Source organism: Erythrolamprus reginae, chromosome 2, assembly GCF_031021105.1.
Source record: "Erythrolamprus reginae isolate rEryReg1 chromosome 2, rEryReg1.hap1, whole genome shotgun sequence".
In the NCBI taxonomy this organism is placed as follows: Eukaryota; Metazoa; Chordata; class Lepidosauria; order Squamata; family Dipsadidae; genus Erythrolamprus; species Erythrolamprus reginae.
The window spans coordinates 40544154-40615975 of NC_091951.1; the positions used below are offsets into that span (position 1 = coordinate 40544154).

At 43.2% G+C, this 71822-nt stretch overlaps 3 protein-coding genes across 4 annotated transcripts; 1 reads left to right on the forward strand and 2 right to left on the reverse strand.

The window, feature by feature from the left end:
- The first annotated feature begins 3098 nt into the window (after positions 1-3098).
- On the forward strand, positions 3099-32103 carry TRIM39 (tripartite motif containing 39). The gene is made up of 8 exons (XM_070737766.1): positions 3099-3433; positions 7212-7399; positions 10699-11120; positions 16923-17018; positions 19237-19467; positions 25796-25818; positions 29452-29567; positions 31537-32103. The coding sequence occupies exons 2-8, from the start codon at positions 7357-7359 to the stop codon at positions 32082-32084; spliced, it is 1479 nt and encodes a 492-aa protein (XP_070593867.1). The 5' UTR covers positions 3099-3433; positions 7212-7356; the 3' UTR covers positions 32085-32103.
- Positions 32104-47295: 15192 nt separating this feature from the next.
- On the reverse strand, positions 47296-56726 carry LOC139160233 (uncharacterized). Of its 2 annotated transcripts, none has more exons than XM_070737904.1 (3): positions 56592-56726; positions 55616-55801; positions 47296-51146 (listed from the first exon to the last, which is right to left on the reverse strand). In XM_070737904.1, the coding sequence occupies exons 1-3, from the start codon at positions 56602-56604 to the stop codon at positions 50191-50193; spliced, it is 1155 nt and encodes a 384-aa protein (XP_070594005.1). In that variant the 5' UTR covers positions 56605-56726; the 3' UTR covers positions 47296-50190. The 2 variants fall into 2 exon arrangements, with proteins under 2 accessions (XP_070594005.1, XP_070594006.1); XM_070737905.1 differs by having other exon boundaries at positions 55616-55820.
- A 4138-nt stretch (positions 56727-60864) lies between these two features.
- LOC139160234 (uncharacterized) lies at positions 60865-69626 on the reverse strand. Its single transcript, XM_070737906.1, has 2 exons — positions 69493-69626; positions 60865-63370 (listed from the first exon to the last, which is right to left on the reverse strand). The coding sequence occupies exons 1-2, from the start codon at positions 69503-69505 to the stop codon at positions 62541-62543; spliced, it is 843 nt and encodes a 280-aa protein (XP_070594007.1). The 5' UTR covers positions 69506-69626; the 3' UTR covers positions 60865-62540.
- Positions 69627-71822: the final 2196 nt, after the last annotated feature.

The following is a 71822-nucleotide window of genomic DNA, read 5'->3' on the forward strand; positions in this document are numbered from 1 at the left end:
ATTGGGTACCTACTTTCATCTATGGTGGGAATGCAGTAAAGCCAAATCCTATTGGGAGATGATTGGAAATTGGATTGAAGAAATATTAAATTTGACGTTCGACAAAACCCCTGAATGTTTTTTACTAGGTATAATTAGGCAAAAACTGTCAAAACCCCAAACTCACCTTATCATCCACTTAACTACCGCAGCAAGACTTACATACGCGCAGTGGTGGAAAAATGAAGATCTTCCCCCAAAAGAAGCAATACTTAGGAAAATAATGTACTGCGCAGAAATGTCGAAACTGACCCTATTAGTCAGGAACGAACCGTCAGATACGTTTAACAGTTGTTGGGACCCTCTCTATAAATGGCTAGAAAGCAGTAGAGAAAAAACAAACAAACCATGAACTGTCACAAATCCGGTATAAAGTATTTCATTATCTAATATTATTACACGAGACTGTATATGTATTTAACTACCTAAACCTATCATTATTTTTTGTGAACTTCCTAATAATATATGTAAACGCAACGCTGGCTTCTAACACTCTTGATAACCTATTTGAAATATGTTAACTGAGCAAAAATATCTAGATCTAATTTTCGTTTTCAATACAACTCCCCTGCTTATTCGCCGATATTGTTATTAGTTTTGTTTTTGTTTGTTTGTTTGTTTATTGTTTTGTTTTTTTTTGTTTTGTTGTCTTATTCCTTTATATGTGATATGCCCCGCATTGTATTTTGTATCATATGTTGTATATAACGATGTATATGTCTATATTTTAATAATAAAAAATTAAAAAAAAAAAAAGTTATCTTCAAAAGGAGACAGCTTCCACATTGTTAGCTGGTACTAATGATTCATTTCTTCAAGGTTATAACACAGCTGCAACATATTTTCACAACATCTCAGCATAGCCATATATGCGGGAAGTGGGCATGGATAGCCTAGAGAAAAGGAGGGCCAGAGGGGACATGATAGCTGTATACGGGTATATGAGGGGTTGCCACAGAGAGGGGGGAGCCACTCTATTCTCCAGAGCACCAGAAGGCCAGACGAGGAACAACGGCTGGAAGCTGACCAAGGAGAGATTCAACCTAGAAGTAAGGAAGAACTTCCTGATGGTCAGAGCGATCAACCACTGGAACAACCTGCCTGCGGAGGTTGTGAACTCCCCAACTCTGGACACTTTCAAGAGGAGATTGGACTGCCACTTGGCTGCGGTGCTTTAGGATTCCTGCTCAGGCAGGGGGTTGGACTTGATGACCTGCATGGTCCCTTTCAACTCTAAAAATCAATCAATCAATCAATCAATCTGTTGTGGTTAGCTCTGGCCCAGCTCCTGCCCCAAGGACAGTGGATGTGGGGGAGACATCCACATGCTGCAGGCCTGTTTCCTCCCCCACCCCCGTGGAATCTGCTGATGAAGGCTCCTCTGACCAAGAAGACATGAGTGACAGGGAGGAGGAGAGTGTGGCAGACAGCTCGGAAGGAGATCAATTATCTAGCTCCTCCTTGGATTCAGAACAAGAGTTAATGATACAGCCACACATGCGGAGAGCGATGCATAGGCAACAACAACGGAGAGATTATTATCAAAGAAAATGAGGCCACCTGTGGTTGGGTGGGGCTGTGGTAATTAGTGAGGCTGCTATAAATAGCAGCCTGTGGGTTTGGCCATTGTGGAGGATTATCTGATCATTGGGTTTCATGCCTGCTTTGCTGACTTTGATCTTTGTGTGCTGATTTTCCCCCGCTTTGAAACTAAACCAGAGCAAAGTGTGTTTCACTTTGTGAAAGAATGACTGTGAATTGCCTCACAGCTGCAAGCTAAGTATCACAGAACTATAAGGGACTTGTACAAATTACCAGTTTGTTTGGAGACAAGTGCTCTTTGCTATACCAAAAGAGGGCTTGGTTTAAGTGAATTTTCATTATAAAGTACATTGTTTTGAATTTTCAAACGTGTGTGTGTATGAAATTGTATCTGTGCATTTTTGGGAGGATTCTACCAGAGAGCTCGACAGAACACAATCCTTATTAACTTAAATTCCATCTCGATTTAGCTTACAGAAACAAAGCAATTTAATTTATAGAGACAAAACTTAAACTCTTTTAAATGCTGATTTCAGTAGGATATTGTAGTCTTTTTTTTAAGTTGAGAAACACTTTTCCTAAATACCCTGCCATCCAGACCTGGGGTAGGCAAAGTTGGCTCTTCTATGACTTGTGGACTTCAACTCCCAGAATTCCTGAGCCAATCATGCTAGCTCAGGAATTCTGGGCGTTGAAGTCCACATATCCTAGAAAACGCCTACCGCTGAGCAATTCGGAATGTAGAGATTCCTCCTGGCAGGGCTGGCTGAGAAATTCTGGGAATTGAAGTCTCCAGTGCAGGTTCTCTCACTTTCGCCCTAAAACTCCGCCCTAGCCCACCTCTAATTTGACCACCAAGTGAGAAGGAAGGACTCACTGGAGAAGAGCCTAATGCTGGGAACGTTTGAGGGCAAAATAAGCAGAGGAGGACAGAGAATGAGGTGGCAAATGGAGTCGCTGAAGCAGCCGGCGTGAGCTTAAATGGATTCCGGGGTAATGTAGAGGACAAGAAGGTTTGGAGCAGGGGTAGGCAAAGTTGGCTTTCTATATGACTTGTGGACTTCAACTCCCAGAATTCCTAAGCCAATCATACTACGGTAGCTCAGGAATCCTGGGAGTTGAAGTCCACATATCACAGAAGAGCCAACTTTTCCTATCCCTGGTCTGGAGAAACGTTGTTCATGGGGTTGCGATGGGTTGGACACGACTTTAACAACAACAAAAAACAACAACCCAAAAGAGAAGTATGGGTGGGTGGGGAGGAAGAATGATCAAAGCGATCCCAGAAGTTCACATTCTTTTACAATTTTATATAAGCACGAGTCTACGGCCAGCCGGAAGTATCTCTTGAACTTGAGGTACCCAGGAAATGGGCTTCTGAGCCTTCATTCTTTACCTCTCCTCCCCGCCAAAAAAAAAAAAAAAAGTGCCCTAAAGTCCTCCACACCATCGAGTCGGAAAGCAGAACCGGCCTCGCGGGATCACTCGGTCTTCGCAGGGCTAGAAGGGCCGCTTCCGATGACGCTGGGAGCAGAGAGTCTTCCGCGTCGGGGAAGGAGGGGGCAGCAAAAAAGATGAAGGCGGCCGGAGGCGGCCTAGGCCGTGCAGGGAGCCCGATTGCCGCCCACGGGGAGGTGAGGGAGGAGCAGGCGGAGTCGCAGGCCTGGGGCCCTTAACGGCCGCTGCCTGGCCAGGCGTGTCCAGTCCAGGGTGCTGCAGCCCCCATGGCAGCCCCACCTTCGCCCGCCTCGTCGAATCTTCCGAGGGCTCCAGGCTTTCCTCCGCAGATAGCGCAGCAGCGGGTGCCGGTTCCCCTCTGACTCGCCTGCGCGTTATTGACACGGGGGAGAAGGTAGGTTTAACTAAGAATATTTTGTAGCTCAGGATATGAAATCCTTGAATGCTCTCTTGTGCTTTTTGGCTGTTTTCTGTGCAAACTGGGTAACCTCATCAGGGGCCAGCTAGTAAGTTGGTTGCGTGGTTGGTTCTCAAGTTTATATTCTGGTGTTTTGCCAGATCCACGCTCCAATCTCTACAAAATAATTCTGTAGGAGCTTGATGGTTTCTTATAGACTTTTCCTTTCTGCTAGGGGTAGGCAAAGTTGGCTCTTCTATAGGACATGTGGCCTTCAACTCCCAGAATTCCTGAGCTAGCATGGTTGTCTCAGGAATTCTGGGAGTTGAAGTCCACAAGTCAGAGAAGAGCCAACTTCTACCCCTGTGGCCTTACCCAAACCGAGTAGCCTCATCAGTGCTAGCTAGTAAAGAGCGGGCTTTGTTCTCAAGTTAATATTCTAGTGTCTTGCCTCCTGACATAAAAGATTATTGCAGTCTTACCCAAAAAGCGTTTTTAAACCTCCCAACTAGGCTGGGAATTGAATTCCCAAACCATTTGCAGAGCAGTAATTGGAGAATGCTGGATTTATAGCATAGGATAGTGCTTAATTTTAAGAAGTGATGTTCGGGTTAGGATAAGGTCCTAATTCTAGCGTGGGAAAGCTGGCGGGAATCCAAGACTGCTAAAAGTTGGAAAGTGTCCATTTCTTGAGCTCTTCCTGGAAAGATCCATGCTGCAATCTCTACAAGATAATTCTCTAGGAGTCCTTGGTGTTCTCACAACTTGATGCTTTCTTACAGACTTTTCTTTACCCTAGGGGTAGGCAAATGTCTGTAAGAAACAATCAAGCTGTGAGAACACAAAGGACTTTTCTTTATCCTAGGGATAGGCAAAATGTGCTCTTCTAGGACATGTGGACTTCGACTCCCAGAATTCCTGAGCTAGCATGGTTTGCTCAGAAATTCCGGGAGTTGAAGTCCACAAGTCAGAGAAGAGCCAACTTTGCCTACCCCTGCCTTACCCAAACTGGTATCCTTATCAGTGCTATCTAGTAAGGAGAGGGGTTTGCTTTCACTTTATATTCTGGTGTCTTGCCTGACAAGATATCTTTCTTGACATAAAATATGATCATTGCTTTGTTACCCAAAGCCTTTTTAAATCTCCTAACTAGGCCAAACCACTTGCAAAGCAGTAAATGTAGAATACATAGGAGTGTACATAATTTTAAAAAGAAAGGTTCAGGTTAGAATAAGGTCAGATGTGCCTAGTCCTGTCTGTGAGGCTTTCTAGAGTGGAAATGCTGGAGAGAATCCAACCTGGGACTGGTAATAGCTGGAAAGAGTCCATTTATGGAGCATTTCCTGAAAAGATCCATTATCCAGCCTAAACAAGATAATTCCCTATGACTCCTTGGTGTTTCTCTGCTTGATTGTTTCCTTATAGACTTTTCCTTACCCAAACTAGGTAACACGGGTAGGCAAAGTAGGCTCTTTTTTATGACATGTGGACTTCAACTCCCAGAATTCCTGAGCCAGTCATGCTAGCTCAGGAATTCTGGGAGTTGAAGTCCACATGTCATAGAAGAGCCTACTTTACCTACCCTTGGGGTAACATCATTAGTGCTAGCTAGTAAAGAGTGGGCTTTACTCCTAATTTATATTCTAGTGATAAGATGTGTGTTTGACATGAAAGAGGATAGTTACATTTTCACCCAAAGCCTTTTTAAACCTCATGTCTAGGTTGGAAACTGAATTCCCAAACCATTTGCAGAGCAGTAATTGTACATTTTCAGGTTATGATAAAGGTCCTAGTTCTGTCTGTGAGACTTTCTAGTGTTGAAAAGCTGGCGGGAATCCAAGCCGAGGCTGGTAAAAGCTGGAAACAGTCTGTTCCTGGAAAGATCCATGCTCCAATCTCTACAAGATAATTCTCTAGGAGTCCTTGGTGTTCTTGCAACTTTTCATTACTAGATAGTATCACCAGTGCTAGTAAAGAGTCAGGTTTGCTGCCCTCTGCTGCCCTCCGTTTATATTCTAGTGGCTTGCCTGTCAGTGTTAGTGAAGGTGGTTTTAGAGATTCTTTGGTTGGGCTGCTTACTGTTGGCTTCTTTGGCAGTTTCTTGATTGAGGGATTATTTTACTTTATTGTGCTCTGATCTTAACTTGGGAGTTAATCTGTGCTGATTGCTGGTGGGCAGGTGCTTGGGTCTTTTTGTTCCTTTTTTAGGCTGGGTGATTGTTTCTTTTGCATAGTCTATAGATGTTGTTAACTCTGGGTGTTGATGGCTGATTTGTCAGAGTGCCAAGCTTCTTTAAATTCCCTGGCCTCTTTGGACTTGGCTTGATCTAGGATGGTCACATTTTTCCAATTTTAAACTGGTGATGATAAAATAATAATAATAATAATAATAATAATAATAATAATAATAATAATTCGCTGCTACATCACACAGTCCGAGGTGCTTGGGAAGCGCCCGATTGGTGATGAAATACGAAATCCAGCATAGTGATCTCGTTTGCTGTGTTGTATTGACATAATAACATCATTGATTGATTTGATTTTGATTTTATTGGATTTGTATGCCGCCCCTCTCCGTAGACTCAGGGCGGCTAGCAACAGTAGTAAATAGCATATGACAATCCAATATAAACAGTTAAAAACCCCTATTGTAAAACCAAACATACATACAAACATACCATGCATAAAATTGTAAAGGCCTAGGGGGAAAGAGTATCTCAATTCCCCCATGCCAGGCGGCAGAGGTCATCATAAACAATAACAACAATAATAACAGAGTTGGAAGGGACCTTGGAGGTCTTCTAGTCCAACCCCCTGCCTACGCAGGAAACCCTACAGACAAATGGTTATCCAACATCTTCTTTAAAACTTCCAGTGTTGGAGCATTCACAACTTCTGGAGGCAAGTTGTTCCAGTGATTAATTGTTGTAACTGTCGGGAAATTCCCCTTTAGTTCTAAGTTACTTCTCTCCTTGTTTAGTTTCCACCAATTGCTTCTTTTTCTATCCTCAGGTGCTTTGGAGAATAGGTCGACTCCTTCTTTGTGGCAACCCCTGAGATATTGCTATCATGTCTTCGTTGGTCCTTCTTTTCATTAAATTAGACACACCCAGTTCCTGCAACCGTTCTTCATATGCTTTAGCCTCTAGTCCTCTAATTATCTTTGCTGCTCTTCTCTGCATTCTTTCTAGAGTCTCAACATCCCTTTTGCATTGTGGAGACCAAAACATTATGGTTAAATCTGTCTCTATGTTGTGAGATTAAATTTATCAGGAAAGACTTAATGAACTTAATCTGTACAGTCTGGAGAACAGAAGGAAAAGGGGGGACATGATCGAAACATTTAAATATGTTAAAGGGTTAGATAAGGTTCAGGAGGGAAGTGTTTTTAATAGGGAAGTGAACACAAGAAGGGGGCACAATCTGAGATTAGTTGGGGGAAAGATCAGAAGCAACAGGAGAAAATATTAATTTACTGAAAGAGTAGTAGATAGATCCTTGGAACAATCTTCCAGCAGACGTGGTTGGTAAATCCACAGTAACTGAATTTAAATATGCCTAGGAAAAACATATATCCATCCTAAGATAAAATGCAGGAAATAGTATCGGAGCAGACTAGATGGACCATGAGGTCTTTTTCTGCCGTCAATCTTCTATGTTTCTAAGGTTAGTCGGTAATATATTTAATGTGCTTTGTGAGTTATAGCAACTGGTTTATGAATATGAAGTACTGTGTTTATTAATTTTACTTTTTTTTTCTTTTTGGCATGACCAGATAAGCAGATGATAAACCTTATTTTGCAAGATAAATTGGTGTTAAAGAAGAAAGGAAAAGAAACAGCCTCCATGTTTGGGCTACTTTCACTTATCAGCTCCTGTGGATAAACCTTGACTATCCTCACCCCTGCCCAAAGAAGAAGATGCCTGTGATAATTGATCAGCTCCAGATAAATGAAACAAGTGGTAGGTAGAGTATTATTAAAGCCATTGCTCACAGCTGCCCAACAGTCTAATCTCGTGTAAATGCGAATATTAACTTGTAATAGTTTTGCTGGAGGACATGATAGACATTCCTCATTGCCAAAGCCAGATTAACAGAGTTTGATGTGGGTGCAGCTCTGCTTATAGTTTCTATAGTGAGGGAACTGTGTAATCAAGAAATGTTCTAGAGCTGTGATGGTGAACCTATGGCACCCGTGCCACAAGTGGCACATGGAGCCATATCAATGGGCACACAAGCTCAAGTCTGGCATGTGCCTGATTTTTGGAACTTCTGGGCCCACTGAGAGTCAGCAGACAGCCTGTTTTGCCTTCGGAAGGGGTGGAAAGACCCCATTTTTTTCTTTTTCCAAGCTCCAGAGCCTTTTTAGGAGCCTGGGGAGGGCAAAAAATGGTCTTCTCCAACCCCCAGAGGCCCTCCAAAACCTGGAACATTCCGTTTGGCAACTTCCGGTTGAACTGGAAGTTCCCATTTTTTTGCTCTCCCCAGGCTTCAGAGCCTTTCTAGGAGCTTGAGGAGGGCAAAAATGGCCTTCCCCACCACCTCCCCTGGAGGCCCACCAGAGTACAAGTGCACTAGAGTGCCTTCCATCCCCTGTCCTATTGCTCTCCTATATCTCCTATACCTTTCTTCTATTCCTATATCTCTTCTTCTATTCTTTCATTGATATGTTCTATTACTATACCTTCTTTTCTATTCTTTCTTAGATATATTTTACTATGAGTATCTCCTCTATAACCTTCATCATGTATTTTACTATGTGTATATAGCTATATACCCACTAAAACCCTCATTGTGAATTGGACAGAATAAATAAATAAATAAATAATAAATAAATAAATAAATAAATAAAAATGGCCAGTTTCCCAACTTGAAGTTGGTTCAAGTGGAAGTTGGCAAATGGAACGTTTCCAGCCTCCAACAGGGGACCTCCGGGGAATGGGGAAGGCCATTTTCGCCCTCCTCAGGCTGCTACAAAGGCTCTGAAGCCTGGGGACAGCAAAAAACAGGCATGCTGGGAGGGGAAGGATCACGTGTTTGCCAGAGATTTAAAGGAGTGGCCTTGGAGAAACCAGAAGACTTAATGTGCCTTGTGCTTCTTTAATTGTGCAAAAATTGCGGGGAAATAGCTAGAGTTGGTTTTGCTTCATGTGTACCGAAATGAGGTACTCAATAAAGTTATGCCTAAAGAGATCTGATCACCTCATTGCATCATTGCTGGCTTGTTATCTTCCTGGTGTCTGATTAATCCAAATAAATACATGGGTGGATGGATGATAGATAGATAGATAGATAGATAGATAGATAGATAGATGATAGATAGATGATAGATAGATAGATAGATAGATAGATAGATAGATAGATAGATAGGTGTTAGGTAGATAGATAGATAGATAGATAGATAGATAGATAGATAGATAGATAAGATAGCTAGATAGCTAGATAGATAGATAGATAGATGATAGATAGATAGATAGATAGGTGTTAGGTAGATAGATAGATAAGATAGATAGATAGATAGATAGATAGGTAGATGATAGATAGATAGATAGATAGATAGATGATAGATAGATAGATAGATGATAGATAGATAAGATAGATAGATAGATAGATGATAGATAGATAGATAGATAGATAGATGATAGATAGATAGATAGGTGTTAGGTAGATAGATAGATAAGATAGATAGATAGATAGGTAGATGATAGATAGATAGATGATAGATAGATAGATAGATGATAGATAGATAGATAGATAGATAGATAGATAGATAGATAGATAGGTGTTAGGTAGATAGATAAGATAGATAGATAGATAGATAGATAGATAGATAGATAGGTAGATGATAGATAGATAGATGATAGATAGATAGATAAGATAGATAGATAGATGATAGATAGATAGATAGATAGATAGATAGATAGGTGTTAGGTAGATAGATAGATAAGATAGATAGATAGATAGATAGATAGGGAGATGATAGATAGATAGATGAAAGATAGATAGATAGATGATAGATAGATAAGATAGATAGATAGATAGATAGATGATAGATAGATAGATAGATAGATAGATAGATAGGTGTTAGGTAGATAGATAGATAAGATAGATAGATAGATAGATAGATAGATGATAGATAGATAGATGATAGATAGATAGGTAGATGATAGATAGATAGATAGATAGATAAATAGATAGATGATAGATAGATAGATAGATGATAGATAGATAGGTAAGATAGATAGATGATAGATAGATAGATAGATAGATAGATAGATAGATAGATAGGTGTTAGGTAGATAGATAGATAAGATAGATAGATAGATAGGTAGATGATAGATAGATAGATAGATGATAGATAGATAGATAGATAGATAAGATAGATAGATAGATAGATAGATGATAGATAGATAGATAGATGATAGATAGATAGATAGATAGATAGGTGTTAGGTAGATAGATAGATAGATAGATAGATAAGATAGATAGATAGATGATAGATAGATGATAGATAGATAGATAGGTGTTAGGTAGATAGATAGATAAGATAGATAGATAGATTGATAGGTGATAGATAGATGATAGATAGATAGATAGATAGATAGATAGATAGATAAGATAGAGAGAGATAGAGGGATGGATAGATGATAGATAGATAGATGATAGATAGATAGAGAGATGATAGATAGATGATAGATAGATAGATAGATGATAGATAGATAGATGATAGATAGATAGATAGATAGATGATAGATAGATAGATGATAGATAGATGATAGATAGATGATAGATAGATAGATAGGTGATAGATAGATAGATAGATGATAGATAGATGATAGATAGATAGATAGATAGATGATAGATAGATAGATGATAGATAGATAGATGATAGATAGATAGATAGATGATAGATAGATAGATAGATGATTGATAGATAGGTAGATGATAGATAGATAGATAGATGATAGATAGATAGATGATAGATAGATAGATGATTGATAGATAGATAGATGATAGATAGATAGATGATAGATAGATAGATAGATAGATGATAGATAGATAGGTAGATAGATAGATAGAGAGAGAGAGAGATAGATAGATAGATAGATAGATAGATAGATAGATAGATAGATAGATAGATAGATAGATGCAAGCTTTTCTAGAGTTTTCTAGAGAAGGGATGGGATATCTATGCAATAAAACATTAAACTGGGAACTTGGTTGCTCCTGATTCAAATGGTCTTTCCCTTCTGCGTTATAGGAGCCATGGCCACCACAAATCCTCTGGAGAACCTCCAAGTGGAAGCCAGCTGTTCTGTCTGTCTGGAGTACCTGAAAGACCCCGTGATCATTGACTGTGGCCACAACTTCTGCCGGGTGTGCATCACCCGCTGGTGGGAGGATTTGAACCGAGACTTCCCCTGCCCCGTGTGCCGTAAGACTTTCCGCCACCGTTCTCTGAAGCCCAACCGGCAGCTGGGCAACATGGTCGAGATAGCCAAGCAACTCCAGGTCACCAATAAGCGGAAGATCCGGGACGAGAACTTATGCGAGAAGCATAACGAAGTGCTCCGCCTCTTCTGCAAGGAAGACCAGGAGGCGGTTTGCTTAGCCTGCGAGATCTCCCACGAACACCGCTCCCACACAGTTGTGTCCTTGGATGATGCCACACAGGAATCCAAGGTAGGAGGGTGGCATTGTCACACAATGGGCACAAAGCTTTCCTACAACCAAGCGAGATATCTCCGGGACCGCCTTCTTCCGCACGAATCCCAGTGACCGTTTAGGTCCCACAGAGTGGGCCTTCTCCGGGTCCGATCGACTAAGCAATGTCGCTTGGCGGGACCCAGGAGAAGAGCCTTCTCTGTGGCGGCCCCGACCCTCTTGAACCAGCTCCCCCCAGATATCAGAGTTGCCCCCACCCTCCTTGCCTTTCGCAAGCTCCTTAAAACCCACCTCTGTCGTCAGGCATGGGGGAATTGAAATTTCACTTCCCCCTAGGCTTATAGAATTTATGCATGTTATGCTTGTATGTATGAGTGGTTCTTTAAATTGGGGTTTTTAAGATTATTTTTAATATTAGATTTGTTTTACATTGTCTTTTCACTGTTGTTAGCCGCCCCGAGTGTTCGGAGAGGGGCGGCATACAAATCTAACAAATAGATAGATAGATAGATAGATAGATAGATAGATAGATAGATAGATAGATAGATAGATAAATATTACCATTAGTGCTGGGCGAACCGAACTTGCATAGTTCGAACCTGTGCCAAACTTTGCGTTGTTTGGCATGCCGAACCCGAACTTTTAAAAAAGTCCGTGTTTAGGTTCGGCGTTCAAACGAACTCTACGATACCCCAATCAACAGCCTTGTTGTAAGCTGAAGCCATGCTGTATCCGGGCAGGAAACATAAGGACCGGCTGTGATTGGCCATGCGTCCTGCTGATCAGTGATTGGCCAGCCAGACGCATGGCTGTGATTGGTCTGGAGGGACACCTGACCCTGCCTGTATAAAAGGCAGGACCATGCGGTCCATCGCTATTAAAAGAGCTATTTGTTAGTTAGGGACAGTGCTGTTGCTGCTGCTGCTGACAGGGAGAGACAGGTTAGGGAGATTTCTAAGATCACCTAGGCTGCATCTGGTGGCTGCTGCCACTGAAAGGAGATTTCTCAACTCTGCCATTGTCTTCAAAAGGTCAGATCAACTAGGCATCCAAGAAAAAAAAGGGAGATTTTTATTGAGGCCAGTTTCTCTGAATCTTGGGGTTTCTGCCACTGAAAGGGGCATTTCTCAGCTGATAGATAAATTAGTGAAGATTGGACTTAATCCCTGGATAGTTCAATGAATTTGCAGCTGGCTGAAGCGTAGACATCAGAGAGTTATTGTTAATGGAGAGTATTATGAGCAGGGACAGGTTACAAGCGGTGTGCCACAAGGGTCTGTTCTGGGTCCTATTCTTTTTAATATGTTTGTGAGTGACATAATAGGGGAAGGTTTGGTAGGGAAGGTTTGCCTATTTGCCGATGACTCTAAAGTGTGCAATAGGGTTGATATTCCTGGAGGCGTCTGTAATATGGTAAATGATTTAGCTTTACTAGATAAATGGTCAAAGCAATGGAAACTGCAGTTTAATGTTTCCAAATGTAAAATAATGCACTTGGGGAAAAGGAATCCTCAATCTGAGTATTGTATTGGCAGTTCTGTGTTAGCAAAAACTTCAGAAGAGAAGGATTTAGGGGTAGTGATTTCTGACAGTCTCAAAATGTTTTATTTTGTTGCTGAGGGCAGATACACTACCCATCCAACAGAAAAAAAGTAAAAGACTTTTTTTTGCAGTTTCCCTGAATCTTGGGGTTTCTGCATTTCTCAACTGTGCAATTTTGTTGCTGAGGGCAGAGCCACCTACCCATCCATTTTTGGCACAGATGTTTTCTGAGAGCCTAGATGCATGGCCCTTCCCAGGGGGGGTCACCTTGGGAAAAGCTGAGATATTCAGGTTTATTTTTGTGCAAATATTTGTGTATGGTCTGTCTTAGAAACATAGAAAGATAGAAGACTGACGGCAGAAAAAGACCTCATGGTCCATCTAGTCTGCCCTTATACTATTTTCTGTATTTTATCTTAGGATGGATATATGTTTATCCCAGGCATGTTTAAATTCAGTTACTGTCAACCACGTCTGCTGGAAGTTTGTTCCAAGCATCTACTACTCTTTCAGTAAAATAATATTTTCTCATATTGCTTTTGATCTTTCCTCCAACTAACTTCAGATTGTGTTCCCTTGTCCTTGTGTTCACTTTCCTATTAAAAACACTTCCCTCCTGGACCTTATTTAACCCTTTGACATATTTAAATGTTTCGCTCATGTCCCCCCTTTTCCTTCTGTCCTCCAGACTATACAGATTGAGTTCATTAAGTCTTTCCTGATACGTTTTATGCTTAAGACCTTCCACCATTCTTGTAGCCCGTCTTTGGACCCGTTCAATTTTGTCAATATCTTTTTGTAGGTGAGGTCTCCAGAACTGAACACAGTACTCCAAATGTGGTCTCACCAGCATTCTATATAGCGGGATCATAATCTCCCTCTTCCTGCTTGTTATACCTCTAGCTATGCAGCCAAGCATCCTACTTGCTTTCCCTACCGCCTGACTGCACTGTTCACCCATTTTGAGACTGTCTTCTTATTCTGTCAATGGTATAACTGTAGCTGCCCATCAATAAATAAATAAAATTATTTTTGGCACAGATGTTTTCTGAGAGCCTAAATGAATGTCCTTTCCCAGGGGGGGTCATCTTGGGAAAAGCTGAAATACTTTGCACCGGGCAAATCGGGTTCGGGTTCGGCGAACTTACCTGAACTCCACCGCCAAGTTCGGCCGAACCTGAACTTCGTTGGGTTTGCCCAATACTAATCACCATGACCGGCAGTGGGATGATATACAGGTGGTCCTAGACTTATAACTGCTCCTTTAGTGACTGTTCGATGTTATAATGGGTGCTGCCCGTCTCCTGTGATCACATGACCACATTTGGGGCTTTTAGCAGCATCCCACGGTCACGTGATCACAACTTACAATTCTTTTTGGCCAGAAATTGACATGCAACAATAGCACTTAGATTTATATACCAGCTCACAGTCTTTGTCCTCTCTAAGCAGTTTACATAGTCAGCATATTTCCCCCCAACAATCTGGCTCCTCATTTTACCAACCTCAGAAGATTGGAAGGCTGAGTCAACCTTAAGCCAAGTCAAGATCAAACTCCTGGCAATGGGCAGAGTTAACTCACAATGCTGCGTTCTAACCACTGCGCCACCACAAAAAAAAACGCTCCATAGAGAACAGTGGATTTGCTTAACTACTGCAGCGTTTGCTATAGGGTTGTCTTTGCCAAAAGAAGCCATAAAATATAGCCAGCCATGTGATGACCTACTTTACAACCATAACCGGCAGGTTCCTTTACAATCATAAGTTGATGACTACCTGTATACGTCTTCTTTTCTTGGGCTCTGTTTCAGATGAGTTTGTGTAGTATCAGTGTATCTTCTTGTTTGGATAGTTATATTCTGAAGTTCTGCTTTAGAAAATGATATTCAGAGTCTGTTCTGCAAAAAGGCTGTCCTTGAGCAGTGTTTACTTTCGAAGTACCTTAGAACAGGAGTAGGCAAAGTTTGCACTTCCTTGACATGTGGACTTCAACTCCCAGAATTCCTGAGCTAGATTGACTGGGTCAGGAATTGATTGATTGATTGTGTTGTGGTTAGCTCTGGCCCAGCTCCTGCCCCGAGGACTGTGGATGTGGGGGAGACATCCACATGCTGCAGGCCTGTTTTGCCCCCGGTGGAATCTGATGATGATGAAGGCTCCTCTGACCAAGAAGACATGAGTGACAAGGAGGAGGAGAGTGTGGCAGACAGCTCAGAAGGAGATCAATTATCTAGCTCCTCCTTGGATTCAGAACAAGAGTTAATGATACAGCCACGCATGCGGAGAGCGATGCATAGGCAACAACAACTGAGAGATTATTATCAAAGAAAATGAGGCCACCTGTGGTTGGGTGGGGCTGTGATCATTAGTGAGGCTGCTATAAAGAGCAGCCTGTGGGTTTGGCCATTGTGGAGGATTATCTGATCGTTGTGTTTCATGACTGCTTTACTGACTTTGACCTTTTGTGTGCTGATTTTTCCCCGCTTTGAAACTAAACCAGAGCAAAGTGTGTTTCACTTTGTGAAAGAAGAAGGACTGTGAATTGCCTCACAGCTGCAACTAAGTATCACAGAACTGATAAGGGACTTGTACAAATTACCAGTTTGTTTGGAGACAGTGCTCTTTGCTATACCAAAAGAGGGCTTGGTTTAAGTGAATTTTCATTATAAAGAACATTGTTTTGAATTTTCAAACGTGTGTGTGTCTGAATTTGTACCTGTGAATTTTTGGGAGGAGTCTACCAGAGAGCCCGACAGAACAGATTGGAGTTGAAAGGGACCTTGCAGGTCATCAAATCCAACCCCCTGCTCAAGCAGGAAACCCTACACCACCCCAAACAGATGGCAGTCCAATTTTCTTTTGAATGTGTCAAGCAATGGGGCTTTCACAACTTATGCTGGCAAGCTGTTCCACTGGTTGATCGCTCTCACTGTCAGAAAGTTCTTCCTTATTTCCAGGTTGAATCTCTCCTTGGAATTCTGGGACTTGAAGTCCACAAGAAGCTCAAGGGAAGCTAAAAAACATAGAAAGCTTGGCGTGGGGTGGGAGTTCAAACAATTTGAAAAGTGATCCTCGGGAGAAGTTGTTTTATATATTTGTATTTCCAAACCCTCTGGATTTATTGTTAATTAGCTGTTTTTGACATACTGTATAACGTGAGATTTGGGAAGCTGAAGCTGAAAGTGTTCCAGCTTAGGAGTCACATCCCCAAGTGTTCCGACCACCACTGAGACCATTTTGGCTTTTACTGTCCACATGTCCTGTAGTTCCTCTTGCAGGCGGTGGCACTTGCCCAGATTTTCACACAAAAAACATGTTTCTTCTCCTTCCTTTTTTTTTTAATAAATTTTTTATTGGTTTATTTACTAAAATAACAACAAACAAAAAATACTTTAAAAAAAACGTGACCAACACCAATAAAACCCCACCACCATTTAGGGGGTTATATTATTTACAATAAGTTTCAATTTCTTCCTTAGCTCCAGTTTACATTTCTTTACATACAAAAAGTGATTGGAATTTATTTTTCACATTGTCGTCATAAATTCTACTTAAGATATAATTTTTCACCTTATTCCATCGTGCCATCAGCTTCTCCAATTTATTTTCATCAAAGTTATTTAATCTTATTTCCATAATTTCCAAGTGGATGTGGTCCACCATGTACCAGTACCAATTCTGGATTGTCCATTTATTGCTATCCTTCCACCCTAATACTACTACTGGTTGAGCGCTTTCCAAAGCTGCTGTTTTGATTTCTTTAAATTCTTGTAATTCCCCATATTTAACTAGTGTTGCTAATTCTTTTGTAATTATCCAATTAATGTTTAGCATATTATTTATTTCATTCTGTACTTCCTTCCAAAATTTTTGAACTTCATCACATTCCCAGAGCATATGCATAAATGTTTCTTCTCCTTCCAAATAACTTCTGATGCTTTTATTCTCACTTTCTACTACATAGTCCCCACGACTATCGTGACCAAGGCTGTTTAGCTCCGCTGGCGATCAAGGTCAGAAGCCTGCCCTCCGTATGGCTTTTGCTCCTAGCAATAAACCATGAGTTATGCCAGCTTCATGAAATCTTCATGTGTGTAAGCCGCATACCATGGAATACCACTGGCTGTGTAGAACCCACAGAACTGGTTGGTTGGTTTTGCCCTGTGTGCAATTTCCCAAAGCCATTGTAGGCTCGTGCCCTCATTCTTTTTAACTACCTTTGCAGGCTCTGACTCAGATCTGATACCTTTGTTTGCTTGTTTGTTTGTTTTAATTCAGGAAAAGATGCAGAAATGTTTGGAGCCACTGGAAAAGAAATTGCAAGAGATCGCCCACTGCAAATCCCGAGAAGAAAAAAAGGCTGGGGAACTCAAGGCAGGTGTCGTGTCCTCTATTCGCTGTTGAGGGACAGAGTATTTATGCTTAATTGAATTTTTCACCATAGCCCAAAGAAAAATAATTTTAAAATGGTGGGCCCAGTAGGCTTGTGTTTCGCCCTCCAAAGGTTCCAAAGGCTTCTCTGGAGCAGGAGGAGGGTAAAAATGCCCTTCCCCATCCCACCGGAGGCTCTCTGGAAGCCAAAAATGCCCTCCCAAGTTTCTGTGCAAGCAAAAAATCAGCTGGCCTTTTTTTTCTCAGCTGCCAAAAGAATGTCTGTGCACGGTATCGTATATATCCGAGTGCCCACACCCATAATTCAATGCCTGGGGAGGGCGAAAACAGCTTCCCTTGCTCCTGAGGCCTTCTAGAGGCCGAAAAGAGCCTGTTTCCCAATTCCTGATGGGCCTAGTAAGCTTGTGTTTTACCCTCCCCAGACTCCAAAGGCTTCCCTGGAGCTGGGGAGGGTAAAACCGCCCTCCCCCATCCCTCCAGAGGCTCCCTGGAAGTCAAAAAGGTTCTCCCAGAGCCTCTGTGAGCCAAAAACCAGATGGCCAGCACATTGGAGCTGAGCTAGGGCAACAGCTCGCATGCCGGCAGATATGGCTCTATGTGCCACCTGTGGCACCCGTGCCATAGGTTCGCCATCGCTGGACTAGAAGATCTTCAAGGTACCTTCCAACTCTACTCTTTTCTACTCTACTCTCTTCTCTACACTCTATTCTTCCAAATACAGTGGTACCTCATCATACGAACTTAATTGGTTCCAGGAGGAGGTTCGTAAGGTGAAAAGTTGGTAAGATGAAACAATGTTTCCCACAGGAATCAATGTAAAAGCAAATAATGCGTGCAAATCCTTCAGGAAAATCCCAAACTTTAGAAGGGAGGCGAACAGAGGGCAGGGAGGAGCAGCTAAAGGGGGCGGGTGGAAGAAGCAAGGCTAGGCTAAAGGGTGAGTGGGAAGGAAGAAAGGCAAGGGGGGCGCCCCTCCCTTTTCTTTCTTCAAAAGACACCCTTTCAGTGCCTTTGCAAGCATGCAAAATCTTTACTCCTCCAAGCTGCCCCTCCCTTTTCTTTCTTCAAAAAAGGGGAAAAAAAGAAACCCCTTCATCCCAGCAGCAGCTGCTTGGGTTCATAAGGTGAAAATAGTTCGGAAGAAGAGGCAAAAAAATCTTAAACACCGGGTTCGTATCTTGAAAAGTTCGTTAGAAGAGGCGTTTGTAAGATGAGGTACCACTGTAGTAACAATACAGGTAGTCCTTGATTTACATTCAGTTAGCGATCATTCAAAGTTATAATGGCACTAGAAAAAAATGACTTACAACTGGTCCTGATAAACACAACTGTCAAAGCATCCCCACAATCACATGAACAGACTTCAGGCGCTTGGCAACGAGCCTATATTTACAACGGTTGTTCAGGGGTGGTCACATGATCGCCATGTGCAATCTTTCCAGCCAGCTTCGGACAAGCAAAGTCAATAGGTTAAGTTGTTTTCCCTTTAACAACCCGGCAATTCACTTAGCCACTGCAGTGACTTGCTTAGCCATGGCACAAAGATCATCCAGTCAACTCACTTTAACCAACTGCCTTGCTTAACAATGGAAATTCTGTCCCCAATTGTGGTCGTGAGTCAAGAAAGAAAGAAAATTGCTCCGATAGGAGTCGGAATATAAATTCTTCAGAGAAAAGAATTGTCTCTGAGAAAATCATCCAGAAAAGGAACACAATAGAACTAAAGCAGTGATGGTGAACCTATGGCATGGGTGCCACAGGTGGCATGCAGAGCCATATCAACTGGCATGTGAGCTGTTGCCCTAGCTCAGCTCTAACCAGTCAGCTGATTTTTGGCTCACACACAGACTCTGGGAGGGCGTTTTTGGCTTCCAGAGAGCCTCTGGGGGGATGGGGGAGGCCAGGGAAGCCTTTGGAGCCTGGGGAAGGCGAAACACGAGCCTACTGGGCCCACCAGAAGTTGGGAAACAGTTTGTTTCCGGCCTCCTGGGAGTCTCGGGGGGCAGGGCGAGCTGTTTTTGTCTTCCCCAGACATTGGGAATTATGGGTGCGCTCACGGTCTTTCAACACCTGAGGGAAAAAATGTTCACCATCACTGAACTAAAGCTTATTAAAAATAACTGCTCTGTCCAAGAAGCTCAAGACATAGACATAATATTTTCCCCATATTATCCATCCTTTTCTTCTTGCGTATCTGCAGAGGAAGGTTGAGGATCGCCGTCAGCTCATCATTAATGAGTTTGAGGAGCTGCACCTGTTTCTAGCAGACGAGCAGGAGTTACTGATGCAACGCCTAGAAAACGAGGAGAGGGAAATTTTACAGAAGCTGAAGGAAAACGTGACGGAGCTGTCAGAACAACGGATTGCTCTCAACAGCCTTATCACGGAAATCGAGGAAAAGTGTTTGCAGTCGGGCATGGACATGCTCCAGGTATGGGCTCCCCCAGGAATTTTAAGTGCTTCTGTCTGTCTGAATCGGAGAATGAAGTGTGTTTTGGGAAGAAACTGGGCATTTCTCCATTGCATCTGGAAGGAGAGTCCAATATGGGTTATTCTCAATCCTATTGGTCGAGACTGAGTTTAAAATTAACATAATATTAGGCACCGCCCCTTGCCTGCCCCCAGTGAGCTCAGTTTTAAAAACTCAGTCCATGTAACGAGACGTATGAGTTTAGGTGTAATAAAGAAATTGTTTAATTGATTGTTTTTATCTTGTTTTAAACTGTTTAACTGTTTTCTCTTCTTTTTATTACTATCTTTGCAGATGCTGTAGAAGACCGGGAGGGGTTTCTGCCCTCCGTGAGCAGCAGACCCCAACGAGATTCCCCCAGGAGACCTCTTCCCTCATAGAGGGTACCGTCCCACGAAGGGGTGTCAGCCTGGGGTCACTGGCCTCCGTGGCCAAACTCGGCTGGGAGCCGAAGGTGGGGGGGTCTGCCCCCCCCCCCACTGGGAGGCTTGGGGACACGGAGTCCCCCGAAAACGAACGACGGAGCTGTCATAAACTTGCCCCAGATCGAACAGTGAGGCTGGAACAAGCGCATGCAGCCGCTCGGAAACAAACGCGGCAGGCTTCAAAGGGGATCTGACGATCATGTTTGGCGGCCAAGCCGCAAGCCGCTTGAGGCCGCCGCCGGAGTCAGCGCCGAGCCGCTTTGACAGGCAAGAGGAGGCTGGGACCTCCCATATGTTCGTCGGCCATACGGGACCCCGGGGAATGCGGCAGCATGATCCCCTTATAAGCGTGGCTGGCAGAGGGGACTCTTAGGGCTCAGCGCTGTTCCTCAGTCTCCAGGTGCACCGCGCCCGCCATTTTGGCGGTTGGCGGGATTCCCCCCCTCCTTACTTAGCCTTCCTCAGTAACCGTTATAAAAAGGCGCGAGGACTGGCTTGGGGGGGGCGGTTGGCGCAGGCGCACTACGTGGACGCCATTTTGAGAATCGGTATTCAGTGCCAGATCTGACAGCAGAGCTTCGTGCCTGATTCTTTCCTCTTTCCTGAGCAATTATTAATTAATTGTGAGTACCATGGAAATGAAGGGCAGTGGAGAGCAAAGTCTCCCTCCTACCCCAGTGCCCAAGCCCAAAGATAAGGGGAAGATAAAGACTAAATCATCACAGTCTTCTTCCTCAGCCATCAAGGAGGCCGAGAGGCGGATCCAAGCCCTTGAACAGAGGTTAGAAGCAGCCCTTAATGCAGCTCCTTTAGCCAAGGCTGAACCATCGCTGGAGCTTGGGCAGGCGGCCGGTCTAGCGACCCCAAGAGCTCATGGGGAGACCAGAGCTGAGATAGATTGGTCTCCAGACAACCAAGTGTTGCCCCTGCTTCATAATCCTAGAAGTAGACCAGGCTCAGCGGGCCCAGAGAGATCAGTATGGGGTGGATCCCCCCAGCCAAAAGAGGTTCCAGCGGTTACCTTCACACCTACTGCTGCGGGACTCAGGGCTCAGCCTGATACGTGGCAGAATATGTCACCAGCCATTCAGGAATTAATCACTAATGCCTATTCACAGGGCATAGCAGTTGGAGCACAACAAGGGCTTCAGCAGCCAAAGCAAGCCACAAGCCGGGATCTCTGGTCTGCACCGCCCCTTTCGGGTTTAGGATCTGTGACTGAAGAGCCAGTGTTCATGGAGGATAGTGACAAGGACTATGATATGTCAGAGGATGAAGCCCCTCCAGAACAACCGCTGGTAGCGGGTTTGTTTAAACAATCCTCGTTCAGGACACTATTATTTAAGGCAAAGCAGACAATGGAGTTGAAGGATCCGGCTCAACCTTCTCAAACCACACCATCCAGATCCTCTACTCTGTTGAAGGAACCTAAGCCTGAAACAGACCATGTCCCGGCATCAGAGATCTTTGTACAAAGCATTAAAAGACCGTGGCAGTATCCGGCGGCGGCCCAGGGACCATCAGTGGTAGAAAGAAAATTCTACACGTTTGATGATGAAGTGGAGGCCCTGCTTCAGTTCCCCCCTATAGACCAGCCGGTTGTAACTCTGGTTTCCAACGCTCTGGTTCCTGCCGAGATGGGAGACAATTTGAAGCCAGAGGACAAGAAGGCTGAGGTACTTCTGAGGAATACACATATGATGGCCAGATGGGGGTTCCGCGCAGCAGCGGCTGCATCTTTTTTTAACAGAGCCTCCATAGTATGGATTGAGGATATGCTATCTCGCCTGGGGCCAGAGGAAGGGAGAATGCGCCAAGATCTTAGTAAGTTGTTGGCAGCGGCGGAATTTTCAGCCGATGCCACCTTACATGCTGCCAAATTCGCGGGCAGAGGGATGTCCGCCACCCTTGCATCGCGTCGACTACTGTGGCTGCGCAGCTGGCAAGCAGACACTAAATCAAAATGGCGTCTGGCCTCATCGCCTTTCCAGGGGTCTCAACTTTTTGGAGACATATTGGAAAAAGTCCTCATAGAGGACAAGGACAAACGGAAGATACTTCCTAGGTCCAAGAGGGGACAAGATCGCCGCCAGAATCCTTACAATCGGCGCCAGTCCTTTGCTGGGACACCTCACGGTCAAACCAAACAGACAGTATCATTGCCACAATGCAGGTTGCCCGCCGGCCATCCACGTCCAGGATTTATCAGGCAACGTGGTCGGCCTTTTTGTAAGTTCTGCAATGGGAAGGATATGGAACCGGAGAGGGCTCAAATAATTGCTGTGCTAGAATTTTTGCAATTGGGCCTCGAAAAAGGACTAACTCCCAGCACACTGAGGAGGCAGGTGGCCGCATTGGCAACTGTTATTCGGTTACCAGAATACCGCTCTTTGGCTATTCACCCTTGGATACGTGACTTTCTCAGGGGTGCTATAAACAAACACCCTCCACCACTGCATAGATTCCCAACGTGGGACTTATCCCTGGTGTTGAAGGCTCTGACTGGTCCTCCCTTTAAGCCTTTGAGATCCATCCAGCTCAAGTTTCTTTCCATCAAGACGGCCTTTCTAGTGGCTATCACTTCGGCCAGACGAGTATCGGATTTGTCTGCGTTATCCATCAGACCAGACCTTTGCATCTTTTATCCGGACCGGGTGGTCCTACACTTGGACCCGACCTTTCTTCCTAAGGTCAACTCGTTATTCCACAGGAAACAAGAGCTGATCTTGCCGGACTTTTGCTCGCACGGGAGCCACCCTACAGAACTTAGGTGGCACAAACTAGATGTTAGGCGAGCGGTTAAAATCTACATTAGAAGAACCGAGTCTTTTAGGAAGTCTGAATCGTTGTTTATCTCCTTTGCCGAGCCAAAAGTGGGCCTGGGCGTTTCTCCCAGTTCAATCAGTCAATGGATCCGGGACTGCATTGGGGAGGCGTATAAGGCTACAGCTCAGAATCCCCCTCAAGGGGTCACAGCGCACTCTACGCGCAGTGCAGCCACGTCAGCAGCTTGGAGGACTCAAGCCTCGATCGAGGACATATGCCGGGCTGCGACGTGGAAGACACCTTCTACATTCACTAGACATTATAGACTGGATGCCTATGCTTCAGCTGAGGCATCTTTTGGGAGGAGGGTATTACAGAGGGTGTGTTCCTCTCCAGCTGCCCTGACTTAACAATCTCCCTCCCATTTAAATTTGAACTTGGGTATATCCCATATTGGACTCTCCTTCCAGATGCAATGGAGAAGAACCGTTGTACCTACCTGAACGGTCTTCTCAGTGCACTGGAAGGAGAGTCCAAACCCACCCAGCATCGGATTGTTTTCAGGGAAGCTGGGTTCGGTTGGTTTTGCTTAATGTTATATATATATATACATATAGTTATTGGTTCAATAAAATTGTGTTGGTTATATTACCTTTCGTTTTTAAAACTGAGCTCACTGGGGGCAGGCAAGGGGCGGTGCCTAATATTATGTTAATTTTAAACTCAGTCTCGACCAATACGATTGAGAAAAACCCATATTGGACTCTCCTTCCAGTGCACTGAGAAGACCGTTCAGGTAGGTACAACGGTTCTTCTGGTGTAATTCAGATTGTTTGGGCATATTAACAAAAAGTGGGTTTATGGTAAATCATTTAGCTTTACTAGATAAATGGTCAAAGCAATGGAAACTGCAGTTTAATGTTTCCAAATGTAAAATAATGCACTTGGGGAAAAGGAATCCTCAATCTGAGTATTGTATTGTCAGTTCTGTGTTAGCAAAAACTTCAGAAGAAAAGGATTTAGGGGTAGTGATTTCAGACAGTCTCAAAATGGGTGAACAGTGCAGTCAGGCGGTAGGGAAAGCAAGTAGGATGCTTGGCTGCATAGCTAAGAGGTATAACAAGCAGGAAGAGGGAGATTATGATCCCGCTATATAGAGCGCTGGTGAGACCACATTTGGAATGCTGTGCTCAGTTCTGGAGACCTCACCTACAAAAAGATATTGACAAAATTGAACGGTTCCAAAGATGGGCTACAAGAATGGTGGAAGGTCTTAAGCATAAAACGTATCCGGAAAGACTTAATGAACTCAATCTGTATAGTCTGGAGGACAGAAGGAAAAGGGGGGACATGATCGAAACATTTAAATATGTTAAAGGGTTAAATAAGGTCCAGGAGGGAAGTGTTTTTAATAGGAAAGTGAACACAAGAACAAGGGGACACAATCTGAAGTTTGTTGGGGGAAAGATCAAAAGCAACATGAGAAAATATTATTTTACTGAAAGAGTAGTAGATCCTTGGAACAAACTTCCAGCAGACGTGGTTGATAAATCCACAGCAACTGAATTTAAACATGCCTGGGCTAAACATATATCCATCCTAAGATAAAATACAAAAAATAGTATAAGGGCAGACTAGATGGACCATGAGGTCTTTTTCTGCCGTCAGACTTCTATGTTTCTATGTTTAGAATTGGAGGGAAAAATCGGGGCGATTTAAAGAAAATTTCTACATAAAAGTGCTTTCTGAGAATATATCTACACTCAATTTTTCAAGAACTCAAGACAGCAGATCTAATTTTCTGTCTATCCTAGCTGCTTCTAGATAGTCTCGAGTTATGACTGGACTTTTAATGACAATTCAAAGTTACAGTGCCCTTGAAAAAGGTGGTTTAAGCCCATAAAGCCTTTCTAGCTGTGGTAAAATGTTGTGCCAGGCTACAGTCACATTACCACAATTTTTTGGTGTTGGGCAAGTGATTATCACAAACAGTTGGTGTATCCTGTAATCAAGAGGGTGAGATTTGTGAAGTTTTTTATTTTGCTTATTTTTGACAAAAAAACAACCATGCAAACCCCCCCATTTAGGAGAATGGATTCACTTAACGACCATGTGATTTGCTTAACAGCCACCATAAAAACCGTCAAAAAATTGGATCCAGTCACGTGGATTTCTCAACTTATGACTGCAACGATTTATAACTGAAATTCAAGTCCTAATTTTGGTTATAATTTGAGGTCTATCTGCATTTTTACAGAGTGTTTATAAGGAAGATTAAATTCAATGATGTGAAGAATAAATTCAGGATTTTGGGGGAAGGGGTTGAGTCAGTGCTCCCTTAGTCTTGGTCCAGCATTCTTGGAAGTCTTTAATAGGAATGTTGGACCCTTCTGTTGTGAGTGATCCTTGTTCACCCCAGGTCATGCCTGATTCTGAAGATGATGAACCAGGCCCCTCAGGATATCTTGGGCCAGGGGGGTTGTCAGAGGAAGCTGAGGCCGAGAGTGAGGCAGACAGTGACTGGGGAGAGACAGAGGGGGATGATGTTACAGTGGGAGATTGGTCCCTATGAGATAGTCAGGAAGATTTATGGCCATATGACCACAAAGATGTCTTCGGACAATGCTAGCTCTTTGGTTTTGAAACAAAGATGAGCACCACTCCCTAGAGTCGGGAACGACTAGCACATATGTGTGAGGGGAACCTTTACCTATGGCTAGAAAAAGTGATTGAAATAAAAGAAACAATATTACACGATCACACAGAGTACTTTACTTTTGAGTGTCTGCTACTGCTGCAGCTTCAGAATTGCAATTTTCTTTCATTTGAAGTGATTTTTCAAATGCCAGCTTTAGTTGTCAAGGTTGTGTAAACCTATCTTGTTTCCTGTGTACATCCTCTTCGACTGATATTTATTTGATGGTTGATGTGGCTTTGTGATTGTAATTTGTGTAGTTCTTGTAGCTTCTGGTTCGAATACGCCGTGAGAGGACAGAATAAGTTGCACCACTTCCTATGCGAATGGGATGTTTAAATTTAATGTGTGGGCTCTCCTAAGGTCAGATGAAATCTTAATATTATTTTCTGTCTCTTTGCAGGATGTGAAGAGCACATTTGAGAGGTAAGGAACACATTCTTTTTCAATGAATTCAGCAGTTCAGTCGCAGCTTCTTATAGAGGCTGTCAACATTGTTATCATCGTCAGTGAAGCAATACAAGTAACTTAAAAATGAAAGGCCAAAGTTGAGTATCTGGAGGAATGTGTGTATGTTCCTATGTTAACACCATGTTTTTAATTCATTTTTTAAAAATGAAGTTAAGGTGGGATACTTTATATCAGGATTCAGTCTTTAGTGACATTTACTATTGATTGATAGATTGCATTTATATGCCATTCACTCCGAAACGGACTCTGAGCAGCTAACAACGGTTATAAATACAATACAAGTAAATGTATGTAACTATGTTACTTGGGCTTTACTTGAATTGCATTTTGGAACCGATAATGAAGATGAAGATGATGATGATGTCGATTTGGCTTAATGTGGATGTTATTTACAATAAATTATTAAAAATAGTTTGTACCATCTATATCAGTAAGCATACAACATCGAGCTCTTATAAATAAAGTAAAAAAGGTCAAAGAGCTGATTTGATGGACTAGTAGCTCTGCCATTAGTTTTCTATGTTTCTATGTCTTTGGCTAGGCTTAAAAAATGTATGCATGGTATGTCTGTATGTATGATTGGTTTCTTAAACTAGGGTTTTTAAATTAACTTAAATATTACATTTGTTTATATTGTCTTATTATTGTTGTTAGCCGCCCCGAGTCTACGGAGAGGGGCGGCATACAAATCTGATAAATAAATAAATAAAATAAATAAATAAATAATAGGATGGGCAAAATTCAATTCAGTAAAAAATGAATACTGAAATTTAGTAAAGGGGTAGGTGTGAAACGGAGGTTTGCTCATGATGTGTGGCTTATCAGATCTTCCTCGATCCAACTTGATTATAAATACTCTTTGACTTATGTCCACTATTGGACTCAAAGTTTTTGTTGCTAAGCGACACAGTTGTTAAGCAACTTCCCCCTCATTTTATGACCCTTCTTGGGTCTTGTTAAGTTATGTTAGTAACTTAAGACCCTTGTTAAGTTATGTTAACCTGTTTCCCCCAAAATAAGATATCCCCTGATAATAAGCCCAATCGGGCTTTTGAGTGCATTGCAATAAGGGCAAGCACTTCTTTCAGCGTTCAACAAAATATAAGACAGGGTCTTATTTTGGGGGAAGCATAGTAATAACACAATTGTGAAGTGAATCGGGCTTCCCCATTGAACTTTGAGGTCACGTGACCGTGGGGGGTGAGTGGGGGTTATAAGTGTGAAAAACAGTCATAAATCACTTTTTTTCAGTGCTGTTGTAACTTTGAACTGTCCCTAAGTGAACGGTTATAAGTTGAGGACTTACCTGCACTGGCAACAAAAGTTGTTTCAGTAGCATGACACGCTTATCAGCCTGTTTGCCCGAAAATAAGCTCTCCCCTGAAAATAAGCCATCCCCTGAAAATATAGTTTCCTCTGGTTAAAGTTAGGGAGACAGAGCTGGAAACCAGGTAAGACAGCTCAAACATGCCCCCAAATAATCAGACCTTCCTAAAAATAAGGCCAAGCACTTATTTCAGGGTTCAAAAAGAAAAATATAAGATACAGGGTCTTATTTTGGGGGGAACACGGTAGGCGGTCATGTAGCATCTTATTTAGACAGAGATAGGCTGGTGTTAAAAAAATAAGTGGGGTGTGTTGAGTGTGCAGAGTAATCTCTTAGTAGTCAAAGATAAACATACACAGAGGAAACATGAAGGTTTTACAGATAGCCAGCTGATAGCTCAGAGATATTAGTAATAATTCAGTAATACAATCCTGATACACTAAGCATACAAAATATTATTTACTTTGGCAAATATCTTAGTCAAAAACAATCCTAGTCATATGCAATTTGTATAACAGATTGTAATTGGCGATGCAACAACTCAAATGCCAGCTGCTTTAGATAGCTAACAGAAACAGTTTATCACAAAATTAATGTTAAAAGTTTGATTTTAGTTTTCTGTAATTCTCATCCTGCAAATTTGACAAAAAATTAAAAATGATTGAATCCTCATAATATCTAATTGCAAAATCCGTTTTAATAATTATTTTACATGGTTTAGTATTCCCAAATTACTAAATTGGAATAATTCCAGGGATTAAATGTTGTGAGCCACCCTGAGTCTCATGAGAAGGGCGGCATAGAAATTGAATGAATGAATGAATGAATGAATGAATGAATAAATAAATAAATAAATAAATAAATAACATCAGTCAGTAACTCTCAATATATACAGTGGAACCTCGACATACGAGCAGCTCTACTTACGAGCTACTCGAGATAAGAGCTGGGAGGGGAGCGACATTTTTGTTCGCCTCCCGAGCTCACATTCGGGATACGAGCGCCAAGGAGCTGTCTCCTGAAGCCGAACACTAACTTCCGCTTTCGGCTTCAGGAGACAGCTCCTTGGCGCTCGTATCCCGCGTGTTTTAAAAGGTTGCAGCCGGCCTGGGGGGCTCAGGGGGGTGCTGGCAAGCCCCCCAGGCCGGCTCTGACATTTTAAAACACGCGCACCACTTCGCAGCTGTCTTCTGAAACCGAACGCGGAAGTTAGCGTTCCGGCTTCAGAAGACAGCTGCAAAGCGGTGCGCGTGTTTTAAAACGTCAGAGCCGGCCTGGGGGGCTCGGGGGGAAGCCCCCGAGCCCCCCAGGCCGGCTGCCACGTTTTAAAACATGCGCACCGCTTTGCAGCTGTCTTCTGAAACCGAACGCGGAAGTTAGCGTTCCGGATTCAGAAGACAGCTGCAAAGCGGCGCGCGTGTTTTAAAACGTGGCAGCCAGCCTGGGGGGCTCGGGGGTTTCCCCCCGAGCCCCCCAGGCCGGCTCTGACGTTTTAAAACACGCGTGCCGCTTCGCAGCTGTCTCTGAACGCTAACTTCCGCGTTCGGCGGCAGCGGGTTTTTTTGTTGTTGCACGGATTAATTGACTTTACATTGTTTCCTATGGGAAACAATGTTTCGTCATACGAGCGTTCTGACTTACGAGCCTCCTTCCGGAACCAATTAGTCTCGTAAGTCGGGGTTCTACTGTATAGAATACTACAAGCTAACTTGTTCAGCTTACAAACACATTAAATCATCATTTGAACACACAGCATAGTCACAAAGACAAACTAGCAGAGAATAGCAGAGAGAGTGTGTGTGTGTGTCCCACTTCTAGCTCCCTCTTATGGCAATGCATAACATTAACTCTTAAAGCAATAGTGTTCTATTATAGGGGTCTCCAACCTTGGGCGCTTTAAGCCTGGAGGACTTCAACTCCCAGAATTCCCCAGCCAGCTTTGCTGGGAGTTGAAGTCCGCCAGGCTTAAAGCGCCCAAGGTTGGAGATCCCTGTTCTATTACATGTAACTATACTGTACCTTGTTGATTCGTGTTATACATTGCAAAACCCAACTAGTTATGTGCATAGTACTAACATGGTACCTTCTGAGAGTTGTTTTTAAACTGTTTTTAGGGCTTTTAGTACTATTATTGATGTTTTATATTTTCGCTGTGAGCCACCCAGAGTCCTTAGAGAGTTGGGCTGCATAGAAATTAAAGGAATAACATTGAAGAATAAATACATTTTACCCAGTTACTCTGTGTTTTTTCCCCCATACAGATGTGAAGAAGCACAAGCCCAGGAGTCAAGTCAGGTGTCCATCGAGCTGGAGAAAAATTTCTACAGTTTCCCAAGGCAATACTTTGTCCTGCGAAAAATTATTAAGGGCCTCACAGGTGAGTTATGATGCGTTGCTTCCAGTGGTTTTTTCCCCACGTGGATGGAAAGAGATTTAAGGCGGAGGGGGGGGGGGAACCTAGCCTTTTTGATCTGGCAGGTCATGGAATCAGAAAAGTTGTCAACTGGATCTAACGATGTGTCGTACCATGCCTTCTCTGTGGTGGCCCCGGCCCTCTGGAATCAACTCCCTCCAGAGATTAGAACGGCCCCCATCCTCCTTGTCTTTCGCAAACTACTCAAGACCCACCTTTGTCGCCAGGCATGGGGGAGTTAAGATATTCCTTCCCCTAGGCCATTACAAGTTATGCATGGTATGTTTGTGTGTATGTTTGGTTTTTATAATAAGGGTTTTTAGTTGTTTTATTAAATTGGATTATTACATGTTGATTTTATCATTGTTGTTAGCCGCCCCGGGTCTGCGGAGGGGGGCGGCATACAAATCCAATAAATGAATGAATGAATGAATGAATGAATGCCGTGAAATAACAATAGCTAATGTAGATCAGCTATTTCACAATCTGTTATTTTACAGTTGTATTCCTGAGAATTTGCTATACCAGTTTAAACATTTAGTAAATAAAGAGCATTTCGTCAGAAAACTCAAGAGTCCACCTGCCACATTGGTTTATATCATTGGTTATTATACACTCAAGGTCCAGGGGCCATTGTTTTATTATTGTTGTGAGCCGCCCCGAGGAAACAGGGCCGGAGAAGGCGGGGAGAAACCTCCATGGGGCCTCTCTAGGAATCTCCTGGGAGGAAACAGGGACGGGAAAGGTGGGGAGAAACCTCCATGGGGCCTCTCTAGGAATCTCCTGGGAGGAAACAGGGCCTCCTGTTTTTCCCAATCACACGTATTATTTGCTTTTACATTGATTCCTATGGGAAAAATTGCTTCTTCTACTTAAGAATCTGGTCATGGAAGTTCGTAAGTAGAGGCACCACTGTATTTTTCCAGGTTCCAAGGATTGAAGGCAGCATGACAATTGTAAAGTAATTCTCCATTTCATAAAGCAGTTGTTCTATGAAGTGAAATAAGTGGCTTCCAGATGACTTCTGGGTGTGGATTTATTGTAGGGATCTTCAACCTTGGCAGCTTTATGACTTGTGGACTTCAATTCCCAGAATTCCTCAGCCAGCCATGGTAGCTGGGGAATTCTGGGATTTGAAGTCCACAAGTCTTAAAGGATTTATATGCGGCCCCTCTCCGAGAACTGGGGGCAGCTTACTGACATATAAAAGAAAACAATACAAATATCCTAAATCCAATTAATTTGGAGACCTCACCTACAAAAAGATATTGACAAAATTGAACGGGTCCAAAGACGGGCTACAAGAATGGTGGAAGGTCTTAAAGCATAAAACGTATCAGGAAAGACTTAATGAACTCAATCTGTATAGTCTGGAGGACAGAAGGAAAAGGGGGGACATGATTGAAACATTTCAATATGTTAAAGGGTTAAATAAGGTTCAGGAGGGAAGTGTTTTTGATAGGAAAGTGAGCACAAGAAAAAGGGGGCACAATCTGAAGTTAGTTGGGGGAAAGATCAAAAGCAACATGAGAAAATATTATGTTACTGAAAGAGTAGTAGATCCTTGGAACAAACTTCCAGCAGACGTGGTAGATAAATCCACAGCAAATGAATTTAAACACGCCTGGGATAAACATATATCCATCCTAAGATAAAATACAGGAAATAGTATAAGGGCAGACTAGATGGACCATGAGGTCTTTTTCTGCCGTCAGACTTCTATGTTTCTATTTAGACAAGCTAATCTAATCTGTTGAAGAGGGCAGGGGAATTGATAGCAAAAACCAGATCTTAAAAGACTTTGAATGGTTCCAATCCAAATCGGCTGGGGGAACAAAACGAGCCAAATGAAGAGAGTACATACTGTAGTAGTCTAATCATGAGAGAAACTGGCAGAGATGAATATATGTCCCTTTCCCCTCCCCTCTTGCAGGAGATGTGACCCTCGACCCGGAAACCGCTCACCCCAACTTGGTGATCTCCGAGGACCGCAAGAGCGTCAAGTTTGTGGAGCAGCGCTTGCGAGATCTGTTCGATGGCCCGAAACGTTTTACAATCTACCCCTGTGTGCTAGCCACAGTAGGTTTTACTTCAGGCCGTCACTACTGGGAAGTAGAAGTGGGCGAAAAGACTCATTGGGCCCTGGGAGTTTGTAAGAACTCAGTAAGCCGTAAAGGGGAGACAACCTCCGTCCCGGAGACTGGCTATTGGCGAGTACGGCTACTCAACGGAGACAAATACGCAGCTACCACAAACCCGTTCACCCCGCTGCACATCGCTGTCAAGCCCAAGCGAGTAGGCGTCTTCCTGGACTACGAGGCAGGCAAGCTCGCCTTCTACAATGTGACGGACCGTTCCCATATGTATACTTTTAGCGACATTTTCACCGAGAAACTTTGGCCTTTCTTCTACCCAGGAATCCGGGCTGGGCGCAAGAATGCAGCCCCCCTGATCCTTCGTCCGCCCACGGACTGGGAATAAAGAAATGACCAAATCCTCATCTTCCTTTGCTACGCTTAGCTCTTGAATTATCTAGAGAGATTGTTTTTTTCCCCCCACCATGGCTTCTCTTTGGGAAAAGAGAGCAGGCATCAGTGGCCTGCCTACTAAGCAACGGCGTGCCCAGCCGGAAGAAGCGAAGCATCACAGGAGGGAAAGGTTTTCACACACCTTACATTCAATGTTCACGGCATTTTAAGGCTTATTAAGGCGACGTCACACTAGGAAAGGTGTGGAGAAGGCAAACCTTTGTTAAGGGGGCAACAAAGTCCTTGTCCTTTTCTGCAATCTTACCAACTTCAGTTTTTGGATTGCAGTTCAATCTGGGGAGAGGAAAACCTATTAAGCTTAGTCTAGTGTTCGGCAACGAGACATACAGGATTGCATTGGCAGTGGGCAAAGCTGGTAAAATGTGAGAAAAGGTGACTGTTTTCACTGCAGTGTACAGAGAGGGGGTGGAATCTCCCCTTGAAGGGGTTACAAACATGCTTTAACATTTGCTTGTTATAAATACAGTAGTACCTCTAGATACGAGTTTAATTCGTTCCAGAACGGAGCTCGTATGTCGAACAACTCGTATCTGGAACAAATGGCTTTAGACTTTGTTTTTCCCCTCCGAGATAACCAGAAGCAAGGATTCTTGCGCCACCTAGTGGACGCTCGGCTCGTATCCCGAATTTGAGCTCGGGTCTCGAAAAGAAATTTCTCTCCCCTCGTGGCTCGTAACTTGGAATACTCGCATGTGGAGCAGCTCGTATCTAGAGGTACTATTGTAATGGGGATTATTTCTCGACAGCCTCTTTTTACTGGCACGCCGAGTGGATGCAGAATAGGAGGAAGCTATGGTGCATAATTAGAATGCTCAATCATGATAGTGATTTAGCTACGGAAGGAATTGCTTTCCGGTAGCCTCGAAGGCATCGCGATTGCATCCGAAGGGCTAGTGCACAAAACCTCTTCTGGCTCATAGATTTTCATTTTAATTTTTTTTGCCTGTGATATTTCAGCTACGTAACCTCAGTGCCAAGTTGAGTGTGGAGCATCTCATCTGGATAGCTTATGGCATTCGCCTAGTCAGGGAAACTCCGGATTCAAAGAAGGAAAACAGGGCTCAGAAATCAAATGTACAGTCCCTCTCAATGGCATTTGAATGTCTTCCTGTACTTCGCCACATATATAATCTGTCCTGTCCCGTGCTTTCTTCAGTATAATCTCTAGCACCCATTAACAGGTACCACTGAGCCAAAATAAACACAGGAGGACATTTTCAGTGTAAAACTTCCCACCGACCTTCTACTCCCCCACTAATCAAACTCCTCTCTCTTCAGGAGATGGACTTTGGACAAAAGCCAAAAAACTGTTTGCACATTTCAGAGTCCAGGTAAATTGGGTTGAGTGTGCAGTGATGTGCCATCAACCTGCTAGCCACAGGATCCGTGTTGATCACTCTCAAAATAGTCCCTGCTAATTTATTGCCCTCTGTTTGTTAGGGAACGGCATATATGATTCCCATATAACATGACCAACACTTGTACATCATGGAAACGTGAATCCCAATATACCCAGCAGCAGCAGCAGTGAAAGGCTATCTACCTTTGAAAGAAAGCCTGACTTGCTTTGAATTATTAGTTTTTGGGCAAAAAATACAGATGGGAAAAGATAAGAAGTAATGTGAGAAAATATTATTTTACTGAAAGAGTAGTAGATGCTTGGAACAAACCTCCAGCAGACGTGGTTGGTAAATCAACAGTCACTGAATTTAAACATGCCTGGGTTAAACATATTATCCATCCTAAAATAAAATACAAGAAATAGTATAAGGGCAGACTAGATGGACCGTGAGGTCTTTTTCTGCCGTCAATCTTCTATGTTTCTATAACAGCAAAAACGTGTGGTTAGATGGCCTGCAAAATAATGAAGTGGAAGGTATTATGTGCCTCTGTGTGTACCTAATTCTCTTCTCTGCTCCTTTGACCAAAGCAAACAAACATTCAAACAAAAACCTCTAACAAAAATAACACAGCCTTTTGATAATGCAAATGATGTTAAGCTCTTTAAAGTCATTATTGTCCTTTAACTCTTTTTCTCTTTTCTTTCCAATTCTCGGTCCAGAAAAATCTTTTTTAAAATCCAGTAAGGCATCTTTTATGTCTTTTGTTTTCATTTGTTTACTATAAATCCCAGTAAAATCATGGATTATAATATAGTCAGTTTGTTCATTTATAATGTCCTTTTTCTTTTTATCCTTACAGCGTTCATTCTTTTCTGAGTCCATCTTTTCTTCCTCATCTTGTTTTTTGTTTTCATAGTTACAAATGATTTTAAGCTCCTTAGAGTCAGTCTTGTGATCCACCCTGAGTCTTTGGAGAAGGGTGGCATACAAATCTAATAAATAATAATAATAATTATTATTATCCTTAAGCTCTTTTTCCTTTCCATTACTCAGTCGAGAAAATTCTCTTTTTAAATCCAGTAAAGTATTTTTTGTGTCTTTTATTTCTCTTTTTAAAAATCCAGTAGAGTGTCTTTTGTGTCTTTTATTTCCTTGTGAAGATCTTTTAAAAATACCACCACTTCTTCATAATTACTTATCTCCATGTCATCAATATCCCGTATTCATTAATATTACAAAGTCCCATTGTTAACAGATGTCTGCTTCCACAGCCTTTTTAGTATCTCAATTTATAACAATTTGCTCCTTGCACAGTAGATATCAAAAAGGTTCCCCTGTTGAAGGTCACCAGCTGTAAAAACATCCATGGAAATTTACCACCATTACAATTATTCCTCCAACCAGCAGATGGCGCTCCCCCTTGATTCCACAGTTTTATTTTCTCTGGATTAATATGTTGATATTTAGTTAAATCGGTTTTATTAGATCAAATAGTTCATTTCAAAGTTAATTCAAAAATAAAATGTAAAAGTTATCAAGGGTTGGGCTTTTACAGCCTTCTTTAATATTTTCCCACTGTTACCTTCAATGCTCAGTAGCTGATTTATCTTTAACCCTCCCAATCTTTTTATTCCCGTTTAAAATCAGCAAAACATGTCCCAAACTTCAATTCGGCTAAATAACTCACCAGCACAACCAGTCTTACTCTTCTTTATCGCTCCAGCACTTTTCTTTATTCCTCTTTCCAGGTGATTTCCAATCTTCAATACAAATAGCTGCCTTCATTTTAGCCTCCAAGGTTTTGTTCTGGATTGAAATGAAAAAATTGAAGGGGTAAAAAAACAGGTCTTTAACTAGTTCTCAATGTTTACAATTAGATTTCTCTTTCAAATTCTGCATGAAATTCTGAGTACTTCGTATGTAAAAAGAAAGAGAGAGAGAGAGAGAGGTATGCAGGGTATAAGAGGCTGAGTTGGGTAAGACCAGGTCCACTCTTCTTGCTTCTGTGAGAGTTGGTAGTGGCCTTTCTGAGCTTCTGCAGCATATGTGAATTAATAGCAACAGCACTTAGACTTATATACCGCTTTGTAGTGCTTTTACAGCCCTCTCTAAGCGGTTTACAGAGTCAGCATATATTGCCCTCAACAATCTGGGTCCTCATTTTACCCACCTTGCAAGGAGGGAAGGCTGCGTCAACCTTGAGCCTCATGAGTAGTGTTGGGCGAGCCGAACTTGCAAAGTTCGGGTTTGTGCCGAACTTTGCAGTATTTGGCGTGCTGAACCCGAACTTTTAAAAAAGTTCGGGTAAAGTTCGGGTTCAAGTTCGGCGTTCATTTGAACACTGCGAAACGCCGCTGCCCGGGAGGAGAGTGGGGAATCCCATCGTGGGATTTCGGGGGCAGGGCTTTGACATCACGGAGACTACTTCCTTGCCGGCCGAAACGGGGAGGGAGGAGTCTCCGTGATGTCAAAGTCCCGCCTCTGGAATCCCATCGTGGGATTTCCCACCTCCTTTTGCTTGCAGCGTCCCTGGGGCATCCTTTTCTGTAAAAATAAAAGGAAGCAAAAGGAGGTGGGGAATTCTCCACCTCCTTGTTTATCTTTACAGAAAAGGATGTTGCGGCGGCGGTGCTGCTGTTCTGGTTCAGGTAAAGTTCGGGTTCGGGTTTGGCGAACTCACCCAAACTTCACGGCAAAGTTCAGGTGAGTTCGCCGAACCCGAACTTCGTTGGGTTCGCCTAACACTACTTGTGAGATTTGATTTAATAACTTGCAGCCGGCCGGCAGGCAGCAGAAGTAGTCTGCAGTACTGCATTCCAACCACTGAGCCATTTAGGCTCTTAAGATTAAGGTCTTTAATGTTATATCTGAACTTTTTTTTTTTGAAATCTGCCTTTTCCGGGCAATTATTACATGAAAAGAAAATTTGCTTGGGCATCAAGGATTAGTTGAAGAGGTAAAGGTTTCCCCTTTCAGTCATGTCCTTTAGGGCAGTGATGGCGAGCCAATGGCATGGGTGCAACAGGTGGCACATGGAGCCATATCTGCTGGCACGTGAGCTCTTGCCCTAGCTCAGTTCCAACGTGCATGTGTGTGCCAGCCAGCTAAGAGGCTGTGGGAGGGCGTTTTTGGCTTCCAGAAAGTCCCCGGGGGGTGGGGAAGGATGTTTTTATCCTCTCCCTGCTCTAGGGAAGACTTTGGAGCCTGGGGAGGGCAAAAACATGAGTCTATTGGGTCCACCAGAAGTTGGGAATCAGGCCATTTCTGGCCAAAAGAGGGCCTCCGGGGGGCGAGAGAAGCTGTTTTCACCCTCCCCAGGCATTGAATTATGGGTGTGGGCACTCGCGCATGCCCACGGTCTTCGGAGAGGGGCGGGATACACATCTAATAAACTATAACTTTTGGGGGAAATGGTTTGCCATCACTGCTCCAGGGCATGGTGCTCATCTTCATTTCTTGGCCAAGGAAGCCATCAGTATTGTCCAAAGACATTTTCTGTGGTCATGTAGCCAGCATGGCTATGCACCAGAGGTGCACGGAAACCTGTTACCTCCCCCCTAAAGTAGTAGCTATTAATCTACTTGCTTTTACATGCTTTCGAATTTGTTAGGTGGGCAGGAGCTGGGGCAAGGAACGAGAGCTCGCTCCTCCTTGCGGTGTTTGGGTCTCAAACTTTGGCTGTGAGCTTTCCAGCTCACAAGCTCAGCATCTTTAACTGCCGAACCACCGCGGATTAAAAGAGCGCCCCCCGATGGAGCTTACCTGAATTGCTGAAGGAGTTAGCAGTTCAGAAACGACGGCAATATTTTGAATGTGGAGAAATCTCTTCTTTCTGAGCTTGGTTGGCTTTTGGAAGATATTTCATTGTCCAATGAGGAAACATCAAATGCTGTACTGAATGTGAAAATTTTTGAATGTCAGAAAATATTGCTACTGGGACCTTTTAGTTCGTTTGGTCTCAAATTAATACTTGGCCGATCAGACCCAAAACGATCAAAGCGATGTTTCAATGGCTCCCCTATAAATGTGATTGGCCACCTGGGAATTGAGAATTAGACAGACCTGTTTAATTTCCTTTGCCTTCTAAAAGTATTGTATGATGCACGTATGCACGTGCATGAATGCAGAAGACTATAAGGTGGAGCTTAGAATATGACTGTCCTGACATTTTTCCCCCCAACAACCTGCAGCTTAATGCAAGTTATCAGATTGTGGCTTTAATATTATTAATAAAAAAAACCATTTGTTTTAATTGATAGTGGGCTGTCCATGATTTTCATTATAGGAATGTATCAGTTAACTTAAGATTTGAGATGAGCCAAAAGCATCAAAGTGCAACGCAGACCATTTTCAGATTTAATGTTTGAAATACAAAAAGAAAAGTGATTGCTATAGAAATGATATGGAGAAGTCAGCTGAAAATATTCTGGCCGTGAGCTGAGACATGCCAGGTTAGGAGTTTTTCTAATAATTGTATTCCTTCTCGGTACCAGAATACAAATATAAATACTAATTGAAATAATAATTAAATAAAATTCCTGGTTTGATTGGTTGGTTGATTGATTGATTCGATTTATATGCCGCCCCTCTCCGAGATCCAGGGCTCCTTAGAAGATAAAATATTCCTTTTTAGAAAATTTATTTCCTTGGGTAGTAAAGATGACTAAGAAGCGAGTACTGCAGCCCATAAAACCAGACATGTCACTAAGAAGGCAAAATCATAAAACTCTCTTTGGCTATGCAATGCGTAGGAATTCACTGGACAAAACAATTGTGTCTGGAAGAGTTAGGCCGCCAAAGAACACAATGCCTGGACCCCATCAAAGCTGACAGCAGCCAGAGCACAAAACAACTCAAACAAAAGAGTAGAAGCTGTTGAGTGATTTGATCCATAGAATTGACAAATTGGGCTTCATTGCATAACGTCATCAGAAAATTAATTGATCCAATTCACTTACGTCATCTATTGTTCTCACTCACAGACACAAACGACCAATAAGGGCCCACAGGGTTGGCCTTCTCCAAGTCCCATCGGCTAGACCAGTGTTTCCCAACCTTGGCAACTTGAAGATATTAGGACTTCTGGGGAATTCTGGGAGTTGAAGTCCAGATATCTTCACGTTTCCAAGGTTGGGAAACACTAGGCAAGACAGTGTCGGTTGGTGGGGCCATGGGGCAGGGCCTTCTCTGTGGTGGTGCCAGCTCTCCAGAACCAGCTACCACCTGAGGTCCGTACTGCCCCCACCCAACTGGCCTCTCAAATCCTCTGAACATCCGAGGCCCGTTTTCACCCATTTTTATGAAAAAACAGGGCGCCAGATGGTTTGGGGGCTTCTGGGGCTGAGGGAAAGCAAAAACGCCCTCATTTTTGCAAACAAACTGGCCTGTTTTTAGCAAAACTTGGGGCATTTTTGCCTTCCCCCAGCCCCCAAGAGCACTCTCCAGGCTTCCAAACCCTCTGTGTGCCCCATTTTTGTGAAAAAAGTACCAAAATGGGACGTGGTGACGGAGCTTCGGGAAGCCAAAAATGGCTGTATTTGGTGTATAAGACGCACCAATATTTCCACCTTCTATTATTATTATTATTATTATTATTATTATTATTATTATTATTATTATTTATTAAATTTGTATGCCGCCCCTCTCCGTAGACTCGGGGCGGCTCACAGCAGTATGAGGGGAAAAGGTGCATCTTCTACCCTGAAAAATACAGTAAGTTACTAACAACTGTAGTTATTCACTTAACATCTGTGCAAGAAAAGGCCATAAAATGGAAATAACAGCTGTCTTTGCTTAGCAATGGAAATTTGGGGCTCAATTTGTGGTCATAATTCTAGGATTATCTGTATTTATCCCTCTCTATTTAGAAGTAATTCTGCAGCAATATTGCCCTGTTGTTTCTTCTGATCATTTGATACACACACACAAAATAAATTGGAAAAAAATCCTCATTTTCTGGAAATCTTAACTTGCTAAACAGCCTTGTCCTTTCCACTATCATAAACCAGATTCTTCTTCCTCATCCCTGGGTCAAGACAGTACCAATTTTAATAACTTTTTATAAAATATTTTCACAAACCTTGGGGCTATTGGAGTGAAATCTTCCTGTTAGGAAACCCCCCCCTGCCATTTTAGAAGGGAAGGTTAAAGCTTTATTATCACAGAGAGGCAAAAAGTCACATAACAGAAGAAAGGAATGCAAGAACAAACATTAAGCCCAACCACAGGGATAAGTCTAATCTTACCTGTCAGTCTAGGAAAACACCCAAATTGCGAAACCATTGTGATGGGGGTTGATTTCTCCCCACCCCCAGAACCAAGGATGGACAGTCAATGCAGTCTTTTGGAGGCAATACTCACAGACACTCAGTCTTGTCTGGGTTAAGTCTGAACCTGTTAGCTCCCATCCAGACCCTCACAGCCTCCAGGCACCGGCATATCATATCCACTGCTTTACTGAGCTGATACATGGTGGAGATAGTATATAACTTTACAAAACAAGATGGCGACCTGGGTAGATGCTTAGGTTTCATTGCTAGTCCTAACGCTAGGTCAAAATAGATTAAAAACAGGAAATAAGCTAAAAAATATATTCTCCAATTTATAACAGGATAAAATCAGGATAATAGCTAGTGAATTGGGTCAAATTTGTCTAGAAGGAATAGTGTTTTCGGAGCAAAAGCTACATCAACAACCAAGAGGAACAGCAAAGCTGTGGCAGTTGGTGGTGTTAACTGCAGTAGATGGAATTTCTGTGACAGTTGGGGAGTGTGAGGAGAAAATTTAAAGGCACAGTATTAAAAGTGCAAATTTTTCTCTGAAGATTTATCAAAATGTCTGGGGATTGGTTACAAAAGTCACTAAGCAAATTGAATGGAGAAAATTACAGTTCATGGTGTATAAAAACCTATTAAAAAGGGGGAGAGGTCAACTGTAGACAATCTGAGGACTATGCCGATAACATCAAGAAATATAGGGGAACTGTGGTTTTATTCAGCACTGGACTTGTAGTTCAGAGAGGTGAGCAGTTATTGCCCAGGAAGATCCACATTCTCTGTCTCTCCACGCTGTTCTGCACTTTTCTGCGCTGTCTTTTTTCGTCTGGAGCCTATAATCAGCTGGGCTCCGGAAAATGGCGACCGCGATCATGACAGCGAGATGAAACTGACAGCGAGACGAAACAGAGACGAAACTGAGCCACCTGTCATCTGCGACACTATAGTTTGGTGAGGTGAGCAGCCGCTGGACAAAAAAAAACAAAACCCCCTCGCTTCCTGTTCCCCGTGTTGTTTTCTGCTCCTTTCTTCTGTTTCTTTCTTCGCCCCGGAATCGGTACTTTAATCAGCTGGGCGTCGGAAAATGGCGACCGCGACACCAAACTGAGCTGCCTGTCATCTGTAACATTGCGACACGCTGCCTGCTGCCTCCTCTTGTACATCCACACTGGGGAGGACAGAGAGGAGGTCACGAACTCCCAGAAGAAAGTTTTTCTTTGCATCCAGTCTACGAAGACCCTGGTGCCCCCTGCTCTGTGGCGTTTGGTTTAATCACTTTCACAACGGGGATATTGCTGAGTAATCATGGCGGCCGCCCTGGATGATTTGAGAGAACGGGAGACTTAGAGGCTGCTGGTTGGAGGTGTTGCTGCCTGAAGCAGCCAAAAACAGCGGGACCCTCCGGACAAACCAGGAAGGCTGGTGCACTGCTAGGTGGGGACTCCCAACGTCAGAAGATCTGTCAGGTGAAGAGACCGGGCTGGCTTTGCCACTGAGAAAGAGACCCATGAGAGGAGTGAGGAGGCTGGGGATGAGGTTGAGGCGACGCCGAGGCGGTGCTAGGAGTGTTTGGACACCGAACAATATCATTTGCCGGACAGAGAACAGAGAGAGGAGACCTGGGAATGTCGGCTGGTGGCAAAGGCCAACAACAAGGAACTGGAAGAAGGGTAGTTGGCATCAAGAGGAGACTTTTTTCTGCCAAGCCAAATCCCCCAGGATTTTTTGAACATCCTAATTAATTTTAAATAATCCAGAACTTAATAATCTAAGATCTCAACATTGTTTTGCCATTGACCAATTTCCTATATTCCATTCTATATTTATATATATTATCTTAAATTATTAGATTTTATACTCCCCAATTTGTGTTTTAATAATTAACTTATTTTTTAACTAAATTATTGGGGAGTTTCTTAATTAATTAGTATTTTAATTACTGTGAATTAATTCATTTTTAATTAATTGGGTTTTTCTTTTAAGTAATGGATAACTGGGGTGAGTGCAATAAAATATATGGGATAAATGATTGGTATGAGTGGGATGGATGGGATGAGTGGAGTTATAGCATGGATGAGATGATTGGAAATAGTATGAATGATATATTTGGCCCACCTGACGCTGGAAAGGCAGGAGGAGAGGGGGCATCGATCTCTGGGGTGGCGGAGGGTCGGAATATCCCGGTGTTGCTGGGGAGAGGCAGATATGGCGGGAGCCGCCGAGTTAGCCGTTCAAGGAGAACAGGAGATCGCTGTTTAATAACGATTCCTTGTTCTGGCTCCATGAGCTCAACCCTGGACACTGGTGATGAGTGTAACTCTGGCCCTGGACTCAGGTTGCTGCTGCTCAATGCCAGGTCGGTGGTAAATAAAGCTCTCCTCATCCGGGATTTAATCCTGGATGAAGAGGCCGACCTGGCATGTGTAACTGAAACCTGGCTGGGCCCGGAGGGAGGAGTCCCTCTCTCTGAAATCTGCCCAGCCGGGTTTCAGATATGGCATCAACCCCGACCCCAGGGAAGGGGGGGAGGAGTGGCTATTATAGCCAGGGAGAGCCTTTGCCTGCGCAGACTCGTTGCTCCGGAGATTGCGGGTTGTGAGTCCCTCCTGGTGAAGTTGGACTTAGGGGTTCAGGTGGGCTTGCTTCTCACGTACCTGCCTCCCAGCTGCGTGGCACAAGCCCTGCCTGTGCTACTCGAGGAGATGGCCGGGCTGGCGGTGGGGTTCCCTAGACTTATTGTCTTGGGGGACCTTAACCTGCCATCACTCGGCGGGTCCTCTGGACTGGCACAGGAGTTCATGGCCACCATGGCAGCCATGGACCTGACCCAAGTAGTACAGGGTCCGATTCACGAGGGGGGGCACATACCCGACATGGTATTCCTCTCTGAGCAACTGAGTAATGGTCTGAGATTAAGGGGCTTAGAAGTGTTACCTTTGTCATGGTCAGACCATTTTCTGCTGCGGCTTGACTTCCTGGCTCCAATCCTCCCTCGCAGGGAGGCAGAACCGATTAAGTTGTTCCGCCCCAGGCACCTGATGGATCCAGAAGGCTTTCAGAAGGCACTTGGGGCTCTTCCAGATGCACTCGTCCACAGTTCGGCAGAGTCTCTGGCTGAGGCCTGGAACAAGGCTGCAGCGGAGGCCCTTGACCGAATTGTGCTGCTGCAACCTCTCCGCGGCACTAGACCCCACAGAACTCCATGGTTCAACGAGGAGCTCCGGGAGTTGAAACGCCAGAAGAGACGTCTAGAGAAGCGATGGAGGAAGAGTAAGTCCGAATCCGATCGAACACTTGTAAGAGCTCATATTATGACTTACAAAGTGGCGCTCAAGGCGGCAAGATGCGCGTATCATGCCACCTTGATTGCCTCAGCAGAATCCCACCCGGCCGCTCTGTTTAGGGTAACCCGCTCCCTTCTTAACCAGGGGGGAGTTGGGGAGCCCTTGCAGAGTAGTGCTGAGGATTTTAACACATTTTTCGCTGATAAAATTTCTCGGATTTGAGCGGACCTCGACTCCAATTGTAAAACAGAGTCAACTAACAACGAGTCAGTCGAGGTGACTGGGGCTAAACATCTTTGTCCATCTGTCTGGGAGGAGTTTGACTTGGTGACACCTAAGGAAGTGGACAGGGCCATTGGAGCTGTGTGTTCTGCCACTGTCTACTGGATCCATGTCCCTCTTGGTTGGTTTCGGCCAGTCGAGAGGTGACACGGAGCTGGGTCCGGGAGATTGTCAATGCTTCCTTGGGGAGTGGGTCCTTTCCGGCCCCTTATAAGGAGGCACTTGTGCGCCCCCTCCTCAAGAAGCCTTCCCTGGACCCAGCTGTACTCAATAACTACCGTCCAGTCTCCAACCTTCCCTTTATGGGGAAGATTGTCGAGAAGGTGGTGGCAGTTCAACTCCAGCGGTCCTTGGATGAAGCTGATTATCTAGGTCCTCAACAGTCTGGATTCAGGCCCGGCTACAGCACGGAAACTGCTTTGGTCGCGTTGATGGATGATCTCCGGCGGGCCCAAGACAGGGGCTTGTCCTCTGTCCTGGTGCTTCTTGACCTCTCATCGGCTTTTGATACCATCGACCATAATATCCTTCTGCACCGGCTGGAGGGGTTGGGAGTGGGAGGCACTGTTCTTCAGTGGTTCTCCTCATACCTCTCTGGTCGGTCGCAGTCGGTGTTAGTGGGGGGTCAAAGGTCGACCTCTAGGTCTCTCCCTTGTGGGGTGCCTCAGGGGTCAGTCCTCTCCCCCCTACTATTTAATATCTACATGAAACCACTGGGTGAGATCATCCAAGGGCATGGGGTGAGGTATCATCAATACGCCGATGATACCCAGTTATACATCTCCACCCCATGTCCAGCCAACGAAGCAGTGAAAGTGATGTGCCGGTGCCTGGAGGATGTTGGGGCCTGGATGAGTGTCAACAAACTTAAGCTCAACCCAGACAAGACGGAGTGGCTGTGGGTCTTACCTCCCGTCCATTACCCTAGGGGGAGAATCACTGGCCCCCTCAGAGAAGGTTCGCAACTTGGGCGTCCTCCTCGACCCACAGCTCACATTAGAGAAACATCTGTCAGCTGTGGCGAGGGGGGCGTTTGCCCAGGTTCGCCTTGTGCACCAGTTGCGACCCTACTTGGACCGGGAGTCACTGCTCACAGTCACTCATGCCCTCATCACCTCGAAACTCAACTACTGTAATGCTCTCTACGTGGGGCTACCTTTGAAAAGTGTTCAGAAACTTCAGATCGTGCAGAATGCAGCTGCGAGAGCAATCATGGGCTTTCCCAAATATGCTCATGTTACACCAACACTCCGCAGTCTGCATTGGTTGCCGATCGGTTTCCGATCACAATTCAAAGTGTTGGTTATGACCTATAAAGCCCTTCATGGCACTGGACCAGATTATCTCAGGGACCGCCTTCTGCTGCACGAATCCCAGCGACCAGTTAGGTCCCACAGAGTGGATCTTCTCCGGGTCCCGTCAACTAAAGAATGTCGCTTGGCGGGACCCAGGGGAAGAGCCTTCTCTGTGGCGGCCCCGGCCCTCTGGAACCAACTCCCCCCAAAGATTAGAATTGCCCCCACCCTCCTTGCCTTTCGTAAGCTGCTTAAAACCCACCTCTGCCGTCAGGCATGGGGGAATTGAGACCCTCTTCCCCCTAGGCCTTTACAATTCTATGCATGGTATGTCTGTATGTATGTATGTTTGGTTTTTATATTAATGGGTTTTTAATTGTTTCTAACATCAGACTACTATTGTACACTGCTTTATTGTTGCTATTAGCCGCCCCGAGTCTCCGGAGCGGGGCGGCATACAAATCCAATAAATGAATGAATGAATGAATGAATGAATGAATGAATAAATAAATAAATAAATAAATAAATAAGAGTCATCAGCATATTACTCATATCTCACCCCTTGTTGTCGGATAACACCCAGTGGTTTCATATGGATAGTGAATAGCAGAGGAGAGAGGACCGAACCCTGAGGCACCCTGCAAAAGAGGGGTCTAAGGGTCGACCTCTGTCCTACCAATACCGACTGGACGAGAGAGATGGGAGGAGAACCAGGGGTGGGCAGCAGGCAGTACAGGGTGGAATGCAGTTCCACCGGCGGAAATGAAGCTGTATACACAGCTCCAGCTGACCAGTGGCAGTCAGAAGATCCCCTGAATTGTTTGCTAATTTAAAATAATTTTAAATCCATTTTTGCAGATAATAATTCAGGTGTGTCCTTTTTACACTCTTCTAATGATTCAGAAAATTATTCTGCACGGATTATTCAGTTGATTCAAGCTCCAATTCTAGTGTTAGCTTTCTGGTGTTTGTGAATTAAGTAGGTCAAACTAACGGTGTACAAAAATATAAATTTTTCTCCCCTTTAACAGTAGTGGTAGACGCTGTTGAGAAAGTCTTTGCTCCTTTTGCTTGCTCCAATTTCTACCCAGTGCCTCTTCTCCTGTTTCCATCTACAGTACAGGTAGTCCTCAACTTACAACTGTTCATTTAATGATTGTTCAAAGTTACAAATGACCCTGAGAAGTAAAATACGACTGGGGTTTTTTTTTCACACGAACATAGCAACATCCCCATGGCCATGTGATCAAACTTCATGTGCTTGCCTATGGACTTAAGACGGATGTGATGTCTCAAGGTCACATGATCACCATTGGCCAGATTTATTTAACAATTGTGTTGCTAACTTAAATGGTAAGAAAAAAAAAAGGTTTTTGTCCTCCCTGGTCCCCAGGAGCACTCTGCAGGCCTCCCAAACCCCTTGCGCACCTGGGCCTGTTTTTCACTTTGAACTTTGAACAGTCACTAAATGAACAGTTATAAGTTGAGGACTACCTGTACTATAGATGAAAACAGGAGAAGAGGCACTCGGTTTTTGCAAAAAACAGGGTTCACAAAGAGTTTGGGAGGGCTGCAGAATGCTCCTGGGGGCTGGGGGAAATGACATTTTGAAAAAAAAAAGGCCCATTTTTGGAACGCTGAGAATGTATGCGGAGATTGATAAAGCATAGAAACCATCAAAGTTCCCGCTGCAGTTGCTTGAGAAGAAGATGGACGGTTCCCCTGACAAAAGGACGTCTCATAATTGGATAATGAGATCACCCAGGGGTGTTGTGGTTAGCTCTGGCCCAGCTCCTGCCCCAAGGACTGTGGATGTGGGGGAGACATCCACATGCTGCAGGCCTGTTTTGCCCCCGGTGGAATCTGCTGATGAAGGCTCCTCTGACCAAGAAGACATGAGTGACAGGGAGGAGGAGAGTGTGGCAGACAGCTCAGAAGGAGATCAATTATCTAGCTCCTCCTTGGATTCAGAACAAGAGTTAATGATACAGCCACGCATGCGGAGAGCGATGCATAGGCAACAACAACTGAGAGATTATTATCAAAGAAAATGAGGCCACCTGTGGTTGAGTGGGCTGTGGTAATTAGTGAGGCTGCTATAAACAGCAGCCTGTAGGTTTGGCCATTGTGGAGGATTATCTGATCGTTGTGTTTCGTGACTGCTTTACTGACTTTGACCTTTTGTGTGCTGATTTTTCCCGCTTTGAAACTAAACCAGGGCAAAGTATGTTTCACTTTGTGAAAGAAGAAGGACTGTGAATCGCCTCACAGCTGCAAGCTGAGTATCACAGAACTGATAAGGGACTTGTACAAATTACCAGTTTGTTTGGAGACAAGTGCTCTTTGCTATACCAAAACAGGGCTTGGTTTAAGTGAATTTTCATTATAAAGAACATTGTTTTGAATTTTCAAACGTGTGTGTGTCTGAAATTTGTACCTGTGAATTTTTGGGAGGATTCTACCAGAGAGCCCGACAGAACACAGGGGTGGGGAGAAGGGGAAGTTACAGTCTAACATGACCAGCATTTGCACGGGAAAACCAGAGCTGATTTTGTTTCTTTAGTACCAATATGGTGTATCTAATAAAATGTTATTTTAGGAATTCAAATCTCCCGAGTGTTTCTATTGTTTTGGTTTCATTAGTTGGACAGTTGATATTAGGTACGAATAAAACAGAATAGAATTCTTTATTGGCCAAGTGTGATTGGACACCCAAGAAATTTCTCTTTGGTGCATATGCTCTCAGCGTACATAAAAGAAAATGATACATTTGTCAAGAATCATGAGGTACAACACTTAATTATTTTCATACAGTACAAATAAGCAAACAGCAAACAATGTTAATATAAATCGTAAGGATACAAGCAACACGTTACAGTCCTACAGTCATAAATGGGAGGAGATGGGAAGACTAATAGTAAGAGTAATACAGCCTGACTGAATAGTTTGACAGTGTTGAGGGAAATATTTTTTTAGTAAAGTCATGGCGTTCGGGAAAGAACTGTTCTTGTGTCTAGTTGTCTTGTTCTGCAGTGCTCTACAGCATCGTTTTGAGGGTAGGATCTGAAACAATTTATGTCCAGGATGCGAGGGGTCTGTAACAGTTGGTATGGTCAGGTGCGCACTCCCGGTTGGAAAAATGGAGCTGTGCCCGGAGCTCCAGCTGACCGGCGGGTGAGCTCATGCATCGGTGTGAGATTTAGCTTCTGCGCATGCTCAGGAAGCCAAATGTCACAAGAGGATGCTCGTGCATGAGATATTTCACTGATTTTTGGCATTTTTTGACTTCTGCACATGCGAGGAGGCCAATAAATCACTGAAAATCGGGGAAATCTCTCACACACGAGTGTCATCATGTGAGATTTGGCTTCTGCACATGTGCACGAAGCCGAGTCTCGTGCCGACATGAACAGCTGCGCATGCCAGATGTACACAACCCCATGCTTGCCGCCGGGAGCACATTGGTAGCACCGGAAACAGGCCGCCCTTCCCTGGTCTGTAAATAGTTTCACTGCCCTCTTTTTGACTTGTGCAGTATACAGGTCCTCAATGGAAGACAGGTTGGCAGCCATTGTTTCTTCTGCAGTTCTGATCACCCTCTGAAGTCTGTGTCAGTCTTGTTGGGTTGCAGAACTGAACCAGAAAGTTCTATAGGTGCAGATGACAGACTTATAATACAAGTAGTCTTCAACTTACAAACCCTGATTTAGTGATTCATTCTCTTAACAACCGTGTTACTCACAACCACAGTGATTCACCTAACAACTGTGGCAAAAAAGGAGATAAAATGGGGCAAAACTATTTCACAACCGTTTTGCTTAAGGACAGCAATTTTGGGCCCAATTGTGATTGTAAGTCAAGGACTACTTGTAAATCATTTGCTTCTACCGCTGAACCGTAGAGCTTCCACTCACGCTGTCTTCTTTGATATACCGTATTTTTCGGTGTATAAGATGCACCTGTTTACAAGGTGCACTTAGATTTTAGAGGAGGAAAATAAGGAAAAAAGCATTCTGAACCAAATGGTGTAGTATTATATGGTTTAATAAAATACCAGTGTAGCAGAATACTTTTTACAACCATGTATTCTTTTTAAAACCATGTACACCTTTTACAAACTTCAAACCTGACAGCTTCAAGACTTGTGGACTTCAATTCCCAGAATTCCTCCACCAGTCAAGCTAGCTCATAAATGGGAGTTGAAGTTCACCAGCCTTAAACTTGCCAGGTTTGAAGATATCTCCTATTGATATCTCCTATCAACTGCAGTGTAATTCTGTCTTTCTTTCTGTCTTTCCACTGCAATTGATGGGAGATACAGATTTCTTTCCCTAGAGAAGCTTGTTATTAGCCCACCCCCCTTTTCTCTCTCTCTCTTTAAAAGAAAAGAACCAGGTGGAAAGCTAGCCATCCCCATATGAACTCACACCCCAGCCGATCCCAGGTGCCTGGCCTTCCTCAGATCTTCCTTACATTGCAGGTAGAGCAATGGAAAAAACCCTGCAAAGACTTAGGGCTTGGAAAACATTCTTCTTTACAGAGAGCAACAGTGAAAGAGCTTGCAAGCGGGTAAAAGCTGGGAACATTGTTAGCACCTGGTTAGGGCTGAAAGAAACTTACTCAGAGCAAGTTAGAGTAATGAAACAAACCGTGCAAAGACTTAGGGCTTGGAAAACATTCTTCTTTACAGAGAGCAACAGTGAAAGAGCTTGCAAGCGGGTAAAAGCTGGGAACATTGTTAGCACCTGGTTAGGGCTGAAAGAAACTTACTCAGAGCAAGTTAGAGTAATGAAACAAACCGTGCAAAGACTTAGGGCTTGGAAAACATTCTTCTTTACAGAGAGCAACAGTGAAAGAGCTTGCAAGCGGGTAAAAGCTGGGAACATTGTTAGCACCTGGTTAGGGCTGAAAGAAACTTACTCAGAGCAAGTTAGAGTAATGAAACAAACCGTGCAAAGACTTAGGGGTTGAAAGCACTTTTCACAGAGAGTAACAATGAAAGAGCTTGGGTACATTAATAGCACCTCATTAGGGCTGGAAAGAAATATCTAGAACAAGTAAAGAAATGAAAAAAAAAACAGGGTTTGGAATAAATTCTTGGCAGAGCATAACAATGAAAGAGCTTGCAAGTGGTAAGAGCTGGGAATATCATTAGCACCTGGTTAGGGCTAGAAAGAAACTTTTGGAGCAAATAGATAATTTTAAAAAATCAAAGGCAACTTTGGAGTACATTCTTGGCAGAGATTAACAATAAAAGAGCTTGCAAGTGATAAACGCTGGGAACATTGTTAGCACCTGGTTGGGCTAGAAAGAAGCTTAATTAGAGAAAGTTAGAGTGATGAAACAAGCCCTGCAAAGACTTAGGGCTTGGAAAACATTCTTCACAGAGAGAAACAATGAAAGAGCCTGCAAGTTAAGAGCTGGGAAGATCGTTAGCAGCTAGTTAGGGCTGGGGAAAAAAGCTACATTCAGTGTATAAGACGCACCCTAATTATCAGTCTATTTTAGGGAGGAAAATGGTGTGTCTTATAGACTGAAAAATACGGTAATTCCTTTAACTTAGTGCCTTCGGAATAATCGGGCCAACCAAGCCTTTCCTCTAGCATTTACAATATATACAACCTTTCCCTGCATATCTTTGTATACATGGATTTTATTGGTTACATTCTGCAGAGCTTCTGAGCGGAAGGTCACATGACTCCCTCCGCATGAGACCTCCAACACGGCATTGACCTGCACAGCTTGCGGTTCCTTGGGAAATTCCTCTATCGTCTTCCTGAGGCACTGCCGCATCTCTTCCGATCCTTCAAGACAGACCAGCTGGTCGTAGACTTTCCAGAGGCTGCCAAGGTTGAGCGGTAAAGGTTGGCGCCCCAGCCTTGCCACAAAGACTTGTGAATTGGCTTCTTTGACCGCGTAATGTGCTTGGCTGTCCACCCAAGACACCTCGAGATAGTTTTCTCCTTTTCCAGACACAAACTCCCTCCTGGTTCCGTTACACTCAAGGGTCATCTTGGCATTCTCCCTCACAATCAGTGGCTCCAGCATGAATTCCCTGATCGCTGTGTCGAAGCATCTTTGCATGGCCTCGGAAAATGGTTCTGATGCCTTGGCTTCCTCCAGGATTGTCAGAGTGAGGTTTTTAGGGACCGCTTTTGTGTTACCTCCTTTAATAGGGTCGACAATGGTGGTCACCTTGTTCCCAGATGGATACCTTATGCCCAGCCCGTTTCCCTTCCATAATAAGACAAATGAAGACAATAACAAAACAAGCAGGATGAAAAGCAAGGTTTTGATGGAAGGCAGAGTCAGTGGGCGCATGTGGAAGATGCGAGACACAGTATTGATGCCATTCTTTGTGTTATGCCACAACGTTGAGGATTGTTTTAAGAGGAGCACCCACATTTTCTTCGGGTAGGAAGATAGGGTAAGCATACGTATGTACATATTAGCTTCTTCGTCAATCAGAAAAGGTTCATTACGGATATTATTCTCCTCTGTAATAGTGGCAGAAGCTGTCAAGGGGAAAAAAAGAGTTTGGAATTAGGAACTCCTATCTATCTATCTATCTATCTATCTATCTATCTATCTATCTATCTATCTATCTATCTAATCTATCTATCTATCTATCTATCTATCTATCTATCTATCTATCTAATCTATCTATCTATCTATCTATCTATCTATCTATCTATCTATCTATCTAATCTATCTATCTATCTAATCTATCTATCTATCTATCTATCTATCTATCTATCTATCTATCTATCTAATCTATCTATCTATCTATCTATCTATCTATCTATCTAATCTATCTATCTATCTATCTAATCTATCTATCTATCTATCTAATCTATCTATCTATCTAATCTATCTATCTATCTATCTATCTATCTATCTATCTATCTATCTAATCTATCTATCTATCTATCTAATCTATCTATCTATCTATCTAATCTATCTATCTATCTAATCTATCTATCTATCTAATCTATCTATCTATCTATCTATCTATCTATCTATCTAATCTATCTATCTATCTATCTAATCTATCTATCTATCTATCTAATCTATCTATCTATCTAATCTATCTATCTATCTATCTATCTATCTATCTATCTATCTATCTATCTAATCTATCTATCTATCTATCTATCTAATCTATCTATCTATCTATCTAATCTATCTATCTATCTATCTATCTATCTATCTATCTATCTATCTATCTATCTATCTAATCTATCTATCTATCTATCTATCTATCTATCTATCTATCTATCTATCTATCTATCTATCTATCTATCTATCTATCTATCTAATCTATCTATCTATCTATCTATCTATCTATCTATCTATCTATCTATCTATCTATCTATCTATCTATCTATCTATCTAATCTATCTATCTATCTATCTATCTATCTATCTATCTATCTATCTATCTATCTATCTATCTATCTATCTATCTATCTATCTATCTATCTATCTATCTATCTAGTCTATCTATCTATCTATCTATCTATCTATCTATCTATCTATCTATCTATCTATCTATCTATCTATCTAATCTATCTATCTATCTAATCTATCTATCTATCTATCTATCTATCTATCTATCTATCTATCTATCTATCTATCTATTTATTAATTATTTGGATTTGTATGCCGCCCCTCTCCGAAGACTCGGGGCGGCTCACAACAAGTGAAACAAATCATAAATAATCAAATTAATTAAAATATTTAAAGATTTTAAAAACCCCATATACTAACAGACACACACACAAGCATACAAAAACAAAGCATACAATGCCACAAAAACGGGATGCAACATATTGCCATAACTACCACAGTACTGGCAAAGCCACTAAATCCTTGGTTCTCAACCTGGGAGTCAGGACCCCTTTTGGGGGGGTGTCAAATGACCATTTCACAGGAATCTACTAGGCATCTCTTACAGCCCAATAAAATGCCATTAAAGAAGACTTCTAAGATTATACTTTGGTTGCCACAATATAAAAAAAAGATGTTTAGGCTCTAGAAACAGTGTGGAGAAGAACAACAACGATGATTAGAAAACTAGAAGACTGGAAAGTAAAAGACATGAAAAACAGTTGTAGGAATTGGGTATGTCTAGTTTAGTGAAAAGAAGGACTGGGGGTGACATGATAGTAGTGTTTATTTATTTATTATTTAGATTTGTATGCCGCCCCTCTCCGCAGACTCGGGGCGGCTCACAACAAGTGAAAACAGTTTACAACAAATCTAAATTACAGTTTAAAAATATTTTAAAAACCCCATTTTCTAAACAAACATACATACAGACGTACCATGCATAAATTGTACATGCCCGGGGGAGATGTCTCAGTTCCCCCATGCCTGACGACAAAGGTGGGTCTTAAGGAGCTTACGAAAGGCAAGGAGAGTAGGGGCAGTTCTAATCTCCGGGGGGGAGTTGGTTCCAGAGGGTCGGGGCCGCCACAGAGAAGGCTCTTCCCCTGGGGCCCGCCAACCGACTTTGTTTAGTTGACGGGACCCGGAGAAGGCCCACTCTGTGGGACCTAATCGGTCGCTGGGATTCGTGCGGTAGCAGGCGTTCCAATATCTCAGGGGTTACCAGAAAGAGGAAAGGGTCAACCTATTCTCCAAAGCACCTGAAGGCAGGACAAAAAGCAATGGGTGGAAACTAATCAAGGAAAGAAACAACCTAGAATTAAAAGTTTTCGTGAATTCTCCATAGCATAACTATACTGGTTGAAGAATTCTGGAAATTGAAGTCCACAAATCTAAAAGTTGCCAAGTTTGAAGACCTCTGCTCCAGAAGTTGTGAGTGTTCCATCACTGGAGAATTTAAGTAGAGATTGGAAAATCACTTGTCTAAGATCTCCTACTTAAGCAAGAGATAGGACTAGAGTTTCCTTCCAACTCTTAATCAGAATCGTTCAAGCCATGGTATTCCCTGTGACACTAGAGAAGCAAAGGTTGGACTTTTAAGAAATAGGATAGGAAGAATATTGATGCCTTTGAACTTTACGTTGGAAAAGACTCCCGAGAGTACCCAGGAAAAACAGCCAATGGATCAACCAACAAATCAGCCCAGAGTTATCATTTGAGACATAAATGACCAGGCTCAAGAAGAGCCATGCTGAATCCAAGCCAAAGCCCATCGAGTCCAGCATTCTGTGTCACACAGTGGCCCACCAATTGTCCATGGGGATCTTGAGCAGAAGGAGAAGGCAAAACCCTCCCTTTCCCTTGACACCCAACAAATGGTACCCAAGGGAATCCTGCCTGCCTCAACCAACATAGAGGCGGCCCTTGGACATCCGTTTCAATAACCACCGATACACTTGGCTCCCTGTCTACTATAGACTACTATCCTCTCTTGGACATATGATGTGAAGACTCAACCCTCTGGAGAAGCTGCCAATGCTGGGAAGGTGGAAAGAAAGCCAAAAGGAAGACCAGCAGCAATACATATACACTCAGGTTAACAGTGGCAATGAATGTACAGTTGGGAGAAAAAGTGCCAGGCAAATGGCCATCGGGAAACATCTATGTGACCTTCAGGAGCAGATAATTTAATGATACATAATCAGTCAAAACTGCCAATAGTGATTTAATCTGCAAATCACCAGGCTAGTTCTCAGGGGTGGCTGTCAAGGACCCAGGTAACATCTGAACTAAATCAGAATCCGAGTCAAAGTATTCCTCAAAGTTCCAATGCATTGCCGGAGCTATTCTGGCCCCCACACTGGAAACTGTTTATTTTATTTATTTATTTATTGGATTTGTATGCCGCCCTTCTCCGTGGACTCGGGGCAGCTAACAACAGTGGTAAAAACAGCATGTGACAATCCAATAGTAAAACAGCTAAAAACCCTTGTTATAAAACCAATCATGCATACAAACATACCATGCATAAATTGTAGAAGCCTAGGGGGAAAGAATATCTCAGTTCCCCCATGCCTGACGGCAGAGGTGGGTTTTAAGGAGCTTACGAAAAGCAAGGAGGGTGGGGGCTATTCTAATATCTGGGGGGAGTTGGTTCCAGAGGGCCAGGGCCGCCACAGAGAAGGCTCTTCCCCTGGGTCTCGCCAAACGACATTGTTTAGTTAACAGAACCCGGAGAAGACCCACTCTGTGGGACCTAACTGGTCACTGGGATTTGTACGGCAGAAGGCGGTCCTGGAGATAATTATGGGACCGTCTCCTGCCACATACCTCCCAGAGACCAATTAGAGCACAGAGAGTCGTCCTCTGCCAGGCCCCGTCAACTAAGCAATGCAGGTTGGCGTTATCATGGAGGAGGGCCTTTTCTGTGGCCGGCCGGCTCTCTGGAATCAACTGCTCCCCTGATATCCGGACCGCTCCCACCTTGCTGGCTTTTTGTAAGGCCACAAAGACCTGGCTATGCCTGCAGGCTTGGGGGTCTTGAAATTAATAATGAGCTTGGCCATATATATGAATGTGAAGGATTGGAGTGTATGCATGTTGTTGTGTCCATTTTATATAGGCCTTATTAGGGTTTTAGAGTTTAGATAATATTTTTGGACTTCTTTCTACTGTTTTGTAAGCTGCCCTGAGTCCTCTGGGATTGGGCTGCATAGAAGTCTAAGTAAGTAAGTAAGTAAGTAAGTAAGTAAATAAGTAAGTAAATAAGTAAATAAACAAACCTGGATCGGACTTTCCAACCCAGTTGAAAGTTCACATTGTTGATCATTCGACTTCTATGCGGCCCAATCCCAATGCGACACATCCCTTTTCCCCACCCACAAACTTGTCACGTTGCCCATTCAGGTTGTGCCAGCGTGGCCAGTCCTTTCCTCGCTTCCGGCCCGGCCCCGGTGGGTGGGCATGTCCTTTGACCATTCGAAAGAATGCCTTGTGGCTGCATCTCACCCCTCCTGAAATTACCCCCCTCCCAAGTTCCCACAAACATCAGGTCTTCTAAAGATAATGTGGCAAGCCGTTATTTTATCACCAACCTCTGCAGCGGTTTGACAGGGGGCTCCTCTTTATTCGGACCAGATTGCCCGAACCGTTAGCGACCCGCTGGTGATGTACTTTTGATATCATGGATCTGGTTCTGTATAGGCCGGTCTGTGTTCGCCACCATCTTTTTTTCCGAATTTTCGTCCGATTTTCCTGTGTTTTGGCGGCTTCTGCTCGATCTGTGCTTTGAAAAAAGCCCTCCCACCCCCCCATGCCCTGGGGTTAATACTGACATAGAAACATAGAAGTCTGACGGCAGAAAAAGACCTCATGGTCCATCTAGTCTGCCCTTATACTATTTTCTGTATTTTATCTTAGGATGGATATATGTTTATCCCAGGCATGTTTAAATTCAGTTATTGTGGATTTATCTACCACGTCTGCTGGAAGTTTATTCCAAGGATCTACTACTCTTTCAGTAAAATAATATTTTCTCATGTTGCTTTTGATCTTTCCCCCAACTAACTTCAGATTGTGTCCCCTTGTTCTTCTGTTCACTTTCCTATTAAAAACACTTCCCTCCTGGACCTTATTTAACCCTTTAATATATTTAAATGTTTCGATCATGTCCCCCCTTTCCCTTCTGTCCTCCAGACTATACAGATTGAGTTCATGAAGTCTTTCCTGATACGTTTTACGCTTAAGACCTTCCACCATTCTTGTAGCCCGTCTTTGGAGCCGTTCAATTTTGTCAATATCTTTTTGTAGGTGAGGTCTCCTTTTGTAGGTGAGGTGACCTTTATTTCTTCACCCGAAGCACAGCCCATCAGCACCTCAGCTGTGTTTTGAGCTTAATCCACCGTCTTAGCATGCGCGGAAGTGAAGTCGCTCGTGGGGACACGCAGAGGAAGCGCAAACACGCAAAACCTCACGATGGAAAACGGTGGTGAAGGTAAATGGAGCCCACCTCTGGTAGTTCTCAATTGGGATGGACAAAGGGAAGGAACCAATACAAACCTCAGGACTCACCTTTGGCCTCCATGCTGCAGAACAGCCTTCCCAAACCTGGCCACCCCTCCCTGCTTTGAATGGTTTAGCCAAGATAATGGCGAAAAGGCACCAGGTTTGCAAACCTCTCTCTGCACAAATGCACTACAGGTCCACCAAGGTTTATAATAGAGGAGGAGGATAATTTTCCTCCTCTTGAGAGCAGGGTCAGGCAGCTGATAGGCAGGCCCTTTCCCAAAACTCACCAGAATGAGGAAATGGAAATCGAAACTTATCCACTCTCCCAAACACACACAGTTATCAGCTGTTATCAGCTAAAGGGATTACGCAAAAGGGGGGGGGGGAAATCCTCCAGTGGGCTGAAAATCTACTCCTGAAATCTCTTAGAAAGAAGAAATACAATGTAAGTTGTTTGGGGAGAATCAGTAAAGTTGGACCAAGTGAGACATGATAGCAGTGTTCCAGTAAATTAGGGATTGCCACAAAGAAGGAGTCAAACTATTCTGCAAAGCACCTGAGGGTAGGACAAGAAGCAATGGGTGGAAACTAAAAAGAAACAATGGGTGGAAACTAAAGAAGGTGAGAAGCAACTTAGAACTAAGGAGAAAATTCCTGACAGTTAGAACAATTAATCAGTGGAACAGCTTGCCTCCAGAAGTTGTAAATGTTCCAACCCTGGAAGTTTTAAAGATGTTGGATAACCATTTGTCTGAAGTGGTGTAGGGTTTCCTGCCTAAGCAGGGGGTTGGACTAGAAGACCTCCAAGATCCCTTCCAACTCTTTCTCCTTCTTCTCCTTCTCCTTTATTGTTGTTATTATTATTATTATTATTATTATTATTATTATTATTATTATTATTATTATTATTGTTGTTGTTGCTGCTGCTGATGTTATTATTATTATTATTATTATTATTATTATTATTATCATTATTATCATTCATTCATTCTTTCCTTCTTTCTTTGCCTTTCTTTGGGAATCTAACTCAGGCGGTGTGTGGGTCCTCTGCTAAAGGTCGTGTGCATTACTACGGGGGAGCTCAGCGACTCCATTTTACTAGGAACCGATTGCGGCGCATTAGGAAAGCGACTAAACTAAACCCTAAAAACACCGATGTCGCCAGGGGAAAAGAAGACGCGTCTCTCCGCCTCTTCCAAGAACTTTGGAAGGGAAACGATCACACACACACACACACACACACACACACACACACACACACACACACACACACACACAGCCTCTTTATTCGACTCTTCTTCGACAGAGACTTCTTCGGCTGACGGAGCCGCTTCTACGCAAAGTAAACAAGGCCGCAGGCTGGGAAGGAAAGACGCGCGAAGGAAAGAGGCAAGAGACGCAGAGGCGAGTCTGTCATCCCATCCGACAAGCGGCGCGAAAGAGGAGTTTTACCAGACTGCGCGCCCCCAACGACGCCAAGGGAAAGGGCGCCCTTCTCGCCTTCTCCTCCTCGGGCTGTTTCTTCGACGGAACAACTTTCCCAAGCGACGTAGTAGTGTCGCTGTGCAGTACGCAGCAACTTCGAGCCACATACATTCCAAATACACTTTTGTTTTCTTCTTCTTTAGCATTACATGATTAAACCCATTACCATTATTATTGTTGTTGTTGTTGTTGTTGTTGTTGTTGTTGTTGTGTATTATTGTGTATTGGACAAAATAAATAAATAAATGAACGGTGCTATTGTATATGTGAGCTAGCCTGGCTGAAAAGAGCCCATTCAGTAACTTAAGAATGCTCCCTAAATGTTGGAGAATGGAGAAGCAGATGAGGATGGAGAATCTTGCTACAACCCACTGGTAGACAAATTTTGGTCAGAGACAGGCAACCGGTAGAAACATTTTTAATCCCCCCCCACCATTCTGGGCTCTGAGATTTTCCTATCGTAAATTAAGTTGAATGTGTATAATTTTAGAAGAGCTGGGCATGTATGTGGGTACATAGATTTTATATAGTAGATAATTTCGGATATCACCCAGTGGTTTCATAAACGGGGATGGACAAAAAAATGGAAACACTTGACTTTTTGGCATAATGTTTGAACATGTTCAAATCAATCAACACTTGACATATTTTATTTTTTTAAAAAAAATCTGTTATTTGATATGTTTTTTTAAACTACCTTTTTTAAAACAGAAATTTAAGGAAATTGGTTATAACCGAGAAATGGCAGACCTCTCAGACTTTCCGAGGCCAAATTGTTGGTGCTCGAATGGCAGGTGCTAGTGTAACAGAAAGTGCCCTAATGTTTGGCGTTTCAAGAGGTCATGTCTCAAAAGTAATGACTGCTTTGGAAAGAGAAGTGAAAACGTCCTCACCCAAGCACAGGTCTGGTCAAAAGTCAGTTGTCTGAGAGAGACCATCGGACTCTAAAGCGAATTGTTAGAGCTGATCACAAGACCACAGCTCCTAAAATCACTGCAGAGCTCAATAGACACGTACAGAACCCAGTTTCCACAAAAACTATACGAAGAGAGCTTCACAAATCTGGATTCCATGGAAGAGCTGCAATCAGAAAACCTCTGCTGTCAAAGACAAATGTTTCAAAGCGTTTAGAGTGGTGTAGAAACCACCAGAAATGGTCCCTCGAGCAGTGGCAAAATGTGATTTTCTCTGAGGAATCATTCTTTACCATTTTTTTGACCTCCAGACGTACTTTACGTTTGGAGAATCATTTCAAAAGAATCATTTCATCCAGACTACCTTCTCCCAACCGTAAAAAATGGCGGGGGTTCAGTGATGATCTGGGGTACCATTTCTTGGAAATCCTCCATGCCAACGATTTCCCTTCATGGAAGAATTAAAAGCCATCACTATTTAGGAATTTTGGCTGACCAAATTCATCCTATGGTTCAAGAACTGTTTCCAGAGGGGGATGCCATCTTACAAGATGATAATGCACCAATCCATAGAGCAAGAATTGTTAAAGAATGGCACGAGGAACATTCTAATGAAGGTCAGCATCTCATCTGGCCGCCACAATCACCAAACCTCAACATTATTGAGCATTTATGGTCGATTTTAGAGATTCAAGTAAGAAGTTGATTTCCACCACCATCGTCTCTAAAGAACTGGAGGGTGCTTTAACTGAAGTATGGGCTAAAATTTCTTTAGAAACAATTCACAATTTGTATCAATCAATACCTCGGAGAATTGAGGTGGACCAACACCATATTAAAAGAGATTTTGATGATTTTTCAATGTGTTTCCATTTCTTTGTCCACCCCATTTAGATGGTGAATAGGAGAGGAGAGAGGACTGAACCCTGAGGCACCCTGCAAAAGAGGGGTCTAAGGGTCGACCTCTGTCCTTCTACCAACACTGACTGGGCAAGAGATATAGGGGGAGAACCATTGTAACACGATGCCTCCCACTCCCAATTGCCTTAGTCATCACAGGAGGATCCCATGGTCAGTGGCATCGAAAGCAACTGAGAGGTCAAGTAGCACCAAAATGGAGGAATGACCCCCATCTTGGGCTCACCAGAGATCTTCTATCAGAGTGACCAAAACAGTTTTCATGCTTTAGCCAGGTCTGAAGCCCAATTGAAAAGGATCTAGATAATCCCTTTCATCCAGTGACTGACTCTAGGAGCTGGAGTGCCACCACTTTCTCTACAACCTTTCCCACAAAACGTAGGTTGGAGACTGGATGAAGGGTTTTTAATTCTGCTGGATCCAGGGAAGGCTTCTTGAGGAGGGGCCTTTAATTTCACAAGCAATCAGACTGCTGTAATATTTTTACTCATTAATGCAACCCCTGCAATTTTTCATGATATATTTAACAATTGTTTTGCTAACTTAAATGGTAAGGAGAAAAAAGTTATTGTCCTTCCCAGCTCCCAGGAGCATTCTGCAGGCCTCCCAAACCACTTGTGCACCTGGGCCTGTCTTTCACCCGGTTTTTGCAAGGCCTGCAGAATGCTCCTGGGGTCTGGGGGAAGGCAAAAAAAGGCCCATTTTTGGAATGTTGAGAATGCATACTTAGATTGTGAAAGCATAGAAACCCTCAAAGTTACCGCTGCAGTTGCTTGAGAAGAAGATGGACTGGTCACCTGTCAAAAGGACATCTCATAATTGAACAATGTGATCGCCAGGGGTGGGGAGAAGAGGAAGTTACAGTCTAGCATTTGCACGGGAAAACCAGAGCTGGTTTTGTTTCTTCAGTACCAATATGGTGTGTCTAATAAAAAGTTATTTTAGGAATACAAATCTCCCGAGAGCATTTTTTGTTTTGGGTTTATTAGTCGGACAGTTGATATTAGGTACGAATAAAATATAATAGAATTATTTATTGGCCAAATGTGATTGGACACACAAGAAATTTGTCTTTGGTGCATATGGTCTCAGCGTACATAAAACAAGAGATACATTTGTCAAGAATCATGAGGTAAAACACTTAACGATTGTCATACAATTACAAATAAGCAATCAGGAAACAATATTAACATAAATCATAAGGATACAAGCAACAAGTTACAGTCATATAGTCATAAATGGTAGGAGATGGGTGATAAGAATGATGAGAAGACTAATAGTAATCATAAGGATACAAGCAGCACAATTATACTAATGCACCTGTGCAGGTAGCAAAATCTCATGTGGAGACGCGCCCATGTTTCGGTGTGGTTTTTTGCTTCCGTGGAAACATGGAATTAAAAAAACCGCACCGAAACACCGGTGTCTCCGTGCACGATTTTTCTGCCTGCACAGGTGCAGTAGCATAATTTTCCTGGACTCTGTTAGCACTCAGAGCCACGGGGGTGAGTCCACGTCACCGTTCCATCTTAGCAGCCCATCTCTGGTAGTAAGACTAATGCAACCTTACTGAATAGTCTGACAATGGTAAGGGAAATATACTGTTCAAAAAAAATAAAGGGAACGCTGCAAAGAACACATCCTAGATCTGAATGAATGAAATATTCTCATTGAATATTTTGTTCTGTACAAAGATGAATGTGCTGACAACAAAATGAAATTGATTGTCAATCAATGTTGCTTTCTAAGTGGACATTTTGATTTCACAGAAGTTTGATTTGCTTGGAGTTACATTTAATTTTTTGAGCAGAGGTATTTGTTTAGTAGAGCGATGACGTTTGGGGAAAAACTGTTCCTGTGTCTAGTTGTCTTGGTGTGCAGTGCTCTACAGCATCGTTTTGAGGGTAAGATCTTAAGAAATTTATGTCCAGGATGTGAGAGGTCTGTAACAGCCGGGATGGTCAGGTGTGCACTCCCGGTTGGAACAATGGAGCTGCGCATGAGGCTCCAGCTGACCGGCGGGCAGGCACATGTGTCGGTGTGAGATTTAGTTTCTGCTCATGTGCAGGAAGCCAAATGACTCGTGCAGTATGGAGGTCCTCAATGGAAGCCAGGTTGGCAGCCATTGTTTCCTCTGCAGTTCTGATCATCCTCTGAAGTCTGTGTCGGTCTTGTTGGGTGGCAGAACCAAACCAGATAGTTATAGAGGTGCAGGTGACAGACTTATAATACAAGTAGTCTTCAACTTATAAACCCTCATTTAGTGATTCATTCTCTTAACAACCCTCTTAGTAACAACCACAGTGATTCACTTAACAACTGTGGCAAGAAAGGTTGGCCATTAATGTGCAATATTTCTATAATTTGTAAAACTTTACTTTTATATTCAAAGTCATTAATTAATTAGAGGATTTCGAGCAAATGGGGATAAACTGATTTCACAACTGTCTTGTCATTAACTGTCTTAATAAGAATTGCAGTACCTCTACTATTTTGCGTTCCTCAAGATTCATATACCCATTTCCAATTTCTATCATTAACCAATTTATCCCTTCCTCTCTCTCTTTTATGCATTTCTGTCAATTTTGGGCCCAATTGTGATTGTAAGTCAAGGATTACTTGTAAATCATTTGCCTCTACAGAAGAACCGTAGAGCTTCTACCTAAACTGTCTTCTTTGATATCATTCTTTAAACTTAGTGCCTTCCGAATAATCGGCTAAAGGGGCGGGCCCACCAAGCCGCTCCTATAGCTTTTACCTGAAATACAACTTCCCCCTGCATATCTTGGTATACGTTGATTTCATTGGTTACATTCTGCAGAGCTTCTGAGCAGAAGGTCACATGACTCCCTCCGCATGAGACCTCCAACACGGCATTGTCCTGCAGAGCTTGTGGTTCCTTGGGAAATTCCTCTATCGCCTTATAGAGGCACTGCTGCAACTCCTCCGATTCTTCAAGAGTGACCAGCTGTTGGTAGACTTTCAAGATGCTGCCAAGGTTGAGCGGAAAAGGTTGGCGCCCCAGCCTTGCCACATAGACTTGTGAATTGGCTTCTTTGACCGTGTAATGTGTTTGGCTGTCCACCCAATACACCTCAATGTAGTTTTCTCCTTTTCCAGACACAAACTCCCTCCTGGTTCTGTTACACTCAAGGATCATCTTGGCATTCTCCCTCACAATCAGTGGCTCCAGCATGAATTCCCTGATCGCTGTGTCGAAGCATTTTTGCATGGCCTCGCAAAATGGTTCGGATGTCTTGGCTTCCTCCAGGATTGTCAGAGTGAGGTTTTTAGGGACTGCTTTTGTGTTACCTCCTTTAATTGGGACAACTGAAAGCAAAAACAAAACAAGCGTGGCAAGTCTTTTCATGGGAGGCTTGTGGAAGCCGCGGGACACAGTATTTTTGGTGCCACTCTTTATTTGCTTCAAGTGGGGATATTGGGTATCCATGTACTTATTAGCTTCTTCATCAATCAGAAAAGATTCATTAGAGATATTATTCTCCTTTTTCATAGTGGCAAAAGCTGTCAAAGAAAGAAAAAAGAGCTTGGAATTAGGGACTCCTAAGCCACAAAAACGGGGCACAACATATTGCCATAACTGCCATAGTACTGGCAAACACTGTTCTCTCTAAGATGCGCACCTGCGCGCTGGTACACCCAAAACCAAATCATGGTGCAGGGTTTTCAAACGCCACGCAGCAGGGCGCTGTTTCTCCCCACCGAACAGCTGATCTGCCCCTCCCAAGCTGTCTGGCATGGGGAAACCCTTGTGGCCTCTGAGCCCCGCCCGGCTTCTCCAGTCCGGCCCAGTCGCCCACCCCTGCTGATTTTCTTCCCGCTTCCCAGCAGTGAGCGGGTTCTGAGGTGAACTCTGAGGGCAAAGAACTCCAGGAAGCCTGGTCGGAACAGAGGATCCTCTTGAGGTAGACGGTGGGGAGTTGTGGGGGGGAGCGGCGAAGGCTTTTCTGTGACGAATGGCATGCATTGGTGAGCTCCCCATTCTGCTGCCGACCCACTCCACACATACCCCCCCCACATCCTCCCTTCTTCTCCCCCCCCCCGGGGCATGGTGGTGGGGCACAGAAGTTGATTGCTTTCCAAGTGGTACACAGTAGGGAGGGGTGGGCATGGTCCAGATAGCTGGAGCAGCTGGGCGGCGCAGGTCTCTGACCCACGGGGCTTTTCCCCCACCCCACGTTACATTTAACATTTTTTTTAAATTAAATTCTCTCATTAATGTTCCTTGAAAAAGTACAACACCAAGTCTCCAGACAGGGGGGGGGGGGCATACAAATCTAATAAATAAATGAATGAATGAATGAATAAAAATAAATAAATAAATAAATAAAATAATAATAATAATAAACTTATTAACCATTATTCTTTCTTTTATACATTTTTCTATAGATCAATAAAACCTAACAATCAGATGTTAACAGAAGAAAATTAAAAACAAAACATATATGAATTTCAGACTTCTTCGCCTCCTCTAAATAGCACATTTACCTAATCCCAAATTCAAAAATTATTTCAACCCATCTAATATTTAGCCAATTAATACTTATCTACATTTCTTACTTAATTATTAATCTTAAATTGCAGTCAATTTGAGAAAAGAAAAAAGGAAAAAATCTAAATATTCTCTATTTTCAATCAATTAAAAATCATTAACATAATTAATCTCCCCAACAATTCTAAATTTGATTCCAGTATCACCTACTACATATCTATACAAATCAGTATCACCTACTACATATCTTATTTTAATCAATACTTCTAACTTTATTAAAACAGATCAGCAATTCCTAATTTCCTATATCTAAATAGAAAAAATAATTAAAGTTAAAAAAGAGCAACCAAAACAATACTCCAAGCTTAATCAACCCTTCTCAAACTTCAATTTCTTTAATCTGAGCAAAACTTTGAACCAAACCCCTTTTAATTTTTTTGTATCCCCTTTTCCGTTTTATTCTTTCTATTCTTCCTTCTGGGAAGGAAGGACTTTGTTAGAAAAATAAAGGGGTTATCTGATCAGACTTTGGACACCTGACAATGTAGTTAGGATGGTGGCAATGTCCCAGGTTTTTGTGGACATCTTTTGGGATCTTCTGACAAGCAACTGCAGGGATTCACTTAACGACTACGGCAAGAAAGGTGGTAAAGTGAGGTAGAACTCACTTAATAACCATCTTACTTGGGAGATAAAAACGTTGACCTCCATTAGGATCAGAACAGAAGTCGAGGATTATCTGTCTGACCAGTGCACTCTTTTAGAAGCAGATCAGGAGTCCATTTTGAAGCTCCACAGAAAACATCTAGGGGAGAAGGCAGGTTTTCCTTGACTTACAATGGTTCATTTACTGACCATTCAAAGTCGCAGTGGCCCTGAAATAATTGAACTGATGCCCCTTTTTTACACTTACGACTTTCGCAGCAGCCCCACAATCGCGTGATCAAAACTTGGCCGATATAAAAATAGATCTAGTAGAATTCGGAATTTGTAAAAAACTAAATGAAATAGATAAAATCTTAACAGGCCCAGATAAAAAATTCATTACTAAAATGTATAACTATCTACTAAATTATGAAAATATTGAAGAAATAGTTAAACACAATATGATAGCGTGGATGACTAATTTTGGCTATACAATCCAACTGAAAGACTGGGAAAAACTATGGAAAGTAAATTATAAGATGACACGATCAATACCCTACAAAGAAAATCTATATAAAATGTTTTTCCGATGGCACTACACTCCAGCACATTTAGCTAAAATAAATGGGAATGTAAGTAACAAATGCTGGAAGTGCAAAAAAGACGTAGGAACATATTATCATATTTAGTGGCTTTGTACGGAAGCAAGAAAATTTTGGACCCAAATTCAGACCTGGCTAGAAGAAATATTGGATTACAAATTAGAGACGAAACCAGAAATGTACTTATTAGGAATAATTAGAGGCCAACACAGTAAAGAAAACTATTATTTAATAAATCATATACTTACATCAGCAAGATTGGCATTTGCAGAAGTATGGAAGCAAGAAAAGACTCCAAATGAAGAGATGGTGATTAAAAAAATGTTAGACCACGGGAGTGAAAAAAAAAAAAAGGGAAACTAACAGTAAAGGAATATAATGTATAGTAAAAAGAATTGTAAAAGATTAATTTTCATGCATATAGGGAATGGTAAATGTTTAACGTTGTTTGTATGTTGTTTGTATGTTGTTTGTATGTTGGTATGTCAAATAAACTTTACCAAAAAAAAAACCTTGGCCACCGTTTCATATTTATGACCGTTGCTGTGTCTTGAGGTCACGTGACCCCCTTTTGCGACTGTCTCACAAGCAAAAACAATGGGGGGGGGGCAGCGGAGAAGCCAGATTCACTTAACGACCGGGTTTCTAACCGATCCATAATAAACAATGTGCAAATCCAATATTTAAAAACACAACTTAAAAAACCCTTATAATAAAATAATCACACAACCCAGCCAAACCATACACAAACCAAGTAGTTTGGGGAGGTGTCAATTTCCCCATGCCTGGCGGCAACGGATATAAAACAATTTCTCTAACTTCTTTCCCAAATATGAAATAAGTAGTAGGCCCTGTTTAGGGGAAGGGAGAGGAAGGCTGTGAAGCTGGTGCAGAAGTCGGACATAAATCAATGGCTTGCCACACTATTTGTAGAAGGCCTGATGTTTATGGGAACTTGGGAGGAGTGAATTCAAGAGAGAGCTGGTGCCACCACAAAGCATTCTTTCGAGGAGTTCAAGGCCATCCTATGTCCACCACTGGAGCGGAAGCGGAAGAAGGAGTTGCCACGCTGGCACAACCTGAATGGGCAACGTGACAAGTTTGTGGGAGGGGGCAAGGCATGTGAACTTTCAACTGGGTCGGAATCTCAGATTCTGATTTCCCTGTGGAGGTGCCAGGATGGCTCTGGAATTACAATTGAAATTTTAAGCAATGCCTTGACCTGGACTTTGATATAAGTTTGGATATTACCTGGAACTTTGACATTGGCACTGCTCTAATGCTACTAGGAATTTGTTACAGCCCAATAAAATGCCATTGAAGATGATTTCTAAGATTATACTTTGGTGGCCACAATATAAAAAAAGATGTTGTGACTCTAGAAACAGTGTAGAGAAGAAGAACAACTAATGAAGGAAAGAAACAACCCAGAACTAAGACATTTCATGATAGGTAGAAGAATTAATCAGTGAAATGGCTTGCCTCCAGAACAGGGGTCCTCAAACTTGGCAACTTTAAAATTTGCGGACTTCAAGTCCCAGAATTCTCCAGCCAGCATAACTACGCTGGCTGGAGAATTCTGGGAATTGAAGTCCACAAGTCTTAAAGTTGCCAAGTTTGAAGATCTCTGCTCCAGATGTGAGTGTTCCATCACAGGAGGGTTTAAGAAAAGATTGGACAACCACTTGTCTAAAACGGTTAGGCATGAGATAGAACTAGAGATTCCTTCCAACACTTAATCAGAATCGTTCAAGCCATGGTATTCCTTGTGACGCTACAGAAGCAAAAGTTGGACTTTTAAGAAGAATATTGATGCCTTTGAAATTTATGCTGGAAAAGACTCCTGAGAGTACCCTAGATAATCAGGAAAACCAGCCAATGGATCAACCAACAAATTAGCCCAGAGTTCTCATTTGAGACACAAATGACCAGGCTCAAATTATCATAAGAACGTAAGATCATATGCTGCAACGTCCTGCCTGTTAAAGACTACTTCAGCTTCAAAGTATACTTTGAATCAAAGTATTCCTCAAAGTTCCAATGTAATGCCAGACTATTCTGCCCCCCCCCCACTGGAAACCGTTTACGGGACTGTCTCCTGCCACATACCTCCCAGAAATCAATAAGAGCTCACAGAGTTGTCCTCCGTCAGGCCCCGTCAGCTAAGCAATGCAGGTTGGCATTATCATGGAGGAGGGCCTTCTCTGTGGCCGCCCCGGCTCTCTGGAATCAACTCCTCCCCCTGATATCCGGACCGCTCCCACCTTGCTAGCTTTTCGTAAGGCCACGAAGACCTGGCTATGCCTGCAGGCTTGGGGGTCCTGAAATTAATAACGAGCTTGGCCACGTATATGAATGAGAAGGATTGGAGTGTATGCATGTTGTTGTGTCCATTTTATATAGGCCTTATTAGGGTTTTACAGTTTAGATAATATTTTTGGACTTCTTTCTACTGTTTTGTAAGCTGCCCTGAGTCCTCTGGGATTGGGCTGCATAGAAGTCTAAGTAAGTAAGTAAGTAAGTAAGTAAGTAAGTAAGTAAGTAAGTAAGTAGGTAAGTAAATAAGTAAGTAAATAAGTAAATAAACAAATCTGGATCGGACTTTCCAACCCAGTTGAAAGTTCACATTGTTGATCATTCGACTTCTATGCGGCCCAATCCCAATGCGACACATCCCTTTTCCCCACCCACAAACTTGTCACGTTGCCCATTCAGGTTGTGCCAGCGTGGCCAGTCCTTTCCTCGCTTCCGGCCCGGCCCCGGTGGGTGGGCATGTCCTTGGACCATTCGAAAGAATGGCTTGTGGCTGCATCTCACCCCTCCTGAAATTACCCCCTTCCCAAGTTCCCACAAACATCAGGTCTTCTAAAGATAGTGTGGCAAGCTGTTAATTTATCACCAACCTCTGCAGCGGTTTGACAGGGGGTTCCTCTTTGTTCGGACCAGATTGCCCGAACCGTTAGCGACCCGCTGGTGATGTAATTTTGATATCATGGATCTGGTTCTGTATAGGCCGGTCTGTGTTCACCACCATCTTTTTTTCCGAATTTTCGTCCGATTTTCCTGTGTTTTGGCGGCTTCTGCTCGATCTGTGCTTTGAAAAAAGCCCTCCCACCCCCCCATTCCCTGGGGTTAATACTGACATAGAAACATAGAAACATAGAAGTCTGACGGCAGAAAAAGACCTCATGGTCCATCTAGTCTGCCCTTACACTATTTTCTGTATTTTATCTTAGAATGGATATATGTTTATCCCAGGCATGTTTAAATTCAGTTACTGTGGATTTATCTACCACGTCTGCTGGAAGTTTGTTCCAAGGATCTATTACTCTTTCAGTAAAATAATATTTTCTCATGTTGCCTTTGATCTTTCCCCCAACTAACTTCAGATTGTGTCCCCTTGTTCTTGTGTTCACTTTCCTATTAAAAACACTTCCCTCCTGGACCTTATTTAACCCTTTAAGATATTTAAATGTTTCGATCATGTCCCCCCTTTTCCTTCTGTCCTCCAGACTATACAGATTGAGTTCATGAAGTCTTTCCTGATACGGTTTATGCTTAAGACCTTCCACCATTCTTGTAGCCCGTCTTTGGACCTGTTCAATTTTGTCAATATTTTTTTGTAGGTGAGGTCTCCTTTTGTAGGTGAGGTGACCTTTATTTCTTCGCCCAAAGCACAGCCGATCAGCACCTCAGCTGTGTTTTGAGCTGAATCCACCGTCTTAGCATGCGCGGAAGTAAAATCGCTCGTGGGGACACGCAGAGGAAGCGCAATCACGCAAAACCTCACGATGGAAACCAGTGGTAAAGGTAAATGGAGCCCACCCCTGGTAGTTCTCAATTGGGATGGGCAACGGGAAGGAACCAATACAAACCTCAGGACTCACCTTTGGCCTCCATGCTGCAGAACAGCCTTCCCAAACCTGGCCACCCCTCCCTGCTTTGAATGGTTTAGCCAAGATAATGGCGAAAAGGCACCAGGTTTGCAAACCTCTCTCTGCACAAATGCACTACAGGTCCACCAAGGTTTATAACAGAAGAGGAAGAGGAGGATAATTCTCCTCCTCTTGAGAGCAGGGTCAGGCAGCTGATAGGCAGGCGGTTTCCCAAAACTCACCAGAATGAGGAAATGGAAATCGAAACTTATCCACTCTCCGAAACACACAGTTATCAGCTGTTATCAGCTAAAGGGATTACGCAAAAGGGGGGGGGAGAAAATCCTCCTGTGGGCTGAAAATCTACTCCTGAAATCTCTTAGAAAGAAGAAATACAATGTAAGTTGTTTGGGGAGAATCAGTAAAGTTGGACCAAGGGAGACATGATAGCAGTGTTCCAGTAAATTAGGGATTGCCACAAAGAAGGAGTCAAACTATTCTGCAAAGCACCTGAGGGTAGGACAAGAAGCAATGGGTGGAAACTAAAAAGAAACAATGGGTGGAAACTAAAGAAGGTGAGAAGCAACTTAGAACTAAGGAGAAAATTCCTGACAGTTAGAACAATTAATCAGTGGAACAGCTTGTCTCCAGAAGTTGTAAATGTTCCAACCCTGGAAGTTTTAAAGATGTTGGATAACCATTTGTCTGAAGTGGTGTAGGATTTCCTGCCTAAGCGGGGGGTTGGACTAGAACAGTGTTTTTCAACCGGTGTGCCACGGCACACTAGTGTGCCGCGAGACATGGTCAGGTGTGCCGCGAGGCGGTTCGCCCCCCCCGCTATTGCCCCCCCCGCCGCCGCCGCCGCTATTGGCACCCTCCCACGGGAGGCCGGCAAAGGTTGCTTTGAAAGTCGGCCCCCTCGCGCCCATGGCTTCTCGTCGCTTCCCCAAAGCACCGTCGCTTCCCCGAAAGCGCGCTCCTCATCTCCCTGCCAGCCCGCGGGGGGGGGGGAGGCGCCGGCCCTGCCTCCCCACGGTGCCTCCGGCCCCCTCGGCCTTTCGGCGCTGCCCCCCGCCCACCCCCTCTCCTCCTCCGCTGTCTCCTGTCTTTCGGCGTGGCTCCTCCCGCACCCGGAACGCAGGAGACAAAAAATGGCCCAACTCTCGTTCTCTCTCCGTTCTCAGCGCAGGCCAGCGAAGGTAATATTCAATGTCGGGAGTGCGCGGGCGGTTGCGCGCGCTCCCTACCCCCCTGCTAGCCGCTCGGAATATTCAAAATAAGAAAAACCTTCGCCGGTGAAGGCTTTTCTTATTTTGAATATTCTGAGCGGCTAGCAGGGGGGTAGGGAGCACGCGCAACCGCCCGCGCGCTCCCGACATTGAATATCACCTTCGCTGGCCTCCACTGAGAAGAACGGAGAGAGAACGAGAGTGAGTGACAGCAACAGACAGCAAGATAGAAAGTGAGAAAGAGAGAGAGAGAAAGGGGGAGAGAAAGAAATAGCAAGAGAGAGAACAAGAGAGAGAAAGAGTGTGAGAAAGAAAACAAGAGAGAGAGAGAAAGCAAGAGAGAGAGAGAAAACAAGAGAGAAAGTGAGAAAAAGAGAGAAAGAGGGAGGGAGAAAGAGAGAGAGAGAAAGAACAAGAGAGAGAGAAAGAAAATAAGAGAGAACAAGAGAGAGAGAGAGAGAAAATAAGAGAAAAAGAGATAGCAAGAGAGAGAGAGAGAAAGCAAGAGAAACAGATAGGGAGAGGAAAGGAGAGAGAGAAATGAGAACAAAAAGGGGAGAAAAAAGGAGAAATGATTGAGGCAGAGAATGAGAGGAGAGAGAAACAAAAGAGAGAGAGAGAGGGGTGATTCTTGAAGCATATGGTAAAAAGCACCCAAATAATAAGAAATGCCCCCCAGCCCACACCTCTTTTTGAAAAGAATAAAAGAGAAAAAACCCCAGCCCTCAACTGGTTTTGGAAATGGTTCCAGTGTGTATACACACACACACACATAAGGGGGGGGGGAGAGAGACAGGGATGGAAAAAGAGGAGAAGTGAGAGGGAAAAGGAATGAGGGAAAAAGGGAGGAAGAGAGAGAAATGACAAACATGAGAGAGAAAAGGGGGAAAGACAGGAGAAGTACCCAGAAATGAGATATAAATTTGAGTAGGGATGATTGATGATTGACTGTATTTATAAGGGGATGTTACATGGGATTGTATATACGAGGGGGTTATGTATGTATGTATGTATGTATGTATGTATGTATGTATGTATGTATGTATGTATGTATTTATTTAATTTGTGTCATTTTGGTTGGTGGTGTGCCGCAGGATTTTGTAAATGTAAAAA

Excerpts from the sequence above, each read along its gene's own strand:
- TRIM39 (XM_070737766.1), top strand. The coding sequence starts at position 7,357 with ATGCCTGTGATAATTGATCAGCTCCAGATAAATGAAACAAGTG. Across the intron at positions 11,121-16,922 it reads ATGCCACACAGGAATCCAAG|GAAAAGATGCAGAAATGTTT; the intron begins GTAGGAGGGTGG and ends GTTTTAATTCAG. Across the intron at positions 25,819-29,451 it reads GTGAAGAGCACATTTGAGAG|ATGTGAAGAAGCACAAGCCC; the intron begins GTAAGGAACACA and ends TCCCCCATACAG.
- LOC139160233 (XM_070737904.1), bottom strand. Across the intron at positions 51,147-55,615 it reads CCTGTCAAACCGCTGCAGAG|CTTCTGCCACTATTACAGAG; the intron begins GTTGGTGATAAA and ends TCCCCTTGACAG.